Source organism: Symsagittifera roscoffensis, chromosome 6 (assembly GCF_963678635.1).
Source record: "Symsagittifera roscoffensis chromosome 6, txSymRosc1.1, whole genome shotgun sequence".
Taxonomy (NCBI): domain Eukaryota; kingdom Metazoa; phylum Xenacoelomorpha; order Acoela; family Convolutidae; genus Symsagittifera; species Symsagittifera roscoffensis.
This window is the reverse complement of record NC_087067.1, coordinates 54,159,832-54,231,920: the sequence shown is the minus strand read 5'-3', so window position 1 is coordinate 54,231,920 and position 72,089 is coordinate 54,159,832. Positions and strand designations below refer to the sequence as shown.

At 34.9% G+C, this 72,089-nt stretch overlaps 1 protein-coding gene across 1 annotated transcript; it reads right to left on the bottom strand.

Moving 5' to 3' along the window:
• Positions 1 to 41,389: 41,389 nt before the first annotated feature.
• On the bottom strand, positions 41,390 to 69,460 carry LOC134847742 (uncharacterized). Its single transcript, XM_063864940.1, has 3 exons — positions 67,518 to 69,460; positions 42,769 to 43,237; positions 41,390 to 42,038 (listed from the first exon to the last, which is right to left on the bottom strand). The coding sequence occupies exons 1-3, from the start codon at positions 69,342 to 69,344 to the stop codon at positions 41,518 to 41,520; spliced, it is 2,817 nt and encodes a 938-aa protein (XP_063721010.1). The 5' UTR covers positions 69,345 to 69,460; the 3' UTR covers positions 41,390 to 41,517.
• Positions 69,461 to 72,089: the final 2,629 nt, after the last annotated feature.

Below are 72,089 nucleotides of genomic sequence, written 5' to 3'. Positions count from 1 at the left end.
TTGAGCAAAAGTGAGATGTTTTATGAAAAAAAACTGAACTTTTTCTAAGAAAACTTCAAAACACGATAAGTTTGGTATAATTCGACGTATCAATTATTTTCTTTGATGATGCTACTTTTTCGAAACATCTGTCTAAAATTATGCTGAAAACTACTGAAACTTCGAAAAAAATCAAAACATTGAGAAAAAAATGCAAAGCTTAAAGTAATTGGAGAAAGTCCAAAACTTTGTTTTTTTTTGGAAAAGAATTGCAGAAATCTCAAGTGTTGGTTATTTTTTTGTTGCATCTGATTTAATTGTAGAATATCATTGTTACCTTACGGTAGCAGATCAAAAGTAAGCCCCAGATGTATGTTTATTGGAATCACGTTGAGAAAATGATACAAATTAAAAAAACTACAATTTTCTACAATTTTCACTAAAAATATCAAAATATGATAAAATTTACCCAAATTTGAGCAAAGAAGTTGGTCATTTAAAGTTTTGAATACTAGAGGGAGTGCTCAGAATGGTTTTAACCCTAGTTAAACTTCCAAAAAGTCAAGGTTTTTGAAGAAAAAAAATTGCAATAGTTTAAAGTATTTGGAGAAAACTGCAAAAAAATTCAAGCTAACCAGAACAAAATCTTTACTGTGTGTCTAACTGAAACTTTTTATGTTCAGTTCCGTATAATAAACATCCTGTTCTGCTAAAATGTGAGTTTATTTAGAAATTTTTAGCAAGTTCCTTAATATTTTTGATAAAAGTCTTTCGGCATCAAATTATTTAGTTTTTTGTCGGAAAGTAAATAAATGTAGATCTTGAAAGCGAATTTTAGATTTTTTTTCATGCATCATCTTCCAAAAGATGTCAGAGTTGGGTTTCCTCCACAAAATTATCCTCAAAACATCTGAATTTTTTGATAAATTCACCTAATGTATCAAATGATAACAAACGTTCCAATTAATTACACATAACGATAAATCATTGAGATTTTTAATGTTGGTTTTTTTCTCAAGTTATAATTTATAAACTAAACATAGTAAAAAAACTCAAAGTTTCTATTGAAATCAATTAAGTGTAATCTATCTCAATATTGTTTTTTCTCAGTTTCTGCTTCATCTACTATCTTCCAACTTAATTCAATTTGAACGAAATCTTAATTGAAAATTGAATTTTAGATGGAAAAATGTATCAATTCAACGAACGCGCAATATTCCGAAGCGGATTATTACCATAAAAATTTTGCTGAAAATCTTCAAATGATCTTCACATTTGATAACTTTATATTGATGTTTCAAATCTGAATTTCTATAATGAAGTAAGTTTTTTGTTCAGAATGATGTATATCATTATCTCGAAAATTTCAAAAAACTACATTTTGTCATCTTCTCCAGGTCAGTTATCAAACTCTTTTCTGAATTTGTCATAAAATCATAATTCGTATTAAATCAGCCCCCATTATCTGCATAAACGCACTACTCTACAAACACTTTTGCAAACACTATGCAAGGAAAAATTTAAATTTTGATTAGGCAAAACTTTTCAATTAATCGATGTTTTATAAATATCCAGCCTTTTACAATTTTTAACAACTGCTTAACCACTCAATAGCGTATGTTATGCATTTTTGTTACACATTCGTTGCAACAAAATATCAGCAAGCTTGCATTCACTGGCGTTTTTACTGTATATTAAAGGTTTTTGGATCGATTTCAGTTGAAAGTTTCACGAAAAATTGAAGTCGATTGTTGCTGGTTTTATCATCAGTAAAAAATGACAGATTAAGAACTGAGATGAGAAAATTTCTGAATTATCAGAAGTATTACTAGAACTTCATAAATTTCACTAGATTTTTTAAAATTTATCATAATTAACTAGAGTTTTCGGATTCAGTGAAAATCATAATTCAAAGTGATTTTTAGGTTTGAATTTAAAAAATTTCAACCTTATTTTCTCTTGGGGTGTGTTTGGAAACTGCTGAGCACATAATTTAACATTATGTTAACAAGAAGAATGCTTCTTCTTGAAGTGATAAGTGAGTTCCTTGCTGCTATAAGTTTTAACGTTTTTAAAGGAATATAAAGTTATAAAAGAAAATCAGAATGGATATCACAGTAATTAGCCAAGCTGAAGTAAAAATCAACCAATCCTTTTGTGGAGTTTTCAAAAATTTTAATATCAACTAATCAAAATCGAGCATTCCTCATAAAAAAATATGCATCTTTTTTGCTATCAACCAATCAGAATCGAACTTTGCTTCACAGGTATTAACGAATCAGAATGAAGCATTCACAGATTTTTAATTTTCACTAGAACAGAACGAAACTATGTTCATGAAACTTCCCAATCCGTCAATTTTATTGAACTTTTCTGACATCGATCACATATTTATTTGACACCAGAAGGAGATAAATCAGATTTCTTGCCTGGTTTATATTATTTTTTCGATACTCAATTAAAATTTTGAAATTTCGATCAATGTTTTAATTGTTTGTTATATTTCTAACCAGTGAAAAAAAGAAAATACCAAAATATACAGTTTATTGTTTTCTTTTTGGTATATTGTAGTATAAACAACCGGAAGTCTTTTAAATTTGGATAAGCGATGAAAAGATTTTCTGGCAAATCTAGATTTAACCTTTGTGTGACAGGTCGTCAACGAACTTGGACTCAAAATTGGGTGATTTTAGTGCGACCTAATAGTGTGCACAGAGTTGGTACTGTACCACATTTCCCCCTCTAGAGGAAAATTCTTATGGAATATATGAATTTTAATGAAAGAGAATTTTAGAATTGAGTAGTAGATGTCGGAGGTGATCAGGGGGTATCAAGGGTGACCCGCATGTTTTAAGATAGGTAACAGACCATCCGGTCATCCAGCTATGTATTAACATTGGGTATAGAGTCTACAATGTTTTATGATAGGGAATACCAATGGTATGGTTTCAGTGTGATGGTAAGAGAGAGAAAAAAGAAATTTGCTTAGATTTTGTGTGGAACTGTCTAGTTTTTTCGCATTAGTTTTGGCGCGAGTTATCTGTTTGCTGAATATCACTGGTAAATTATGGGTGAATTGTGGAGTGAAGGTCTTTTAAGATCTTAGAGAGAAGGTTTTGTGGCACATGATAAGTCAATGGCAAGGGTTTTTGAGCAAAACTGAGATGTTTTATTTAAAAAAAAACTGAACTTTTTCGAAGAAAACTTCGCAACACGATAAGTTTGGTATAATTCCACGTATCAATCATTTTCTTAGATGATGCTGCTTTTTCGAAACATCTGTCTGAAACTATGCTGAAACCTACTGAAACTTCGAAAAAAATCAAAACATTGAGAAAAAATGCAAAGCCTAAAAAAATTGGAGAAAATTGCAAAAGTTTGTTTTTTTTTTTGGAAAAAAATTGCAGAAATATCAAGTGTTGGTTATTTTTTTGTTACATCTGATTTATTTGTAAATATCCATGTTACCTTACGGGAGCAGATCAAAAGTAAGGCTCAGTTGTATGTTTATTGGAATCTTGTTAAGAAAATGATACAAAATTATTTAAAAAAACATGGATTTTTCCACAATTTTCATTAAAAATATCAAAATATGATAAAATTTACCCAAATTTGAGCAAAGAAGCAGGTCATTTATAGTTTTGAATACAAGAAGGAAAGTTCAAGATGGCTTAAAACTTACTGAAACTTCGAAAAAAGTCAACGTTTTTGAAAAAAAAATGCAAAATTTTAAAGTATTTGGAAAAAACTGCAAAAATTTGAAGTTTTGGAAAACAATTGCAGAAACCTGAAAACTTCGGCTGATTTTTTTTGTTGCTTTTGGTCTAACTGAAACAAAATTCTTACGTACAGAGTTGAAAAAAGAATTCAAATTGTTTTTTAATTGGAATCAGTTTGAGACAGTGCTACAAAATTTTGAATAAAAATTTGGTTTTTTCCACAGTTTTCCCTCAAAATATTGTAATACAATCAGATTTACTTTAGTTTGAGCTAGAAAGCGGGTTAAATAGTGCTCTAAACACCTAACAACAAAATTGCTCATCTTAGCTGAATCGACATTGAAACTTCCGGAAAATAGTGAAACTAATCGTAATTTTCGAGAAAGTAAAGTAAAATGGAATCAAATCTATCCCAAATTTTCAATTTCTATCCTTTTATTTTGGTACTTAACTGATTTTTGTCCCATTTAGCCAGAATATAAATAAAAACTCAAATCAAATGAATAATAAGAGCAATATTCCATGAATTTTTAGGTCAAATTCCATGATTCAACTCCTCTTCAGTTTTTTCTCACTGATTAACTCAAATTTGTACAAAAATTACAAGTTCTGAGAAGTTTTTCACGTTTAAATAAAAAATTTCAAACTAGTGATGAAAAAACAACAGTTAACTGCTGAAATTGACTAATAATGGGATAATTCTATCTCAAAAAATTTTATTAGATATCGGTTGAAATTCAACAAAATCTTCTTCATAACTGATGATTATCTCTCTGTTGCTTCTGCAAAATAATTTTCATGATTTTTCCGTGGAAATGTTTTATGTTTCAAGGTTAGTCTTTGTTTCTGCTTAATGCATCTTTTTGCTATTTAACTCACTTGGTAAGAATATTTAGTCAGAACTGGAGAATTTATGAGGAAAATGTATCAATTCAACAAAAAATTTGCTGGCAGAGACAAAAATAGAAATGATAGCGTCCAAAAAATACTATGTAAATTGTAATTGTTTTCCTTTAAGTTCCCTTGTTTTTTTTGCCACAGTAATTCAATTATGTACAAACTCATCTTTTGAGATCATTACCTGTCATTTTTCTTGCAAAGTAGTTATTAAATTGCTTTTTACTCTTGATTTTTTTGTTTTCTCAAAAACTTGAGGTTTTTGTTTTCTCAAGTTTTTCTCAAAAAAATCCAAGACTTGGTGCTAGTTGAAGTATTCAAAAGCACATATAAAAATGAAGAACAAAAAGTGTATTGTTACGTTGAGCTTTTAGAACAATTTAAGAGCAGCTCTCGGAATTAGAAATACGCAAGCGAACTTAGTTTCTAACAGCATCTAATTACTTCTAAGAGAACGTTTCTTAAAAAATCGATTTAAAAAATAAATCGAGATAAAAATTGTAAAAAATGAATATTTTTTTGAAATTTAATAAGCAAAAAACTCTATAGTTCTACTTAATTTTCTAATTGAAAAAAAAATTGATGTTAACCAGAAAAAAATCATTACTGTGTGTCTAACTGAACTTTTTTATGTACAATTCTGTATAATAAACATCTGATTCTGCTAAAGTATAAGTTTTATCCAAATTATTATGATACTTGCCGAAAAATTCTAAATATAGTCTTTCGGCATCATTTAATTTTGTTTTTTGTCGGAAAGTAAATAAATGTAGATCTTGAAAGCGAATTTTAGATTTATTTTTCATGCATCATCTTCCAAAAAATGTCAGAGTTGGGTTTCCTTCACAAAAATTATCCTCAAAACATCTGAATTTTCTGATAAAATTACCTATTATATCAAATGACTACAAACGTTCCGATAAATTACACATAAATATAAATCTTTTAGATTATTATGTTGGATTTTTTTCTCAAGATATAGTTTATAAACTAAACTTGGTAAAAAATCTCAAAAACTCTAATGAATATTATTAAAATTTTTCTATCTCAACCTAGTATTTTCTCAGTTTCTGCTTCATCTACTATCTTCCAACTTAATTCAATTTGAACGAAATCTTAATTGAGAATTGAATTTTAGAGGTAAAAAAGTATAAATTCAACAAACGTTTAATTTTCCGAAGCAGATTATTATCATAAAGACTTTGCTAAAAATCTTCAAAAGAATTTCACATTTTGATAACTGTATTTTGATGTTTCAAATCTAAATTTCTATAATGAATTAAGTTTTTGGTTCAGAATGATGCATATCATTATCTTGAAATTTTCAAAAACGTACATTTTGTCATCTTTTCCAGGTCAGTTATCAAATTCTTTTCTAAAATTGTCAAAAAATCATGATTCCTAATAAATCAGCCCTCATTATCTGCATAAAAAAGCACTACTCTATGAACACTTTTACACACACTATGCAAGGAAAATTTTAAATTGTCATTTAGGCAAAACCTTCCAATTAATCGACGTTTTATAAATATCCAGCTTTTTACAATTTTTAACAAGTACTTAACTACTCAATAGCGTATGTTATATATTTTTATTACACATTTGTTGCAACAAATTATCAGCAAGCTTGCATTCAACGGCATTTTTGCTGTATATTAAAGATTTTTGGATCAATTTCCATTGAAAGTTTCACGACAAATTGAACTCGATTGTTGCTGGTTTTATCATCAGTCAGAACCTTTGAACAAAAAAAATTACAGATTAAGAATTGTGATGAGAAAACTTCTTAATCATCAGAAGTACTACTAGAACTTCATAAGTTTTACTAGAAACTTTCAATTTTATCATAATTAAAAAGATTTTTCAGATTCAGTAAAAAAAATTATTCAAAGTGATTTTTATGTTTTTAATTAAAAAATTTTTCACTTCATTTTCTCTTGGTATGTTTTTGGAGACTGCTGAGCACATAGTTTAGCTTTATGTTGCCAAGAATAATGCTTCTTGTTGAAATGATTAGTGAGTTCCTTGCTGCTATAAGTATAAAAGTTTCAGTTCGAACACTTCACTACATCACAGGTTCTACAATGTCTTGACGCATCTTTACGTGTATTCTCTGCCACATTCAAGACATGCATCTCTTTCGTTTCTATTCAGTGACGGCATTTTGATTTTTTGAAAATTCAGTATAGTTGGGACTATCAACTTTTCTTGAGTACATTTTTGAAGAGCAAACTGATAAGATGAGGAGAAATGAGAAAAATGATTTTGAGATTAAATGAAAATGGAAGTAAGAAGATTGAGTTATCGTGATTTTCATCGAAGTAGTACCCAATATCGAAGGTTTTGTATCATTTTCCCTATATGGAAACTGCGTAAGAGTTAGTACTACAATTAAATCGTTCTGCAAAATCATTCTTCCCAATGGCAGCTGCTACGTGTCAAGCTCTTCCCAGATTTTATTCAGATTATAATAATAAATCAATGTTTATTTCTGTTTCCGACAATTTTTAAGAAAAATACATATTAACCCAAGATTATTGCCTGTCTACTCACATTTCTTTCTGTTCCCTGGAACGTTGCAAGTTCCATTTAATTTTAATAAGAACATCTTTAGCCAAATTCTTCAGAGATTCGACAAATATCAATACATATATCAAGAAATTGATTGTCTTTACATTTTGTACAAACACAGATTCTTTTCAAGTACTGTTACATCAAGTGGGGAAATATTCAATCAACTTAGTTGCGGAGTTCACCATAATTTACGATGGTAAGAAGCCAAAAAATCACCAAGCGTATCAAGCAAACGACTCGTTCGGAAAAACTCAAAAAACATTATCTAAATTCTATCAAAAACATGCATCTACGCAAACTCTGGGCTCAATATTTTTAGACAGATTTTGAAAAGATCAAAGCTCAAAAAATGAATCTGATTTGTTGAAATTAACTGCTGTTTTCTGTTAGGATTTTCTGAAATAATTATTTTCAAAAACCTAGCTTCTTTTTTCTTATTGTTAAATTATTGTTAAGAAATAATCATTATTGATAATTTCCTATCTATTTGTAGTGCTATTACCTATCTTAATACATTCTTTTTTTTCTTTTTTGGATGTTTTTGATTGAGATACGTGCAAAAATGGAAATTTTATGTATCAAACTTAAAACAAAGAAATTCTTAAACTTTAATATTTAACACTGCAAGAAAAAAGCATGATAAATTTTTAGAAAGCGAAAACATGTATTGAAAATTATTAAGCTAAAAACTCAATAGTTCTACTTATTTTCTAATTGAAAAAAAATTGAAGTTAACCAGAAAAAAATCTTTACTGTGTGTCTAACTGAACTTTTTTATGTTCAATTCCGTATAATAAACATCTGGTTCTGCTAACGTTTGAGTTTATTTGGAAATTTTGAGCAAGTTCCATAATATTTTCCGTAAAATTTTTCTGCATCACACTATCTCGTTTTTTGTGGGAAATTAAAAAAATGTAGATCTTGAAAGCGAACTTTAGATTTATTTTTCATGTATCATCTTCCAAAAGATGTCGGAGTTGGGTTTCCTTCACAAAAATTATCCTCAAAACGTCTAAATTTTCTGATAAAAATACCTAATATATCAAATGACTACAAACTTTCCGATAAATTACACATAAAGATAAATATTTGAGATTATTACGTGGGATATATTTCAAAACTTCTAATGAATAAAATTAAGTTTATTCTATTTCAACTTAGTATTTTCTCAGTTTCTGTTTCATCTACCATCTTCCAACTTATTTCAATTTGAACAAAATCTTAATTGAAAATTGAATTTTAGATGGAAAAAAGTATCAATTCAACGAACGTTCAATTTTCCGAAGCAGATTATCATCATAAATACTTTGCTAAAGATCGTCAAAAGATTTTCACAATCTGATAACCGTATATTGATGTTTCAAATCTAAATTTCTACAATGAAGTAAATTTTTGGTTCAGAATGATGTATATCAATATCTTGAATCTTTCAAAAACGTACATTTTGTCATCTTTTCCAGGTCAGTTATCAAATTCTTTTCTGAAATTGACAAAAATCATAATTCCTATTAAATCAGCCCTCATTATCTGCAATAAAAAGCACTACACTATGAACACATTTACAAACAATATGCGAGGAAAGTTATTTTTTCATTTAGGCAAAAATTTTCAATTAGTCGATGTTTTAAAAACATCCAGCTTTTTAGAATTTTTAACAAGTACTTAACAATTCAATAGCGTATGTTATGCATTTTTATTACACTTTTATCGCAACAAAATATCAGCAAGTTTGCTTTATGGCGTTTTTACTGTATATTAAAGGTTTTTGGATCAATTTTCAATGAAAGTTTCACGACAAATTGAACTCGATTGTTGCTGGTTTTATCATCAGTCAGAAATTTTAAGTTTTGGAAAACAATTGCAGAAATCTGAAAATTTCGGCTGATTTTTTGTTGCTTTTGGTCTAACTCAAACAATATTCTTACGTACAGAGTTAAAAAACGGATTCAATTTGTTTTTTAATTGGAATCAGTTTGAGACAGTGCTACAAAATTTTGAATAAAAATTTGGTTTTTTCCACAGTTTTCCCTCAAAATATTGTAATACAATCAGGTTTACTTTCGTTTGAGCTAGAAAGCGGGTTAAATAAAGCTCTGAACACTTAAAAATTGCTCATCTTAGCTGAATCGACATTGAAACTTCCGGAAAAGAGTGAAATTAAGAAAGTAAAGAAAAATTGAATCAAATTCTATCTTCTCATTTTGGTTCTTAACTGATTTTTGTCCTATTTAGCCAGAATATAAATAAAAAACTCAAATCAATTGAATGATAAGAGCAATATTTTTTGAAATTTTAGATCAGATTCAAATATTCAACACCTCTTCAGTTTTTTCTCACTGATTAACCCAAACTTGTACAAAAATTACAAGTTCTGAGAAGTTTTTCACGTTTAAATAAAAAAATTTCAAATTAGTGATGAAAAAACAACAGTTAACTGCTGAAATTGACTAAAAATGGGATAATTTTATTTTAAAACGTTATTAGATATTGGTTGAAATTAAACAAAGTCTTCTTCATAAGTGATGACTATCTCTCTGTTGCTTCTGCAAAATAATTTTCATTATTTTTCCTTGGAATTGTTTTATGTTTTAAGGTTAGTCTTTGTTTCTGCTTAATGCATCTTTTTGCTATTTAACTCACTTGGTAAGAATATTTAGTCAGAACTGGAGAATTTATGAGGAAAATGTATCAATTCAACAAAAAAATTGCTGGCAGAGACAAAAATAGAAATGATAGCGTCTAAATAATACTAGGTCAATTTAAAAAAAGAAATCAAGATGGAAATTGTAAAAAATGAATATTTTTGCGAAATTTAATAAGCAAAAAACTCTATAGTTCTACTTAATTTTCTTATTGAAAAAAAAATTGAAGTTAACCAGAAAAAAAACTTTACTGTGTGTCTAACTGAACTTTTTTATGTGCAATTCCGTATAATAAATATCTGGTTCTGCCAAAGTATAAGTTTATTTAGAACTATTTGGCAAGTTCCATAATATTTTTGATAAAAGTCTTTCGGCATCAATTTATTTTGTTTTTTGTCGGAAAGTAAATAAATGGAGATCTTGAAAGCGAATTTTAGATTTATTTTTCATGCATCGTCTTCCAAAAGATGTCAGAGTTGGATTTCCTTCGCAAAAATTATCCTCAAAACATCTGAATTTTCTGATAAAATTACCTAATATAACAAATGACTACAAACGTTCCAATAAATTACACATAAATATAAATCTTTGAGATTATTATGTTGGATTTTTTCCCAAGAGATAGTTTATAACTAAACTTGGTAAAAAATCTCAAAACTTCTAATGCACAAAATTAATTTTTTTCTATCTCAACCTAGTTTTTTCTCAGTTTCTGCTTCATCTACTATCTTCCAACTTAATTGAAAATTGATTTTTAGGTTAAAAAAGTATAAATTCAACGAACGTTCAATTTTCCGAAGCAGATTATTATCATAAATACTTTGCTAACATTCTTCAAGATTTTCACAATTTGATAACTGGATATTGATGTTTCAAATCTGAACTTCTATATTGAAGTAAGTTTTTGATTCAGAATGATGTATATCATTATCTTGAAATTTTCAAAAACGCACATTTTTTTTTTCATCTTTTCCAGGTCAGTTATCAAATTCTTTTCTGAAATTGTCAAAAAATCATAATTCCTAATAAATCAGCCCTCATTATCTGCATAAAAAAGCAATTCTCTATGAAAACTTTCACAAACACTATGCAAGGAAAAATTAAAATTGTCATTTAGGCAAAACCTTTCAATTAATCGATGCCTTATAAATATCCAGCTTTTTAGAATTTTTAACAAGTACTTAACTGCTCAATAGCGTATGTTATGCATTTTTATTACACATTTGTTGCAACAAATTATCAGCAAGTTTGCATTCAATGGCGTTTTTACTGTATATTAAAGATTTTTGGATCGTTTTCCATTGAAAGTTTCACGACAAATTGAACTCGATTGTTGCTGGTTTTATCATCAGTCAGAACCTTTGAATAAAAAAATAAATGACAGATTAAGAATTGTGATGAGAAAACTTCTTAATTATCAGAAATACTACTAGAACTTCATAAATTTTACTAGAATTTTTCAAATTTATCATAATTAAATAGAGTTTTTGGATTCAGTAAAAAAATTAATCAAAGTGATTTTTATGTTTTTAATTAAAAAATTTTTAACTTTATTTTCTCTTGGTGTGTGTTTGGAGAATGCTGAGCACACAAGTTAACATTATAGTGACAAGAATAAGGCTTCTTCTTGAAATGATTAGTGAGTTCCTTGCTGCTATAAGTATAAAAGTTTTAGTTCGAACGCTTCACTTCATCACAGGTTCTACGATGTCTTGACGCATCTTTACGTGTGTATTCTCTGCCACATTCAAGACAGGCATCTCTTTCGCTTCTACTCAATGACGACATTTTGTTAAGTAAATAAGAAATTGAGAATAAATGGGAGATTAAGAATGTCCTCAAAGTTTAGAATAAAAGAGTTGAATAACCTTAAAAAATTATTTAAAAAAATCAAAAAAGCAAATTTCTTAACCAATTGTTTTTAACGTGGAAGAAAATCAGAAAAGATATCACACTAATTAGCCAAGTTGAAGTAAAAATCATCCAATTTATTCAAAGAGTTTACATCAACAAATCGAGCCTTCCTTATAAAAAACATTGTATCTTTTTGCTAAAAACCAATCAGAATTGAGCATTGCTTCACACGTATTAACCAATCAGAATGAAGTATTCACAGATTTTTAATTTTTTCTAGATCAGAACAAAACTATGATGATGAAAGTTCCCAATCAGTCAACTTTATTGACTTTTTCTGACATAGATAACATATATATTTGACACAAAAGGCGATAAATTAGATTTCTGGTTTATATTGTTGTTTCGATACTCAATTAAAACTTTGAAAATTCGAACAACAATTTAATGATTTGTTCTGTTTCTAACCAGTGAAAAAATAAATTACCCATTTTTTTTTGTTTTTTTTTTGGTTTATTTTAGTTTAAGCAAATGGAAGTCTTTTAAATTTGGATAAGCGATTAAAAGATATTCTGGCAAATCTAGACTTTGTATTTGTATCAAACTCAAAACGGTAATCAAAATAATGTTCTTTATCTTCAATTTTTGTTTCATAGACTCTTCCATTGTTTGTTTTTTTACTGACGGACCACTCAATTATTTGAGTTAATTTTTTTCTAAATAAGAACATCGTTGATAAATCTGGCAGTACTTTTTTTTATCTTCTCTCCATCTTTTTAAAAAAATCATTGAGCTTTCTGTGTTTCTATAAAAGTTAAAACTTATACAATCTCCATTCACATCATCTGTCCACCAATCTTGTAGTTTTTTGTAGTAGTTCAACTTGAAAATCTGATGAATGTGCATTATAGACAAGTTTCTTACTAAAACAGACAAAGGAACTTGTAACAACCCGAAATGTTGTATCATTTTTAATTTACAGTGTAATCACCATATAAAGTTTTCTTCTATTTAGAGTCGAATTTCTTTTTTTTGTGAAACCAATCAAAACCTAAAACCATGGCAAAAAAAAATTAAAACAGCCAATGAAAAACAGAAATTCAAAAAATTATGATAAGGTTTCCAACCATATTCTTTTTTTTAGTTTTGTTCAAATATGACAAAATTTAATGAAATTTAGATAAAACAGTAAGAAAAAAAAGCTTTTTTCTGTAACTTTCAAGTAACAACTGGAAAGCTAACTGATAATTGGTTAATCTTTTATGCCAATTTTGACTAAATTGAAAGTTTTGTTAGATTTTTTCGCAGACATCCTAGCTCTAAATGTACACTTCAGTGAAAAAAATTGTTTTGAACCAATAATTTTTCAATTACCAGACATACAAAACATCACCAAGTATTACTGAGGTTCACAATTATCAACAAACATGAAATCTCCCAAAATTTGGGACAGTTCTTTGAATTCATTCAAAGTATAGTTGACATATGCAACTTGCTTCAAGTATTGATTTCCATCTGCATTGAAGAGCCGAATCTGAATGTAGGTTGGCTTGTTTACATTGTACTTCTTGATTGTGACACACACCCTCCACATGTTGTATGTTGTTCTTTCATATACTCTATTACAGATGTCGAGCTCCTGATCCAAAGGTGACTCTTTACCAGATTTGGCTTCATATATAGGTAGGATTCCAAGGTTTTCAGCATCGTGAATAACAGTAATCCGGATTGCCGATACTGCTTCTTTTTCTTTTCCACTAAGATAGACTTGTTGTACTTTTTAAATTGTCCCAAATCATTTGTTTTTAATAGTTGAAAGCACGGTTTGAAGTATATTTTCCCCTTTTAGGATTTTTGAACCAAAAAAATCTCCCAATTCGTTTTTGATTTTTTGAAAATTCAGTATAGTTGAAACTATCAACTTTTCTTGAGTACATTTTTGAAGAGCAAACTGATAAGTTGAGGAGAAATGAGAAAAATGGTTTTGAGATTAAATGAAAATGGAAGTAAAAAGATTGAGTCATCGTGATTTCCATGGAAGTAGTACCCAATATCGAAGGTTTTGTATCATTTTCCCTATATGGAAACTGCTTCGGTGTTACTACTACAACTAAATCGTTGTGCAAAATTTATTCTTCCCAATGGCAGCTGCTACGTGTCAAGCTCTTCCCAGCTTTTATTCAGATTATAATAATAAATCAATGTTCATTTCTGTTTCCAATAATTTTTACGAAAAATACATATTAAACCAAGATTATTGCGTGTCTACTCACAATCCTTTTTGTTCCCTGGAAAGTTGCAACTTCCATTTAATTTTAATAGGAACATCTCTTAGCCAAATTCTTCAGAGATTTGACAAAAATCAATACATATATCAAGAAATTGATTGTCGTAACACTTTGTACAAACACAAACTCTTTTCAAGTACTGTCACATCAAGTGAGGAAATTTTCAATCAATTTAGTTGCGGAGTTCACCATAATTTACGATGGTTAGAAGCCGGAAAATCACAAAGCGTATCAATCAAACGACTCGTTCGGAAAAATTTAAAAAAACATTATTTAAGTTCTAATTAAAAATATGCATCTACGCAAACTCTGGGCTCAATATTTTTAGACAGAATTCAAAAAGATCAAAACTCAAAAAATGAATCTGATTTGTTGAAATTAACTGCAGTTTTCTGTTAAGATTTTCTGAAATAAATATTTGCAAAAACCTAGCTTCTTTTTTCTTATTATTAAATTATTGTTTAGAAATAATCAGTATTGATAATTCCCTATCTATTTGTAGTGCTAATCCCTATCTAAATACATTCTTTTTTTGATGTTTATGATTGAGATACGTGCAAAAATGGATTTTTTATTTATCAAAACAAAGAAATTCTCAAAGTTTAATTTTTAACAGTGCAACAAAAAAGCATAATAATTTTTTAGAAAGCGAAAATATGTAAAGAAAATTATTAAGCAAAAAACTCAATAGTTCTACTTAATTTTCTAATTGAAAAAAAAATTGAAATTAACCAGAAAAAAATCTTTACTGTGTGTCTAACTGAACTTTTTTTATGCTCAATTCCGTATAATAAACATCTGGTTCTGATAACGTATGAGTTTATTTAGAAATTTTCAGCAAGTTCCGTAAAATTTTCCGTAAAATGTTTCTGCATCACATTATTTTGTTTTTTGTCGGAAAATAATTAAATGTAGATCTTGAAAGCGAATTTTAGATTTATTTTTCATGTATCATCTTCCAAAAGATGGCGAAGTTGGGTTTCCTTCACAAAAATTATCCTCAAAACGTCTAAATTTTCTGATAAAATTACCTAATATATCAAATGACTACAAACGTTCCGATAAATTACACATAAAGATAAATATTTGAGATTATTACGTTGGATATTTTTCCCAAGATATAATTTAAAAACTAAACTTAGTAAAAAATTTCGAAACTTCTAATGAATAAAATTAAGTTTATTCTATCTCAACTTAGTATTTTCTCAGTTTCTGCTTCATCTACTATCTTCCAACTTAATTCAATTTGAACAAAATTTTAATTGAAAATTGAATTTTAGATGGAAAAAAGTATCAATTCAACGAATGTTTAATTTTCCGAAGTAGATCAATTACATAAATAATTTGCGAAAAGTCGTCAAAAAATTTTCACAATCTGATAACTGTATATTGATGTTTCAAATCTGAATTTCTAAAATGAAGTAAATGTTTGGTTCAGAATGATGTATACAATTATCTTGAAACTTTCAAAAGTGTACATTTTGTCATCTTTTCTAGGGCAGTTATCAAATTCTTTTCTGAAATTGACAAAAAATCTTAATTCCTATTAAATCAGCCCTCATTATCTGCATAAAAAAAGCACTACTCTATGAACAGTTTTACAAACAGTATGCAAGGAAAAATAAATATTTCAGTTAGGCAAAACCTATCAATTAATCGATGTTTTATAAATATGCAGCTTTTTACAATTTTTAACAAGTTCTTAACTACTCAATAGCGTATGTTATACATTTTTATTACACTTCTGTTGCAACAAATTATCAGCAAGCTTGCATTCAATGGCGTTTTTGCTGTATATTAAAGATTTTTGAATCAATTTCCATTGAAAGTTTCACGACAAATTGAACTCGATTGTTGCTGGTTTTATCATCAGTCAGAACCTTTGAATAAAAAAAATGACAGATTAAAAATTGTGATGAAAAAATTCTTAATTATCAGAAGTACTACTAGAACTTCATAAATTTTACTAGAATTTTTCAAATTTATCATAATTAAATAGAGTTTTCGGATTCAGTAAAAATTATAATTCAAAGTGATTTTTATGTTTTTAATTAAAAAAGTTTATTTTTATTTTCTCTTGGTGTATGTTTGGAGACTGCTGAACTCATAATTTAACAATATGTTGACAGGAAGAATGTTTTCTTGAAATGATTAGTGAGTTCCTTGCTGCTATAAGTATAAGAGTTTTAGTTCGAACACTTCAATACATCACAGGTTCTACGATGTCTTGACGCATCTTTACGTGTGTTTTCTCTGCCACATTCAAGACATGCATCTCTTTCTTTTCTACTCAGTGACGGCAATTTGTTAAGTAAATAAGAACTTGAGAATAAATGAGAGATTTAGAATGTCCTCAAATTTTAGAATAAAAGAGTTGAATAGCCTTAAATAATTATGAAAAAAGTCAAAAAAAGCAAATTTCCTAACAATTGTTTTTAACTTGAAGAAAATCAGAGTGAATATCACACTAATTAGCAAAGCTGAAGTAAAAATCATCGAATTTATTCATAGAGTTTTCAACAAAAATTTTGACATCAACCAATCAGAATCGAGCCTTCCTTATAGGAAACATTGTATCTTTTTTGCTAAAAACCAATCAGAATTGAGCATTGCAATTCCATTTAATTTTAATAGGAACATCTCTTAGCCAAATTCTTCAGAGATTCGACAAAAATCAATACATATATCAAGAAATTGATTGTCGTAACACTTTGTACAAACACAAACTCTTTTCAAGTACTGTCACATCAAGTGAGGAAATTTTCAATCAATTTAGTTGCGGAGTTCACCATATTTAAATAATTATGAAAAAAGTCAAAAAAAATCAAATTTCCTAACAATTGTTTTTAACTTGAAGAAAATCAGAGTGAATATCACACTAATTAGCAAAGCTGAAGTAAAAATCATCGAATTTATTCATAGAGTTTTCAACAAAAATATTGACATCAACCAATCAGAATCGAGCCTTCCTTATAGGAAACATTGTATCTTTTTTGCTAAAAACCAATCAGAATTGAGCATTGCAATTCCATTTAATTTTAATAGGAACATCTCTTAGCCAAATTTTTCAGAGATTCGACAAAAATCAATACATATATCAAGAAATTGATTGTCGTAACACTTTGTACAAACACAAACTCTTTTCAAGTACTGTCACATCAAGTGAGGAAATTTTCAATCAATTTAGTTGCGGAGTTCACCATAATTTACGATGGTTAGAAGCCGGAAAATCACGAAGCGTATCAATCAAACGACTCGTTCGGAAAAATTTAAAAAAACATTATTTAAGTTCTAATTAAAAATATGCATCTACGCAAACTCTGGGCTCAATATTTTTAGACAGAATTCGAAAAGATCAAAACTCAAAAAATGAATCTGATTTGTTGAAATTAACTGCAGTTTCCTGTTAAGATTTTCTGAAATAAATATTTGCAAAAACCTAGCTTCTTTTTTCTTATTATTAAATTATTGTTTAGAAATAATCAGTATTGATAATTCCCTATCTATTTGTAGTGCTAATCCCTATCTAAATACATTCTTTTTTTGATGTTTATGATTGAGATACGTGCAAAAATGGATTTTTTATTTATCAAAACAAAGAAATTCTCAAACTTTAATTTTTAACAGTGCAACAAAAAAGCATAATAATTTTTTAGAAAGCGAAAAAATGTAAAGAAAATTATTAAGCAAAAAACTCAATAGTTCTACTTAATTTTCTAATTGAAAAAAAAATTGAAATTAACCAGAAAAAAATCTTTACTGTGTGTCTAACTGAACTTTTTTTATGCTCAATTCCGTATAATAAACATCTGGTTCTGATAACGTATGAGTTTATTTAGAAATTTTCAGCAAGTTCCGTAAAATTTTCCGTAAAATGTTTCTGCATCACATTATTTTGTTTTTTTGTCGGAAAATAATTAAATGTAGATCTTGAAAGCGAATTTTAGATTTATTTTTCATGTATCATCTTCCAAAAGCTGGCGAAGTTGGGTTTCCTTCACAAAAATTATCCTCAAAACGTCTAAATTTTCTGATAAAATTACCTAATATATCAAATGACTACAAACGTTCCGATAAATTACACATAAAGATAAATATTTGAGATTATTACGTTGGATATTTTTCCCAAGATATAATTTAAAAACTAAACTTAGTAAAAAATTTCGAAACTTCTAATGAATAAAATTAAGTTTATTCTATCTCAACTTAGTATTTTCTCAGTTTCTGCTTCATCTACTATCTTCCAACTTAATTCAATTTGAACAAAATATTAATTGAAAATTGAATTTTAGATGGAAAAAAGTATCAATTCAACGAATGTTTAATTTTCCGAAGTAGATTAATTACATAAATACTTTGCGAAAAGTCGTCAAAAAATTTTCACAATCTGATAACTGTATATTGATGTTTCAAATCTGAATTTCTAAAATGAAGTAAATTTTTGGTTCAGAATGATGTATACAATTATCTTGAAACTTTCAAAAGTGTACATTTTGTCATCTTTTCTAGGGCAGTTATTAAATTCTTTTCTGAAATTGACAAAAAATCATAATTCCTATTAAATCAGCCCTCATTATCTGCATAAAAAAAGCACTACTCTATGAACAGTTTTACAAACAGTATGCAAGGAAAAATAAATATTTCAGTTAGGCAAAACCTTTCAATTAATCGATGTTTTATAAATATGCAGCTTTTTACAATTTTTAACAAGTTCTTAACTACTCAATAGCGTATGTTATACATTTTTATTACACTTCTGTTGCAACAAATTATCAGCAAGCTTGCGTTCAATGGCGTTTTTGCTGTATATTAAAGATTTTTGAATCAATTTCCATTGAAAGTTTCACGACAAATTGAACTCGATTGTTGCTGGTTTTATCATCAGTCAGAACCTTTGAATAAAAAAAATGACAGATTAAAAATTGTGATGAAAAAATTCTTAATTATCAGAAGTACTACTAGAACTTCATAAATTTTACTAGAATTTTTCAAATTTATCATAATTAAATAGAGTTTTCGGATTCATTAAAAATTGTAATTCAAAGTGATTTTTATGTTTTTAATTAAAAAAGTTTATTTTTATTTTCTCTTGGTGTATGTTTGGAGACTGCTGAACTCATAATTTAACAATATGTTGACAGGAAGAATGTTTTTCTTGAAATGATTAGTGAGTTCCTTGCTGCTATAAGTATAAGAGTTTTAGTTCGAACACTTCAATACATCACAGGTTCTACGATGTCTTGACGCATCTTTACGTGTGTTTTCTCTGCCACATTCAAGACATGCATCTCTTTCTTTTCTACTCAGTGACGGCAATTTGTTAAGTAAATAAGAACTTGAGAATAAATGAGAGATTTAGAATGTCCTCAAATTTTAGAATAAAAGAGTTGAATAGCCTTAAATAATTATGAAAAAAGTCAAAAAAAGCAAATTTCCTAACAATTGTTTTTAACTTGAAGAAAATCAGAGTGAATATCACACTAATTAGCAAAGCTGAAGTAAAAATCATCGAATTTATTCATAGAGTTTTCAAAAATTTTGACATCAACCAATCAGAATCGAGCCTTCCTTATAGAAAAAATTGTATCTTTTTTGCTAAAAACCAATCAGAATTGAGCATTGCTCCACGGGTAATAACCAATCAGAATGTAGTATTCACAGATGTTTAATTTTTTCTAGATCAGAACAAAACTATATTCATAAAACTTACCAATCAGTCAATTTTATTGACTTTTTCTGACATAGATAACATATATATTTGAAACCAAAAGGAGATAAATTAGATTTTTTGTCTGGTTTATATTGTTTTTTCGATACTCAGTTAAAACTATGAAATTTCGACCAACATTTTAAAGATTTGTTCTGTTTGTAACCAGTGAAAAAAGAAATCGCCAAAAAATACACTTTTATTGATTTCTTTGGTTTAATTTAGTATAAGCAAACGGAAGTCTTTTAAATTTGGATAAGCGGTTAAAAGATATACTGGCAAATCTAGCATTTGTATTTGTATCAAAGTCAAAACCGTAATCAAAATAATCTTCCTTATCTTCAATTTTTGTTTCATAGACTCTTCCATTGTTTGTTTTTTTACTGATGGACCACTCATTTATTTGAGTTAATTTTTTTCTAAATAATAACATCGTTGATAAATCTGGCAGTACTTTTTTTTATCTTCTCTCCATCTTTTTTAAAAAAATCATTGAGCTTTCTGTGTTTCTATAAAAGTTAAAACTTATACAATCTCCATTCACATCATCTGTCCACCAATCTTGTAGTTTTTTGTAGTAGTTCAACTTGAAAATCTGATGAATGTCCATTTTAGACATTAAAAACGCTATTGAAAGAATTAAATTTTTACTAAAACAGACAAAGAAGCTTTTAACAACCCGAACTGTTGTACCATTTTTAATTTACTTTGTGATCACCAGAAAACGTTTGCCTCTATTTAGAGTCGAATTTCTTTTTTATTGTGAAACGAATCAAAACCTCAAACCATGGCAAAAAACAATTAAAACAACCAATGAAAAACAGAAATTCAAAAAATTATGATAAGGTTTTCAACCATATTCTTGTTTGTAGTTTTGTTCAAATTTGACAAAATTTACTGAAATTTAGATAAAACAGTAAGTAAAAAAAGTTTTTTTCTGTATTTTTTCAAGTAACAACTGGAAAATTAACTGATAATTGGTTAGTGTTTTATGTCAATTTTGATTAAATTGAAAGTTTTGTTAGACTTTTCCTCAGACATCCTAGCTCTAAATGTACACTTCAGTAAGAAAAAAGTGTTTTGAACCAATAATTTTTCAATTACCACACATACAAAACATCACAATGTATTACTGGGGTTAACAATTATCAACAAACATGAAATCTCTCAAAACTTGGGACAGTTCTTTGAAATCATTCAAAGTATAGTTGACATATGCAACTTGCTTCAAGTCTTCGTTTTCCTCTGCAGTGAAGAGCCGAATCTGAAAGTAGGTTGGCTTGTTTACATTGTACTTCTTGATTGTGACACAAACCCTCCTCATATTGTATGTTGCTCTTTCATATACTCTATTACAGATGTCGGGCTCCTGGTCCATAGTTGATTCTTTACAGGATTTGGCTTCATATATAGATAGAAGTCCAAGGTTTTCAGCATCGTGACTAACGGTAATCCGGATTGCCGATATTGCTTCTTCTTCTTTTTCACTAAGATAGACTTGTTGGGACTTTTCAAATTGTCCCAAATCATTTGTTTTTAATAGTTGAAAGAAAGGTTTGAAGTATATTTTCTCCTTGTAGGATTTTTGGAACCAAAGAAATCTCCCAGATTTTTTTTTGATTTTTTTAAAATTAAGTATAGTTGGGACTATCAACTTTTCTTGAGTAAATTTTTGAAGAGCAAACTGATAAGATGAGGAGAAATGAGAAAAATAATTTTGAGATTAAATGAAAATGGAAGTAAGCAGATTGAGTCATCGTGATCTCCATGGAAGTAGTACCCAATATCGAAAGTTTTGTATCATTTTCCCAGTATGGAAACTGCGTAGGAGTTACTACTACACCTAAATTGTTCTGCAAAAATCATTCTTCCCAATGGCAGCTATTACGTGTCACGCTCTTCCCAGCTTTTATTCAGATTATAGTAATAAATCAATGTTCATTTCTGTTTCCAACAATTTTTACGAAAAATACATATTAACCCTAGATTATTGCGTGTCTACTCACAATTCTTTTTGTTCCCAGGAAAGTTGCAACTTCCATTTAATTTTAATAGGAACATCTCTTAGCCAAACTCTTCAGAGATTCGACAAAAATCAATACATATATCAAGAAATTGATTGTCTTAACATTTTGTACAAACACAAACTCTTTTCAAGTACTGTCACATCAAGTGAGGAAATTTTCAATCAATTTAGTTGCGGAGTTCACCATAATTTACGATGGTTAGAAGCCGAAAAATCACCAAGCGTATCAAGCAAACGACTCGTTCGGAAAAATTTAAAAAACATTATTTAAGTTCTAATTAAAAATATGCATCTACGCAAACTCTGGGCTCAATATTTTTAGACAGAATTCGAAAAGATCAAAACTCAAAAAATGAATCTGATTTGTTGAAATTAACTGCTGTTTTCTGTTAAGATTTTCTGAAATAAATATTTGCAAAAACCTAGCTTCTTTTTTCTTATTGTTAAATTATTGCTTAGAAATAATCAGTATTGATAATTCCCTATCTATTTGTAGTGCTAATCCCTATCTAAATACATTCTTTTTTTGATGTTTATGATTGAGATACGTGCAAAAATGGAATTTTTATATATCAAAACAAAGAAATTCTCAAACTTTAATTTTTAACAGTGCAACAAAAAAGCATAATAATTTTTTAGAAAGCGAAAATATGTAAAGAAAATTATTAAGCAAAAAACTCAATAGTTCTACTTAATTTTCTAATTGAAAAAAAAAATTGAAATTAACCAGAAAAAATCTTTACTGTGTGTCCAACTGAACTTTTTTTATGCTCAATTCAGTATAATAAACATCTGGTTCTGATAACGTATGAGCTTATTTAGAAATTTTCAGCAAGTTCCGTAAAATTTTCCGCAAAATTTTTCTGCATCACATTATTTTGTTTTTTGTCGGAAAATAATTAAATGTAGATCTTGAAAGCAAATTTTCATATACTCTATTACAGATGTCGGGCTCCTGATCCATAGTTGATTCTTTACAGGATTTGGCTTCATATATAGGTAGAAGTCCAAGGTTTTCAGCATCGTGACTAACGGTAATCCGGATTGCCGATATTGCTTCTTCTTCTTTTTCACTAAGATAGACTTGTTGGGACTTTTCAAATTGTCCCAAATCATTTGTTTTTAATAGTTGAAAGAAAGCTTTGAAGTATATTTTCTCCTTGTAGGATTTTTGGAACCAAAGAAATCTCCCAGATTTGTTTTTGATTTTTTTAAAATTAAGTATAGTTGGGACTATCAACTTTTCTTGAGTAAATTTTTGAAGAGCAAACTGATAAGATGAGGAGAAATGAGAAAAATAATTTTGAGATTAAATGAAAATGGAAGTAAGCAGATTGAGTCATCGTGATCTCCATGGAAGTAGTACCCAATATCGAAAGTTTTGTATCATTTTCCCAGTATGGAAACTGCGTAGGAGTTACTACTACACCTAAATTGTTCTGCAAAAATCATTCTTCCCAATGGCAGCTATTACGTGTCACGCTCTTCCCAGCTTTTATTCAGATTATAGTAATAAATCAATGTTCATTTCTGTTTCCAACAATTTTTACGAAAAATACATATTAACCCTAGATTATTGCGTGTCTACTCACAATTCTTTTTGTTCCCAGGAAAGTTGCAACTTCCATTTAATTTTAATAGGAACATCTCTTAGCCAAACTCTTCAGAGATTCGACAAAAATCAATACATATATCAAGAAATTGATTGTCTTAACACTTTGTACAAACACAAACTCTTTTCAAGTACTGTCACATCAAGTGAGGAAATTTTCAATCAATTTAGTTGCGGAGTTCACCATAATTTACGATGGTTAGAAGCCGAAAAATCACCAAGCGTATCAAGCAAACGACTCGTTCGGAAAAATTTAAAAAACATTATTTAAGTTCTAATTAAAAATATGCATCTACGCAAACTCTGGGCTCAATATTTTTAGACAGAATTCGAAAAGATCAAAACTCAAAAAATGAATCTGATTTGTTGAAATTAACTGCTGTTTTCTGTTAAGATTTTCTGAAATAAATATTTGCAAAAACCTAGCTTCTTTTTTCTTATTGTTAAATTATTGCTTAGAAATAATCATTATTGATAATTCCCTATCTATTTGTAGTGCTAATCCCTATCTAAATACATTCTTTTTTTGATGTTTATGATTGAGATACGTGCAAAAATGGAATTTTTATATATCAAAACAAAGAAATTCTCAAACTTTAATTTTTAACAGTGCAACAAAAAAGCATAATAATTTTTTAGAAAGCGAAAATATGTAAAGAAAATTATTAAGCAAAAAATTCAATTGTTCTACTTAATTTTCTAATTGAAAAAAAAATTGAAATTAACCAGAAAAAATCTTTACTGTGTGTCCAACTGAACTTTTTTTATGCTCAATTCAGTATAATAAACATCTGGTTCTGATAACGTATGAGCTTATTTAGAAATTTTCAGCAAGTTCCGTAAAATTTTCCGCAAAATTTTTCTGCATCACATTATTTTGTTTTTTGTCGGAAAATAATTAAATGTAGATCTTGAAAGCAAATTTTCATATACTCTATTACAGATGTCGGGCTCCTGATCCATAGTTGATTCTTTACAGGATTTGGCTTCATATATAGGTAGAAGTCCAAGGTTTTCAGCATCGTGACTAACGGTAATCCGGATTGCCGATATTGCTTCTTCTTCTTTTTCACTAAGATAGACTTGTTGGGACTTTTCAAATTGTCCCAAATCATTTGTTTTTAATAGTTGAAAGAAAGCTTTGAAGTATATTTTCTCCTTGTAGGATTTTTGGAACCAAAGAAATCTCCCAGATTTGTTTTTGATTTTTTTAAAATTAAGTATAGTTGGGACTATCAACTTTTCTTGAGTAAATTTTTGAAGAGCAAACTGATAAGATGAGGAGAAATGAGAAAAATAATTTTGAGATTAAATGAAAATGGAAGTAAGCAGATTGAGTCATCGTGATCTCCATGGAAGTAGTACCCAATATCGAAAGTTTTGTATCATTTTCCCAGTATGGAAACTGCGTAAGAGTTAGTACTACAATTAAATCGTTCTGCAAAATCATTCTTCCCAATGGTAGCTGCTACGTGTCAAGCTCTTCCCAGATTTTATTCAGATTATAATAATAAATCAATGTTTATTTCTGTTTCCGACAATTTTTAAGAAAAATACATATTAACCCAAGATTATTGCCTGTCTACTCACATTTTTTTCTGTTCCCTGGAACGTTGCAAGTTCTACTACACCTAAATTACTACTACACCTAAATTGTTCTGCAAAAATCATTCTTCCCAATGGCAGCTATTACGTGTCACGCTCTTCCCAGCTTTTATTCAGATTATAGTAATAAATCAATGTTCATTTCTGTTTCCAACAATTTTTACGAAAAATACATATTAACCCTAGATTATTGCGTGTCTACTCACAATTCTTTTTGTTCCCCGGAAAGTTGCAACTTCCATTTAATTTTAATAGGAACATCTCTTAGCCAAATTCTTCAGAGATTCGAAAAATATCAATACATATATCAAGAAATTGATTGTCTTTACATTTTGTACAAACACAGATTCTTTTCAAGTACTGTTACATCAAGTGGGGAAATATTCAATCAACTTAGTTGCGGAGTTGACCATAATTTACGATGGTAAGAAGCTAAAAAATCATCAAGCGTATCAAGGAAACGATTGGTTCGGAAAAATTCAAAAAACATTATCTAAGTTCTAATCAAAACTTGCATCTACGCAAACTCTGGGCTCAGCATTTTTAGACAGAATTCGAAAAGATCAAAACACAAAAAATGAATCTGATTTGCTCAAATTAACTGCTGTTTTCTGTTAAGATTTTCTGAAATAATTATTTGCAAAAACCTATATTCTTTTTTTCTAATTGTTAAATTATTGTTTCGAAATTATCAGTATTGATTATTCCCTATCTATTTGTAGTGCAATTTCCTGTCTTAATACAATGTTTTTTTTTTGATGTTTTTAATTGAGATACGTGCAAAAATGGATTTTTTATTTATCAAACTTAAAACAAAGAAATTCTTAAACTTTAAATTTTAACAGTGCAAGAAAAAAAGCATAATAATTTTTTAGAAAGCAAAAACATGTAATGAAATTTATTAAGCAAAAAACTTAATAGTTCTACTTAATTTTCTAATTGAAAAAAAATTGAAGTTGACCAGAAAAAAATCGTTACTGTGTGTCTTACTGAACTTTTTGATGTTCAGTTCCGTATAATAAACATCTGGTTCTCCTAACGTATGAGCTTATTTAGAAATTTACAGCAAGTTCCATAATATTTTCTGTAAATTTTTTCTGCATCATATTACTTCGTTTTTTGTCGGAAAATAATTAAATGTAGATCTTGAAAGCGAATTTTAGATTTATTTTTCATGTATCATTTTCCAAAAGATGTCGGATTTGGGTTTCCTTCACAAACATTATCCTCAAAACGTTTAAGTTTTCTGATTACACAAAAATATAAATATTTGAGATTATTATGTTGGATATTTTTCCCAAGATATAATTTATAAACTAAACTTAGTAGAAAATCTCAAAGATTCTAATGAAAAAAATTAATTTTATTCTGTCTCAACTTAGTATTTTCTCAGTTTCTGCTTCATCTACTATCTTCCAACTTAATTCAATTTGAACGAAATCTTAATTGAAAATTGAATTTTAGAAGGAAAAGAGTATCAATTCAACGCACGTTCAATTTTCCGAAGCAGATTATTATCATAAATATTTTGCTAAAAATCGTCAAAAGATTTTCACAATTTGATAACTGTATATTGATGTTTCAACAAATCTAAATTTCTAAATGAAGTAAATTTTTGGTTCAGAATGATGTATACCAATATCTTGAAACTTTCAAAAACGTACATTTTGTCATCTTTTCCAGGTCAGTTATCAAATTCTTTTCTGAAATTGTCAAAAAATCATAATTCCCATTAAATCAGCCCTCATTATCTGCATTAAAAAGCAGTACTCTTTGAACACATTTACAAACACTATGCAAGGAAAAATTATCATTTTCATTTAGGAAAAACCTTCCAATTAGTCGATGTTTTATAAATATCCAGCTTTTTACAATTATTAACAACTACTTAACTACTCAATAGCGTATGTTATGCATTTTTATTACACATTTGTCGCAACAAAATATCAGCAAGTTTGCATTCATTGGCGTTTTTACTGTATATTAAAGATTTTTGGATCGATATTCATTGAAAGTTTCACGACAAATTGAACTCGATTGTTGCTGGTTTTATCATCAATCAGAACCTTTGAATAAAAAAATAAATGACAGATTAAGAATTGTGATGAGAAAACTTCTTAATTATCAGAAGTACTACTAGATCTTCATAAATTTTACTAGAATTTATCAAATTTATCATAATTAAATAGAGTTTTCGGATTCAGTAAAAATTATAATTCAAAGTGATTTTTATGTTTTTAATAAAAAAAAGTTTTTTTTAATTTTCTCTTGGTGTGTGTTTGGAGACTGCTGAACTCGGACAGGTTCTACGATGTCTTGACGCATCTTTACGTGTGTTTTTTCTGCCACATTCAAGACATGCATCTCTTTCGTTTATACTCAGTGACGAAATTTTGTTAAGTAAATAAGATCTTGAGGCTAAATGGGAGATTTAAAATGTCCTCAAAGTTTAGAATAAAAGAGTTGAATAGCCATAAAAAATTACAAAAAAAATCAAAAAAGCAAATTTCTTAACCAATTGTTTTTAACGTGGAAGAAAATCAGAGTGAATATCACACTAATTAGCAAAGCTGAAGTAAAAATCATCGAATTTATTCATAGAGTTTTCAAAAATTTTGACATCAACCAATCAGAATCGAGCCTTCCTTATAGAAAACATTGTACCTTTTTTGCTAAAAACCAATCAGAATTGAGCATTGCTTCACAGGTATTAGCCAATCAGAATGATGTATTCACACAGGATTTTAATTTTTCCTAGATCAGAACAAAACTATGTTCATAAAAGTTCACAATCAGTCAACTTTATTGACTTTTTCTGACATAGATAACATATATATTTGACGCCAAAAGGAGATAAATTAAATTTCTTTTCTGGTTTATATTGTTTTTTCGATACTCAGTTAAAACTTTGAAACTTCGACCAACATTTTAAAGATTTGTTCTGTTTCTAACCAGTGAGAAAAAAAATCACCAAAAAATACATTTTTATTTTTTTTTTGGTTTAATTTAGTGTAAACAAACGGAATTCTTTTAAATTTGGATAAGCGATTAAAAAATATTCTGGCAAATCTAGACTTTGTATTTGTATCAAAGTCAAAACAATAATCAAATTAATGTTCCTTATCTTCAATTTTTGTTTCATAGACTCTTTCATTGTTTGTTTTTCTACTGGTCGACCACTAAATTATTTGAGTTAATTTTTTTCTAAATAAAAACATCGTTGATAAATCTGGCAGTACTATTTTTTTGTAACCTCCTTTCTATCTTTTTTAAAAAAAATCATGGAGTTTTCTGTGTTTCTATAAAAATTAAAACTTATACAATCTCCATTCACATCATCTGTCCACCAATCTTGTAGTTTTATGTAGTAGTTCATTTTGAAAATCTGATGAAGGTCCATTTTAGACATTAAAAACGCTATTGAAAGAATTAAATTTTTACTAAAACAGACAAAGAAGCTTGTAACAACCCGAACTGTTGTATCATTTTTATTTTACTTTGTAATCACCATAAAATGTTTTCCTCTATTTAGATTCGAATTTCTTTTTTATTGTGAAACCAATCAAAACCTCAAATCTCAAAGTTACTACTACAATTAAATCGTTCTGCAAAAATCATTCGTCCCAATGGCAGCTGCTACGTGTCAAGCTCTTTCCAGCTTTTACTAAGATTATAATAATAAATCAATGTTTATTTCTGTTTCCAACAATTTTTATGAAAAATATATATTAACCCAAGATTATTGCGTGTCTAATCACAATTCTTCCTGTTCCCTGCAAAGTTGCAAGTTCCATTTAATTTTAATAGGAACATCTTTTAGCCAAATGTGTCAGAGATTTGACAACTATCAATACATATATAAAGAAATTGATTGATTTTACACTTTGTACAATCACAGATTCTTTTCAAGTACTGTCACATCAAGTGGGGAAATATTCAATCAATTTAGTTGCGGAGTTCACCATAATTTACGATGGTAAGAAATCGAAAAATCACCAAGCGTATCAACGAAGCGACTCGTTCGGAAAAATTCAAAAAACATTATCTAAGTTCTAATCATAAACTTGCATTTACGCAAAATCTGTGCTCAGCATTTTTAGACAGAACTCGAAAACATCAAAACACAAAAAATGAATCTGATTTGTTCAAATTAACTGCTGTTTTCTGTTAAGATTTTCTGAAATAACTATTTGCAAAAACCTAGCTTCTTTTTTTCTTATTGTTAAATTATTGTTTAGAAATTATCAGTATTGATAATTCCCTATCTATTCGTAGTGCTATTCCTTTTCTTAATACATTGTTTTTTTTTGATGTTTTTAATTGAGATACGTGCAAAGATGGATTTTTTATTTATCAAACTTAAAACAAAAAATTCATAAGCCATTTTTTCTTACTTTGCGTAATTTCTTAAAATACTTTCAACAAGAATGCAAAAAATTTTATGGAAACTTTTGCATGGTGCAAAAATTATTGTACAATTTTTAACATGTTGGCAAAAATTGTTATGATTTTTTTTTGTTGTGCGAAGGCTTAACAAATTTTGGAATTGATTCAATTTTTTATCATCTTTGCAAATAAACTTTGTAAAAACGTTTACCAATTGCGAAATTAGTTTGATTTTTTAACAAGGTTTTCTTAAACAATATTTAAAAAAAATGCGTTTACAAAGTTTTTTAGCAAATTTTTGTGTGACCTTTTACTTTTTCTTTTGTTCCTATCTCTTTAAAATCAAACAAATAGATATAAAGAAACTAAATTAAAAAACACAAGACAAACAAATAATTTACTAATCAAAACAGAGCTGTCGAACAGCTGAGTTCTCAATTTTTGCAAGTTCTCAATGGATTGCAAAACTGGTCTTGTCTCTATCGCCGGTGGTTGTCTTGGTGGTTCCCTGACTGCAGTCCTTGGCTCAGAGAACCTCTCATCCTCTTTGATGGTAATTGGGTTCTCCACGGATACCTCTTCCCAAAAAAAAGGGAAATCGTCGACTGGTTGAGCCACAATTCTAGAGTCAGGAGTGTCGGGATAGCTCATTTTCAATGCTCAGTCAGTTCCTCCATCATTTGCATTCCAAGTTGGTCCTCTGATGTGGGTACTTGTGTCATATGATGCTCGTTGAAATCCCTTGGCATCATCACCATTAGCCAGATTTGGATTAGGATGTCCATTCGTGCCAGAAAAACTCCTGAGACTGTTTCTCGCACTTGGATTTGTACTAGATCGGGCAAAAATTCTACCGAGAACATAAGTTTGTTGTTTTGCATTGAGAAGACCATTTTGAGTAAAAGACACAATAAGTTGAGTAAAAGACATAGTAAACACAAGAAAGATTTACTATTGATAGGAAGGTAGTTGACGGTAGTTAAGTTGAAAGTTAAGTATTTAGAGCTGAGAGAGGAGGTAGTTGACGGTAGTTAAGTTGAAATAAAACTATTTTTAGTTAGGAGTTAGGGGTACCTTCAACTCGAACGTGTGGATTTAGCCAATCACAATTGACTTTCTTTATTTGAATTGTAGTCGTATCCAATCAGATTTCAGCTTCGTTTTACGGAGTTCTCATATAAAGATCGTGTTCAATCGGAAAAAAAGTTCCATTTCAGGTACTTTTTACACATTGTCGTATCCAATCACAGAAAATTCATCTTTTAAAAACTTAACTCTTCCAAATGAGTAAAAATATACACAAAAGCAATCGCAAAAGCAAATAACCAAAAGTTTTTTGCTGTAAAAATAGGAAACATTGCCGATATAATTACCAAAAGAAGTAAAAATTTAAAAAAGTAGCATCTCTGCAAGATCAAGTTAATTGAGTTTTTTTGTAAGTAATCAATGCGAAATTGCTGATTTTTGAGTAGATAATCGAATTCTTCAATTTTGACGTAGATATGATAGGATAGCTCAAAATTGTTGAACTTTTCAAAAGCAAATCTGTAAAAATCTGATTCCAAACCTGATCAAGCAGGATTTTGAGCTTTGAAAGAAATGAAGGAATAAAGAAGTTTGCTGGGGAGTTTTTAAAAGTTTTGGTATCGGGTAAGGAATAAAAAGAGTCTTTGTTATATTATCATACAATTTTTTCATCAATGTCAATTTTTTGAGAATAAACAAATTTTTTTTCCTTGTCAGGTGTAATTCAGCCGTAAGTTTGAAGCTTTCATACTCAATACTCGGTTCAAAAATAAACTATTTGATTAGGTAAGTTTACAAAAAATAAACCTTTACTTAGTCGGTGAACTCTATTTTGGACAACATATGCGTCCAAAAAATTGTGAAAAAAGTTAAAATCTACATCTATCTCATCAATAAGGAAATCACACGGAATATTTTTTTCTTGTAGAATAACTCGAGGAAATTCAAGTGTTTTTGATAGACATTTTTCTGATTGGTTGAAAATTTTTTTGAAAAATTCTAGAATTTTCTCCCTTTTTAGAAAAGGCGATGACGTTGTTACCATAAAAGGAAAATTAAGTGGATGGTGACGTTACTTCTATTCAAAAAATGACGTCATGACCTTAAAAGGAGAGTTGCGTAGGCGATAACGTTAATGGTAGTATAACTACGCTTATTTTATTGGGTTATATCATTAATTTTGTTTGCCAATCAGAAACAATCAATTGAATTTTTTACAATTCGTTACTTCACAAAAAGAAAAAAGTAAGTTCTTTATTCAATTGGTACTTTAAATTTTTTATATATTTGGAACATTTGCAAGGTCTTAAATTTTTTAAAGATAATTACTACTCTTAACAGAAACGAGAAAGTAAAGTGTGGATACTGTGAAATTATGTATGTTAGGGCACATGCCGCAGCTCGACATCAAGAAAGATGTGCTAAATGTTATATGGTGGTCACCAAAATCTACCCAAATGCACGAAACACTAAACCCCTCAAACCAACCGATTACCTCCAATCAGTTTGATCATCATAGATCACAAAATCTGATGGCGTGTAATTGCTCATTGTTTCAGTTTTATTATTAGTAACATCGACAAACTGCATCAAATGGAATACATAGAAAACCGACGATTCATAGTTTTATTGATTTAAAACGGCTAAGATTTGAAGACCTGCAAAACAGATAATGCCTGGTAGCAATCGATTTAAGTAAAGTTTTCGATAAGCATGATAGAAGGTACATTTTGAAGCTTTGTTCATCAATTGGCCTACCTTTCAACATTATAAAGGTTCTAAAAAGATGTATCGGATTAGGAAGTCGTTTGTATAAATGAGCAGTTGCTTGAGCGGGGAGTTCGACAAGGAGAACCTTTGTCCGCAATGCTTTTTTGCTTCGGTATTGAGCCCCTACTTCAAGAAATTGAAAAAAAACTTGTAGGAGTCTTTGATCAGCAGACGCTTGTAGCATATGCGGACAATATTCTTTGTTTTAAGAAAAAAACAATCACTAGAAACGCTTTTTGATAATTTTGCGAGCTTCGGCGAATGTTTACATTAATAAGGAGGAACAAACCAAATGTGCTATCATAAAAAAATAGAGAAGGTATACGTGGAGAAAAAAACTCCTTCACCAGGAGTTTTTAGACTTTTCTGAAGATGTAAAATTTAACAAAAATTGTCTCCGAAAAATGTTTTTTCAGCGCCGATGCGATTAACATTAAACTTTTTATGTACTCAAAGATAAAATGCCAGTAAAAACACCGCACAGCCTCTCTGAAAAGGCTATTTAAGATTCAAAAAATGGTACGAGAAGAGCCTTTTAGCACTAAATTTTTTGTCTACCTTTCGATAGAGCAGAAGTTGGACTCCCTGGTCTTGCCTTGAAAAATGCAACTAAATATTTAATAAATTTGAAAACTTTTTCAAACGACCAAAATACACATCAAAGGGAACTGGTACAAAAGAAGGTGAAAGATCAAATTTCGGATGTGCCTTTGAACTTAAACTATTGGAAAAAACTAAGCGCAAGTTCACGTTTTTCTTGTCTAAAACGCGTTTTTGTAATGACCATTTTGGACATAATTTACCTCATTTTTCAGCTAAAATTTTACCTAGACATAGAGTAAATGATCCAAACTACCCTCTATGATATAAGCAGAATTTTTTTTTTAAAGTTTTACCAGAGTCTGAAAATGCCAGTTTTCTTCATCTGCACTAAGTTTTGCATCGTAGTGAACTCTTTCTCGAATGAGTGGAATAAAAAAAGTTGTTCAAGCGACGTGAAACAATTTCGCGGAAATTTTGATATAATTAATGTAAACAATTTATTAAGCTCGGCTATTAGTAGTAGATGTTGGAGCTAAAGTGGGGGGTTCCCTGGTGACCCCCGTGTTTTACAATATGGAATAGAACATCCGGTCACCGAGCTATGTATTAACATTGGGTATAGAAATCTTTAATGTATTAGGATAGGGAATACCAATGGTAAGGTTTCAGTGTTTCAGTGTGATGGTGAGAGAATGGTAAGAAAAACGAAATTTTTTATGTTTTTGTGTGGAAATGTTTAGTTTTTTTGCAAAAATCTCGGCGCGAGATACCTAATCGATAAAAATCACTCGTTAACTACGTGAAGGTTGTAAAATGATGGTGTTTTAATTCATTTTTTGGTACATGGTTAGTCAATGGTAAGAATTTTTGAGCAAAAATTGAGAATTTTTATTAGAAAAGCTGATTTTTTTTATCTAAAAAAACTTCAGAACATAGTGAAATTTACCGCAACTGGTAAATGAAACAGCGACAAGTTACTGCATCGTTCAAAATTTGAATACTTTGCATAACTTTTTTATTTCCATTACATTGCATCAGTTCTTATAAGTTCAATGATTTTGTATGAATTCTAATCCTCTCTTTGTTTGCTCATATGTGGCCATCATGTGGTTTACGTTTCTGAGTCTTTTATTTGTAGATGTTAGGTTGATTGCTTCATCGAGCACTCTCATGTATTTTAACATGAGTCCGTCTCCAGAGTCTTCTAGAAATTGTTTGTTTAAACCTTTACTACTGAATTTGAATTTATCTGACTTGTTGTCATAGCAGCAATAAGTTTTGCTTCATAAACATAGCATTTCTGTGCACCTAAATTCCTCTTTAAAAAGACCCGGATCCCGCTTATTATGCTTTTTATGGATACTGCAACACGTTTGAGGGAAGAAATTAGATTTTGCATCTGCCTTCAAAGATTCTCTGCAGTCATTTTCCCTCATTTTTCCCAAATATCTCTTTTTTTTCTGGCTGGATACAGTCATATAAGTTTTCTTCAGCAATTGCCAAGTAAAGCCAGTCTGTGTCCATCTCTAACTGTTCAAACTCGTTTACATCACAGAATTCGTCAAACAAGTCATAGTAGAGTTCCAACATTCTCAATTTTGGATAATGCAGTTTGAAAAATCCAATTATGATGGGTTCTCTGTGTTCAATGGTTGATTTCAACAACTCCACCTCTCACGAGTCTTTTTTGACTATAATCAATCTTTTGAACAATGGTTCGTTGATGGGTTTTTCTATCGTTCAGATACTTCGTAATTGTATGCCTGGATCTACCCATGATCTGATATCCAATGAAACAATTGCCTAAAAGCTACATAGTTTCTGCTACAACTCCTGATAGAGGGTTTTCATCTCCTTCTTTTCTCGCATCAACCAATTGAATCCAATTATTGAACGAAATAATTGAAACCTTTCCGTGGAGTATACTGAACAAAACGGTAAATTTTGGTGCACTGCAAGCCAGGTTCCAAATAAAAGGTAAACACAGGAGTCATAACCGTTCCATTTTTTAGCTTGAAACTAGATTTCAGCATTCTCTGAGGCTGTTTTAACATTTTTTTCCCAATTGCGTAATTCTTCATGTAGTCTCCACTATCGTTTCTTTCAACTCAGTATTTTTAAAAATTGGAGGAAAGTTGGCATATTTTGATTTCAGTTCATCTGGAACAACTTAATCAAGTTGAACATCAATTGATCCATCTTTTATTGTCGCTCGAAATGAGTCTGTAGAAAGAGTCTTATGAAGGAAAAATGGGTTCTGAAATTTTTTTTGATCTTGTCATCGGTTTTGAAACTTTCCCATCACTCATACTCCCACATTTTTTCAATTTTGTATCCCCCTCTTTTATGTATTCCCGTCTCATTTTTTTTCGAAGCAATGGGATGTTACTACAAATTCTGTTCCTGTCAAGAAGCTCGTCCCTCCTTAACAGATCAGGATATTGAACGAGGTAATAAGAAGAGAGAGATGGATGATATGAGAGGGGAATACATAATTGAAAACGGATAAAAATTGAATAAATGTGAGAGTGCAAGTGGTGTCAAAATTTCAAAACCAATGACAAGATCCAAACTGATGTCAGAATCCATTTTCCTTAAAAGAGACCTCTTTCTAAAGCCTCCCTTCTAGCGAAAATGAAAGATGGATCACTTTTTGGCTATGTTCAATGATACTTAGTTGTTCCCGATGAATTGAAATCAAAATTGGCTAACTTCCCTGCAATTTCAAAAACACTGAGGTTGGAAGAAACGATATTGGAGACTACAAGAAGAATTATGCAATCGAGAATGATGTGTTAAAACATCCTCAGAGAATGCTGATATCTTGTTTCAAGCTAGAAAATGGTACAGTTATGACTCCTCTATTTAATTTTTATATGGAACTTGGGTTGCAGTGCACCAAAATTTACCGTTTTGCTTAGTATGCTCCTCAGAAATGTTTCAATAACTTTGTTAAATCAGTGGTTGATACGAAAAGACAGGGAGATGAAAACATTCTATCAGGCGTTGAAAATTTTGAGTAATTCCTCCTATGGATATCAGATCATGGATATATCCAGACATGCAATCACAAAACATCTCAATGACAAAAAAACTCGTAAGGCAATCAATGGACCAGTGTTTAAAAGACTGAACACAATTGAAAAAGACTTATATGAGGTCGAATTTCCCAAATTAACCATTGAACACAGAGAACCCATCATTGTTGGATTTTTCAAACTGCAGTATGCAAAACTGAGAATGATGGAGCTCTAGTATAACTTGTTTGACGAATTTTGTTATGTAAACGAGTTTGAACAGTTAGAGATGGACACAGACTCGGTTTACTTAGCTCTTGCGGAATAAGTTTGTAGGAAACTTTGATCAGCAGACGCTTGTAGCGTATGCGCACAATATTTTTTGTTTATGGAAAAAAAACAATCACTAGAAACGCTTTTTAATACTTTTGCGAGCTTCGACGAATGTTCACAGTTACTAATCAAGAGGAACAAACCAATTGTCTTATCATAAAAAAATAGAGAAGGTATACGTGGAGAAGAAAACTCCATCACCTGGAGTTTTTATACTTTTCTGAAGATGACTTTTAGACAACGTTCAACTAATATTTAACAAAACTTTTCTGCGAAATTTTTTTTTTCAGGGCCAAAGCGATTAACATTAAAATTTTTTATGTACGCAAAGATAAAATGCCAGGAAAAACACTGCACATCCTCTCTGAAAAGGCTATTTAAGATTTAAAAAATGGTACGAAGAGCCTTTTAGCACTAAATTTTTTGTCTATCTTTCGATAGAGCTGAAGCTGGACTCCCTGGTCTTGCCTTGAAAAATGACTCTGAGTAATCAATAAATCTAAAAAATTTTTTTCAAACGACAGACATGCACATCAAAAGGAGCTGATACAAAAGAAAACGAAAGATCAAAGTTAAAATGTGGCTTCGAACTTAAACTATTAGAAAAAACTAAGCGCAAGTTCACGTTTTTCTTGTCTAAAACGCGTTTTTGTAATGACGATTTTGGACGAAATTTACCTCAATTTTCAGCTAAATTTTTACCTAGACATAAAGCAATTGATCAAAACTACCCTTTATGATATAACCAAATTTATTATTAAAGTTTTACCTGGGTCTGAAAATGCCAGTTTTCTTCATCTGCACTAAATTTTGCATCGTAGTGAACTCTTTCTCGAATGAGTGGAATAAAAAAAGTTGTTCAAGCGACGTGAAACAATTTCGCGGAAATTTTGATATAATTAATGTAAACAATTTATTAAGCTCGGCTATTAGTAGTAGATGTTGAATCTAAAGTGGCGGGCTCCCTCGTGACCCCCATGATTTAAGATAGGGATAAGGATATCTGATTGTTAAATATCACTCGTTAATTACGTCTAAGTTGTAGAATGCAGGTCTTTTAATTAGTTTTTTGGTACATGGTAAGTCAATGGCAAGAGTTTTTGAGCAAAAATTTTGGTTTTTTATCAAAAAAACTGATTTTTTTATCTAAAAACAACTCAAAACACAAAACTTTTTGTAAAATTCGAACTATCAATTTATTTATTACTTTTTGAAACTTTCGAGAGAAAAAAATTAAATTACAAAGAAAGTATTTGAATCACTGCATCGTATTTGAAATTAACCGCAACTTTTTATTGAAACACCAACAAATTACTGCATTGTACAAAAATTTAATAGACTGCATCTCTTTTTTGGATTCTATTACATTGCATCAATTCTTATAAATTCAATGGTTTTGAATGAATTATATCAACTTGAACTTGTTTTTTTTTGGATAAAAATAACCAAGTCCTTTCTTTGATTGCTCATATGTGGCCACCATGTGGTTTACGGTTCTGAATTTTTCATTTGTGGATGTTAATTTGATTGCTTCATCGAGCACTCTCATGCAATTTGACATGGGTCCGTCTCCAAAAACTTCTAGAACTCGTTTGCTTAAACCTTTACTACTGAACTTGAATTTATCTGACTTATTGTCATAGCAGCAATAAGATTTGCTTCATAAACATAGCATTTCTGTGCATCTAAATTCCTCTTTAAATTATGCTTTTGATGGATACTAAAACCCGTTCGAGGGAAGAAATTAGATTTTGAATCTGCCTTGAAAGAGTTTCTGCAGTCATTTTCCCTCATTTTACTCAAATATCTTTTTTTCCGGCTGGTACAGTCATATAAGTTTTCTTTAACAAGTGGCAAGTGAAGTGAGTCTGTGTTCATCTCTAACTCTTCAAACTCCTTTACATCACAGAATTCGTCAAACAAGTTAGAGTAGAGCTCCAACAATATCAGTTTTGCATACTGCAGTTTGAAAAATCCAACGATGATGAGTTATCTATGCTCAATGATTGATTTCAACAACTCCACATCTTACGAGTCTTTTAACTGTATTCAACCTTTTGAACAGTGGTTCATTGCTCATTTAGGAGTTTTTTTTATCGTTCAGATACTTCGTAATTGTATGCCTGGATCTATCCATGATCTGATATCCATAGAAAGAATTGCCTGAAAGCTTCATAGTTTCCGCTACACTTCCTGATAGAAGGTTTTCATCACCTTCTTTTCTCGCAACTTCTACTGATTGAACGAAATTATTGAAAAGTTTTTGGTTTCAGTTCATCTGGAACAACTTAATCGCGTTGAACATCAAGTGATCCATCTTTTATTGTCGCTCGAAATGAGTCTGTAGAAAGAAGTCTTTAGTATGAAATTGGGTTTTGTATTTTTTTTTTGATCTTGTCATCGGTTTGGAAACTTTCCCATCACTCATACTCCCACATTCCTTCAGCTTTGTATCCTTTCTCTTTTATGTATTTCTGTCACATAAAGATCGAAGCAATGGGATGTTACTACCAATTCTGTAACTGTCAAGAAGTTTGTCCCTCCTTAACAGATCAAGATATTGAACTAGGTAGTAAGAAGAGAGAGATGGACGATATGAGACGCGAATACATCAGTGAAAAAAGATAAAAGTTGATTGAATGTGGGAGTGCGAGTGGTGGGAAATTTTCAAAACCAATGACAAGATCAAAAATCATGTCAAAATCCATTTTTCTTAAAAGAGACCTCTTTCTATAGACTTATTTCGAGCGACAATAAAAGATGGATCACTTTTGGCTATGTTCAACGCGATTTAATTGTTCCAGATGAACTGAAATCAAAATTTGCCAAATTTCCTCCAATTATCAAAAATACTGAGTTGAAAGAAACGATATTGGAGACTACGTGAAGAATTACGCAATCGGGAAAGAATTGTTAAAACATCCTCAGAGAATGCTGATATCAAGTTTCAAGCTAGAAAATGGAACGGTTTTAACTCCTCAGTTCAGTTTTATTTGGAACTTAGCTTAGTGCATCAAAATTTACCTATTTGTTCAGTATACTCCACGAAAACGTTTCATTAATTTCGTTCAATCAGTGGGTGATGCGAGAAAAGAAGGTGATGAAAACCTTCTATCAGGAAGTGTAGCGGAAACTATGAAGCTTTTAGGCAATTCTTTCTATGGATATCAGATCCTGGATAGACCCAGGCATTTAATTACGAAGTATCTGAACGATAGAAAAAAACTCCTAAATGAGCAATGAACCAGTGTTTAAAAGACTGAACACAATTGAAAAAGAGTTTTAGGAGGTCGAATTGCGGAAATCAACCATTGAACACAGAGAACCCATCATTGTTGGATTTTTCATACTGCAGTGATGTAACATCGGGTCGTTTACATCACTTATGCGGGTCGTTTACATCACTTTGAATTCCGTGATGTGGAAAAAACTTTATTAAACTTTGCTGAAAAAACTTTATACGACTTTATCCAACCAGGTAAGAGAGCTGATTGGGAAAATAACTGCAGAGACTCTTTAAAGGCGGGTGAAAACCTTAATTTTTTCCTCAAACTTGTTGCAGTACGCATAGAGAGCATGACAAACGGGAGCCGGGACTTTTCAAAGAGGAACTTAGATGTACAGAAATGCTATATTTGTGTAGCAAAACATATTGCTGTTATGACAACAAGTCCGATAAGGTCAAATTTTGCAGCAAATGATAAAACAAACGGGTACTAGAAGATTCTGGAGACGGTCCTATGACAAAGTACAGGAGAGTACTCGATGAATCAGTTAAGTTTACATCTACTAACAGATGATTCAGAATTGTAAATCATATGGTGGTCACATATGAGCAAACAAAGAAAGGACTTAATTATTTTTATCCAAAAAGGCAAGTTCAAGATGATGGAATTAATACAAACCATTGAATTTATAAGAACTGTTTTGATGTAGTAACTTTATTTATGAGGTCGTATTATATTGGTTTTATGAGATTAAAAGGTAAATTATTGCGGGAAACTTAATATACAAAACAGTGATTTATATACTTTCTTTGTAATTTAACTTTTTTTCTTCTAAAAATAAAAAAAATTTTTCGAAATTTTAGGAGGTTCATTATAGTTTCAGGTAGATAGAACACTGTTTCAAAAAGTAATAAATTAATTGATATTTTGAATTATACCAAACTTATCGTGATTTTTGCTCAAAAACTCTTGCCATTGATTTACCATGTTTCAAAAAAACCTTCACTCCAAGACCTCAAAAACCTTCACTCCACAATCTACATAGAATTAACCAGTTATTTTCAACAAAAAGATAACGCGCGCCTAAACGTATGCGACAAAAACTATACATTTCCACACAAAATCTGAAAAAATTTCTTTTTTCAATTTCTAGCCATCACACTGAAACCTTACCATTGGTTTCCCCTGTCCTAATACATTGTAGACTCTATAGCCAATGTTTATACATAGCTGGTGACCGGTTGATCTATTACCTATCTTAAATTATGCGGGTCACCCTTGATTCCCTCTGATCATCTCCGACATCTACTACTCAAATCTATCAGCTCCCCGCCAGGACAGCCTCAGTTCTCGAGTCCCGAAGTAATCTCTCCCAATAAACGGGTCCGTTTCGTTCAGGACAGGCCGACCGGAAAACTCAAGATTTTGGGCCAGTTCATCCTATGATTCTGCATGCTTCACAAGGAAGTTCGCTAAATCCTGTTCGTCAAAGTGGTCCTCAGAAAACCCATTGAGGAGAAATGAGAATAACCTCGTATCAATTAGTCATTAAAATTCGTATCATCTCAAACTCAGCCAAAACTTTTTATGCACCTTACTCATTCATCAAAATTATTTTTTTTTCTTAGTCGAAATTCCAAAATTGTGTATCTCTTTCATTAAAATTCATATATTCCATAAAAATTTTCCTCTAGAGGGGGAAATGTGTTACAGTACTAATTCTGTGCACACTATTATGTCACACTCATATCAGTCAATTGTTTCATTTGGAGTTCAAGGTCGTTGACGACCTGTCGCACCGCGGTTAAATTGGTGCTTAACTTTCTATACACTCTCTGTCGACTTAAGTAAGATTTAAGTCGATATAAATTGTTTTGTCATGACACTATTTATACACTTTAATTATTTACATGTCTATATCTACAAGATGATATAAGTCTTGGTCTTAGTTTCATCTGAGTCTCCTGATATACAACAACTTTACAAAAACTTCGCATTAAAAAAACAAGACGCTTTGGTTTTCCGTTTGTCCGGAAATCAATCAGATTAACATATTATATCAAATTCTGAGTTTTGTGGAACACGCTTCACTTCGAAAAAAGGGTGTTTGATAAAAAAAGGAAAACAAATTAACAAAAAATTTTTTTTTGAATAATATTTGAATTTACATTTATGGTAGTTCGTTTGTATTGTTCTTGACAGTTAAGCGGAAAATTTAAAAAAAATCATTTGCACTGGGTTTATAGTTTTGTTGAGTGAAATATGATGAAAAATATACAAATAAGTTAGAGGTTTAAGCTATTTGGTGCAGTTTAGTCTCCCAGGAAGGCCGAAATAGTGTAGTAAGAGCCATTTTTTTTAACCTGACGAAAGTCGATAACACAGGCCTCAAAATATCCCTCTCCTCTACCGACTCCTATCCACATCCACTTTGACCCACTTTTCTTCAGTCGAATAATGACCTCATCTCTTATCTCCTGTGAGGTCATACCCTCTCTTCTGTCCATATGAGACAACACACTCTCCGCCACACTATCTGCCTTCTCCATGTCTTCCTGAGTTACAGCTCTTCTGCAGTTATGGTGTGGAGGATAGACAAGGTAGATGTGCATGTTGTAGGGACAGTCTGTCTTGTCTATCCACTCTGCTGTCTCACCAACTCCATCTTTACACTTGAAACTATAGTCACTACCTCTAGCATAGACAGTGACTATTTCAATGCTCGTCGTAGGGTACATACCATATACTGCATTGCGGATCTCAAAAGCTGTATATTCTAAGCTCTCTCCACTCGATCCTCTCAGCATTGTATCTGCAGTCGTCTTCCACTGCTCTGAAACATTTGGTCAAATGGATGAATTGATGGATAAATAACATTCAAAATAGTTTTTCAAAGCTCATTTTTCCAGAAATATTAGTTTTATTAGAAAAAAACATCGGAAGGAGGGGATGGTGGAATGGTTCAGTTAAATTTTTATTACAATTTGTTGCAGCATAATTCAGTCGGTTGTTTTACAGTTTGATTCAACTACCTATTTCACAGCTTCCTATTTTCAACTTGTTTCAAAGCAACTTTTTGTTCTTCATCGTCAATTTGCTCGCCATTGTAACATGCAATTAGCGATACAATAGTTTTCAAAATTTCAACTATAAACATAGAATTTATGAAATGTGTATAGGGGGAAAAAGCCCTAGTTTCCCTTGTATTGCCTTGTAGCCAGTAGCGGATTTAGGGAGGGGGGATGGGGTCTGACACCCCTTTTTCAGGGATTCGACCCCCTGCCGACCCTTTGTACTATTTTGAGATATCTATTTTCGGCTGACTGACCTTAAAATTTTTCTAAAGGCGCCTACTAAAAAACGCGATTTTTCGGTCGAAATTTTCCAAGAATTGCCTAAAAACGCATTTTTTAGTCTTTTTTTTCAAAAATTTGCCTGCGTCGCAGAAAATTTGTTCAAATAAGGGTCTTTATAATGGTTTGGGAGTGCTCAAAATCAATTTGGTCGACCTAAAAAAAAGTGGACAAAATTTTCCCCTCCTCGAGAAATTCCTAGATCCTTGCCTGCTTGTAGCATTGTTTCGAATCTGATAGCTGATGACGACGACGCTGATGAAGACGATGGATATGACGACAAGCAATCACAATAAAACGGTTCTTCATATCTTGTCCTGCACATCAAATTCGATAGCTCGGCTACATTTTCATTTTCGTCTTCAATTCTTGCATCTCGAAAAAATCGCAATAAAAAATTCAACTTTTTCTTAAAGCGCCTTCTATGATTTCTGTTATTGACTATTACGTGAACACGGCACAGTACTCGGACTCTTGATATCGCATTGTAAAGATATTGTAGATCATGCTCTTTCCGATCGAATAGAATCAAGATAATGTGACAAACGGTAAACTCGGTAGACCCAATAACTAAACACATAGGGTAACTTTGGCAGAAGGAAAAAAGGAGGCGTGGATACTTTTGTTCTAACTTCTTGCAGAAGATAAATGATGGTTCACTCTTTTTGAAATGAGACCCCTTTATTTTATTTGAGCAGTCACACGCTCTACAAATCGAGTTGCATTTCCTAATGAGGTTGGTGAATTTCAATAGGTCCCAATATTCATTGGACCCAAAATAAAAAATCAGTCGCATAAGTCACAAAATTTGTCTGAATTCTGATTGGTTGAAGTTTGAGCCAAAAACTAGATAGAGTGATTGTTTATTGATCAAATATTTAAAAACAAGCCAATTAATGGGTAGGACTCTGGGCTGCAATAAGGCAAATGTAACGAGAGTAAAAATGCATATAAAATTGACCAAAATATAAATGCCTTTAAGATCAGTTGGCCGAGCGCCCTAAGCTTACGTACCGGCTATACTGATTTGTCAGGTGGCGTGGATACAAATCTCCCCATACCCTAGCCTTTAAACATGTTAACCCGAGGAGTTGCTCCGAGTTAACCAGAAGAACAGTTGCTCCGAGTTAACCAGAACAGATTTGGACAATTGCTCCGAGTTAACCAGAAGAATATGGCCGATGTTACCGATTAAAAAGTATGTTCGAAAAATGTTTAAATTATGGATTTCCAGAGTTATTTTGCCGAAAAGATGCTCATTAATTCAATTGTTTGAAAATCGATATTTTTTACGATTTCGGGAGACTTACGCGCGCATTTTGGCGCCCCTAATGGGACCATTAGTGCCCTTAAATTAGAGCGAACAGTTTGTTCTCGTCATTATCGAGTGTTGTCGAGTGAAGTTGTTGGGTCTCGAGTGTTGCTTTTGGGACTCCATTGTTGCTGTTGGGATTCGAGTTTAGCTGTTGGGACTCGAGTGTAGCTGTTGGGACTCGATTGAAGCTGTTGGGACTCGAGTGTAGCTGTTGGGACTCGAGTATTGCTGTTGGGACTCGAGTGTAGCTGTTGGGACTCGATTGAAGCTGGGACTCGAGTGAGCTGTTGGGACTCGAGTATTGCTGTTGGGATTCGAGTTTAGCTGTTGGGACTCGAGTGTAGCTGTTGGGACTCGATTGAAGCTGTTGGGACTCGAGTGTAGCTGTTGGGACTCGAGTATTGCTGTTGGGACTCGAGTGTAGCTGTTGGGACTCGATTGAAGCTGGGACTCGAGTGAGCTGTTGGGACTCGAGTATTGCTGTTGGGATTCGAGTTTAGCTGTTGGGACTCGAGTGTAGCTGTTGGGACTCGATTGAAGCTGTTGGGACTCGAGTGTAGCTGTTGGGACTCGAGTATTGCTGTTGGGACTCGAGTGTAGCTGTTGGGACTCGATTGAAGCTGGGACTCGAGTGAGCTGTTGGGACTCGAGTATTGCTGTTGGGATTCGAGTTTAGCTGTTGGGACTCGAGTGTAGCTGTTGGGACTCGATTGAAGCTGTTGGGACTCGAGTGTAGCTGTTGGGACTCGAGTATTGCTGTTGGGACTCGAGTGTAGCTGTTGGGACTCGATTGAAGCTGGGACTCGAGTGAGCTGTTGGGACTCGAGTATTGCTGTTGGGATTCGAGTTTAGCTGTTGGGACTCGAGTGTAGCTGTTGGGACTCGATTGAAGCTGTTGGGACTCGAGTGTAGCTGCTGGGACTCGAGTATTGCTGTTGGGACTCGAGTGTAGCTGTTGGGACTCGATTGAAGCTGGGACTCGAGTGAGCTGTTGGGACTCGAGTATTGCTGTTGGGATTCGAGTTTAGCTGTTGGGACTCGAGTGTAGCTGTTGGGACTCGATTGAAGCTGTTGGGACTCGAGTGTAGCTGTTGGGACTCGAGTATTGCTGTTGGGACTCGAGTGTAGCTGTTGGGACTCGATTGAAGCTGGGACTCGAGTGAGCTGTTGGGACTCGAGTATTGCTGTTGGGATTCGAGTTTAGCTGTTGGGACTCGAGTGTAGCTGTTGGGACTCGATTGAAGCTGTTGGGACTCGAGTGTAGCTGTTGGGACTCGAGTATTGCTGTTGGGACTCGAGTGTAGCTGTTGGGACTCGATTGAAGCTGGGACTCGAGTGAGCTGTTGGGACTCGAGTATTGCTGTTGGGATTCGAGTTTAGCTGTTGGGACTCGAGTGTAGCTGTTGGGACTCGATTGAAGCTGTTGGGACTCGAGTGTAGCTGTTGGGACTCGAGTATTGCTGTTGGGACTCGAGTGTAGCTGTTGGGACTCGAGTGTAGCTGGGACTCGAGTGTAGCTGTTGGGACTCGAGTATTGCTGTTGGGACTCGAGTGTAGCTGTTGGGACTCGATTGAAGCTGTTGGGACTCGAGTGTAGCTGTTGGGACTCGAGTATTGCTGTTGGGACTCGAGTGTAGCTGTTGGGACTCGATTGAAGCTGGGACTCGAGTGAGCTGTTGGGACTCGAGTATTGCTGTTGGGATTCGAGTTTAGCTGTTGGGACTCGAGTGTAGCTGTTGGGACTCGATTGAAGCTGTTGGGACTCGAGTGTAGCTGTTGGGACTCGAGTATTGCTGTTGGGACTCGAGTGTAGCTGTTGGGACTCGATTGAAGCTGGGACTCGAGTGAGCTGTTGGGACTCGAGTATTGCTGTTGGGATTCGAGTTTAGCTGTTGGGACTCGAGTGAGCTGTTGGGACTCGATTGAAGCTGTTGGGACTCGAGTGTAGCTGTTGGGACTCGAGTATTGCTGTTGGGACTCGAGTGTAGCTGTTGGGACTCGATTGAAGCTGGGACTCGAGTGTAGCTGTTGGGACTCGAGTATTGCTGTTGGGATTCGAGTTTAGCTGTTGGGACTCGAGTGTAGCTGTTGGGACTCGATTGAAGCTGTTGGGACTCGAGTGTAGCTGTTGGGACTCGAGTATTGCTGTTGGGACTCGAGTGTAGCTGTTGGGACTCGATTGAAGCTGGGACTCGAGTGAGCTGTTGGGACTCGAGTATTGCTGTTGGGATTCGAGTTTAGCTGTTGGGACTCGAATGAGCTGTTGGGACTCGATTGAAGCTGTTGGGACTCGAGTGTAGCTGTTGGGACTCGAGTATTGCTGTTGGGACTCGAGTGTAGCTGTTGGGACTCGATTGAAGCTGGGACTCGAGTGTAGCTGTTGGGACTCGAGTATTGCTGTTGGGATTCGAGTTTAGCTGTTGGGACTCGAGTGTAGCTGTTGGGACTCGATTGAAGCTGTTGGGACTCGAGTGTAGCTGTTGGGACTCGAGTATTGCTGTTGGGACTCGAGTGTAGCTGTTGGGACTCGAGTGTAGCTGGGACTCGAGTGAGCTGTTGGGACTCGAGTGTAGCTGTTGGGACTCGAGTGAAGCTGTTGGGACTCGAGTGTAGCTCTTGGGACTCGAGTATTGCTGTTGGGACTCGAGTGAAGCTGTTGGGACTCGAGTATTGCAGTTGGGACTCGAGTTTAGCTGTTGGGACTCGAGTGTAGCTGTTGGGACTCGATTGAAGCTGTTGGGACTCGTTTGTAGCTGTTGGGACTCGAGTATTGCTGTTGGGACTCGAGTGTAGCTGTTGGGACTCGAGTGAGCTGTTGGGACTCGAGTGTAGCTGTTGGGACTCGAGTGAAGCTGTTCGTACTCGAATGTTGCTGTTGGGACTCGAGTGTAGCTGTTGGAACTCGAGTGAGCTGTTGGGACTCGAGTGTACCTGGGACTCGAGTGTAGCTGTTGGGATTCGTTTGTAGCTGTTGGGACTCGAGTATTGCTGTTGGGATCGAGTGTAGCTGTTGGGACTCGAGTGAAGCAGTTGGGACTCGAGTGAAGCTGTTAGGACTCTAGTGAAGCTGTTGGGATCAAGTGTAGCTGTTGGGACTCGAATGAAGCTGTTGGGACACGAGTGTAGCTGTTGGGACTCATTTGTAGCTGTTAGGACTCGAGTATTGCTGTTGGGCCTCGAGTGTAGCTGGTGGGACTCGAGTGAAGCTGTTGGGACTCGAGTGAAGCTGTTGGGACTCGATTGTAGCTGTTGGGACTCGAGTATCGCTGTTTTGACTCGAGTGTAGCTGATGGGACTCGAGTGAGCTGTTGGGACTCGAGTGTAGCTGTTGAGACCCGAGTGTAGCTGTTGAGACCCGAGTGAAGCTGTTGGGACTCGAGTGTAGCTGTTTGGACTCGAGTGTTGCTGTTGGGACTCGAGTATTGCTGTTGGGACTCGAGTGTAGCTGTTGGGACTCGAGTGAGCTATTTGAACTCGAATATTGCTGTTGGGACTCGAGTGTAGCTGTTGGAACTCGAGTGAGCTGTTGGGACTCGAGTGTAGCTGGGAATCGAGTGTAGCTGTTGGGACTCGAGTGAGCTGTTGGGACTCGAGTGTAGCTGTTGAGACCCGAGTGAAGCTGTTGGGACTCGAAGGTAGCTGTTTGGACTCGAGTGTTGCTGTTGGGACTCGAGTATTGCTGTTGGGACTCGAGTGTAGCTGTTGGGAATCGAGTGAGCTATTTGAACTCGAATATTGCTGTTGGGACTCGAGTGTAGCTGTTGGAACTCGAGTGAGCTGTTGGGACCCGAGTGTAGCTGGGAATCGAGTGTAGCTGTTGGGACTCGAGTGAAGCTGTTGGGACTCGAGTGAAGCTGTTGGGACTCGAGTGAAGCTGTTGGGACACGAGTGTAGCTGTTGGGACTCATTTGTAGCTGTTAGGACTCGAGTATTGCTGTTGGGACTCGAGTGTAGCTGGTGGGACTCGAGTGAAGCTGTTGGGACTCGAATGAAGCTGTTGGGACTCGAGTGTAGCTATTGGGACTCGAGTATTGCTGTTGGGTCTCGAGTGTAGCTGTTGAGACTCGAGTGAGCTGTTGGGACTCGAGTGTAGCTGTTGAGACCCGAGTGAAGCTGTTGGGACTCGAGTGTAGCTGTTTGGACTCGAGTGTTGCTGTTGGAACTCGAGTATTGCTGTTGGGACTCGAGTGTAGCTGTTGGGACTCGAGTGAGCTGTTTGAACTCGAATATTGCTGTTGGGACTCGAGTGTAGCTGTTGGAACTCGAGTGAGCTGTTGGGACTCGAGTGTAGCTGGGAATCGAGTGTAGCTGTTGGGACTCGAGTGAGCTGTTGGGAATCGCGTGTAGCTGTTGGGACTCGAGTGTAGCTGTTGGGACTCGTTTGTAGCTGTTGAGACTCGAGTGAAGCTGTTGGGACTCGAGTGTAGCTGTTGGGACTCGAGTGAAGCTGTTGGGACTCGAGTGTAGCTGTTGGGACTCGTTTGTAGCTGTTGAGACTCGAGTGAAGCTGTTGGGACTCGAGTGTAGCTGTTGGGACTCTAGTAAGCTGTTGGGACTCGAGTGTAGCTGTTGGGACTCGAGTGTAGCTGTTGGGACTCGAGTGTAGCTGGGAATCGAGTGTAGCTGTTGGGACTCGTTTGTAGCTGTTGAACTCTAGTATTGCTGTTGGGACTCGAGTGTAGCTGTTGGGACTCGAGTGAAGCTGTTGGGACTCGAGTGAAGCTGGTGGGACTCGAGTGAATCTGTTGGGACTCGAGTGAAGTTGTTGGTACTCGAGTGTAGCGGTTGGGACTTGTTTGTAGCTGTTGGGACTCGTTTGTAGCTGTTGGGATTCGAGTATTGCTGTTGGGACTCGAGTGAGCTGTTGGGACTCGAATGTAGCTGTTGAGACTCGAGTGAAGCTGTTGGGACTCGAGTGTAGCTGTTTGGACTCGAGTGTTGCTGTTGGGACTCGAGTGTAGCTGCTGGGATTCGAGTGAGCTGTTAGGACTCGAGTGTAGCTGGGACTCGAGTGTAGCTGTTGAGATTCGTTTGTAGCTGTTGGGACTCCAGTATTGCTGTTTTGATCGAGTATAGCTGTTGGGACTCGAGCTGAGCTGTTGGGAGTGCAGTTGTGCCGAGTCGTGAGAGAGAAAATTGTAAGAAACCGTTGGGAATTGAGTGGAGCTGTTTGGACTCGAGTGTAGCTGTTGGGACTCGTTTGTAGCTGTTGAACTCTAGTATTGCTGTTGGGACTCGAGTGTAGCTGTTGGGACTCGAGTGAAGCTGTTGGGACTCGAGTGAAGCTGGTGGGACTCGAGTGAATCTGTTGGGACTCGAGTGAAATTGTTGGTACTCGAGTGTAGCGGTTGGGACTTGTTTGTAGCTGTTGGGACTCGTTTGTAGCTGTTGGGACTCGAGTATTGCTGTTGGGACTCGAGTGAGCTGTTGGGACTCGAATGTAGCTGTTGAGACTCGAGTGAAGCTGTTGGGACTCGAGTGTAGCTGTTTGGACTCGAGTGTTGCTGTTGGGACTCGAGTGTAGCTGCTGGGATTCGAGTGAGCTGTTAGGACTCGAGTGTAGCTGGGACTCGAGTGTAGCTGTTGAGATTCGTTTGTAGCTGTTGGGACTCCAGTATTGCTGTTTTGATCGAGTATAGCTGTTAGGACTCGAGCTGAGCTGTTGGGAGACCAGTTGTGCCGAGTCGTGAGAGAGAAAATTGTAAGAAACCGTTGGGAATTGAGTGGAGCTGTTTGGACTCGAGTGTAGCTGTTGGGACTCGTTTGTAGCTGTTGAACTCTAGTATTGCTGTTGGGACTCGAGTGTAGCTGTTGGGACTCGAGTGAAGCTGTTGGGACTCGAGTGAAGCTGGTGGGACTCGAGTGAATCTGTTGGGACTCGAGTGAAATTGTTGGTACTCGAGTGTAGCGGTTGGGACTTGTTTGTAGCTGTTGGGACTCGTTTGTAGCTGTTGGGACTCGAGTATTGCTGTTGGGACTCGAGTGAGCTGTTGGGACTCGAATGTAGCTGTTGAGACTCGAGTGAAGCTGTTGGGACTCGAGTGTAGCTGTTTGGACTCGAGTGTTGCTGTTGGGACTCGAGTGTAGCTGCTGGGATTCGAGTGAGCTGTTAGGACTCGAGTGTAGCTGGGACTCGAGTGTAGCTGTTGAGATTCGTTTGTAGCTGTTGGGACTCCAGTATTGCTGTTTTGATCGAGTATAGCTGTTGGAACTCGAGTGAGCTGTTGGGACTGGAGTGTAGCTGGGAATCGAGTGTAGCTGTTGGGACTCGAGTGAGCTGTTGGGAATCGCGTGTAGCTGTTGGGACTCGAGTGTAGCTGTTGGGACTCGTTTGTAGCTGTTGAGACTCGAGTGAAGCTGTTGGGACTCGAGTGTAGCTGTTGGGACTCGAGTGAAGCTGTTGGGACTCGAGTGTAGCTGTTGGGACTCGTTTGTAGCTGTTGAGACTCGAGTGAAGCTGTTGGGACTCGAGTGTAGCTGTTGGGACTCTAGTAAGCTGTTGGGACTCGAGTGTAGCTGTTGGGACTCGAGTGTAGCTGTTGGGACTCGAGTGTAGCTGGGAATCGAGTTTAGCTGTTGGGACTCGTTTGTAGCTGTTGAACTCTAGTATTGCTGTTGGGACTCGAGTGTAGCTGTTGGGACTCGAGTGAAGCTGTTGGGACTCGAGTGAAGCTGGTGGGACTCGAGTGAATCTGTTGGGACTCGAGTGAAATTGTTGGTACTCGAGTGTAGCGGTTGGGACTTGTTTGTAGCTGTTGGGACTCGTTTGTAGCTGTTGGGACTCGAGTATTGCTGTTGGGACTCGAGTGAGCTGTTGGGACTCGAATGTAGCTGTTGAGACTCGAGTGAAGCTGTTGGGACTCGAGTGTAGCTGTTTGGACTCGAGTGTTGCTGTTGGGACTCGAGTGTAGCTGCTGGGATTCGAGTGAGCTGTTAGGACTCGAGTGTAGCTGGGACTCGAGTGTAGCTGTTGAGATTCGTTTGTAGCTGTTGGGACTCCAGTATTGCTGTTTTGATCGAGTATAGCTGTTGGGACTCGAGCTGAGCTGTTGGGAGTGCAGTTGTGCCGAGTCGTGAGAGAGAAAATTGTAAGAAACCGTTGGGAATTGAGTGGAGCTGTTTGGACTCGAGTGTAGCTGTTGGGACTCGTTTGTAGCTGTTGGGACTCGAGTATTGCTGTTGGGACTCGAGTGAGCTGTTGGGACTCGAATGTAGCTGTTGAGACTCGAGTGAAGCTGTTGGGACTCGAGTGTAGCTGTTTGGACTCGAGTGTTGCTGTTGGGACTCGAGTGTAGCTGTTGGGATTCGAGTGAGCTGTTAGGACTCGAGTGTAGCTGGGACTCGAGTGTAGCTGTTGAGATTCGTTTGTAGCTGTTGGGACTCCAGTATTGCTGTTTTGATCGAGTATAGCTGTTGGGACTCGAGCTGAGCTGTTGGGAGTGCAGTTGTGCCGAGTCGTGAGAGAGAAAATTGTAAGAAACCGTTGGGAAATGAGTGAAGCTGTTTGGACTCGAGTGTAGCCGTTGGGACTCGAGTGAAGCTGTTGAGACTCGAGTGAAGCTGTTGGGACTCGAGTGTAGCTGTTGGGACTCGAGTGAGCTGTTGGGACTCGAGTGTAGCTGTTGGGACTCGAGTGAAGCTGTTGGGACTCGAATGTTGCTGTTGGGAATCGAGTGTAGCTGTTGGAACTAGAGTGAGCTGTTGGGACTCGAGTGTAGCTGGGACTCGAGTGTAGATGTTGGGATCAAGTGTAGCTGTTGGGACTCGAGTATTGCTGTTGGGATCAAGTGTAGCTGTTGGGACTCAAGTGAAGCTGTTGGGACTCGAGTGAAGCTGTTGGGATTCGAGTGTAGCTGTTGGGATTCGAGCGAAGCTGTTGGGACTCGAGTGTAGCTGTTGGGACCCGTTTGTAGCTGTTGGGACTCGAGTATTGCTGTTGGGACTCGAGTGTAGCTGTTAAGACTCGAGTGTAGCTGTTGGGACTCGAGTGCAGCTGTTGGGACTCGAGTGAAGCAGTTGGGACTCGTTTCTATCTGTTGGGACTCGAGTATTGCTGTTGGGACTCGAGTGTAGCTGTTGAGACTCGAGTGAAGCTGTTGGGACTCGAGTGAAGCTGGTGGGACTCGCGTGAAGCTGTTGGCAATCGAGTGAAATGAAGAAGCGTGACCCGAATGCCACAATTTTCCAACCGTCTGTTTTTTCGTTCGAGGGCTGCCCCCAGACCTTCTTTAGAAGCATCAAGCATCACATTTCACATTGGTTTCCAATTTTTGTGAAAATGAGCGTTTACCGTTATCTCAAAAACTTTTTCCTTAACCAATTGAAAAAAAATTTTCGTGTTTTTAATTTCATAATTTCAGATAAAGCTTTTTGTTTTTCCGAGTTTAAACTGATCTCAAAAAGCCAAAAACAATACCGCCAAACCTGGTATGAAAATTGTCACATGATGCACCAATTCAAGGTAAGACTTGAGCTATTTTTTTGCTCCAGTTGACAGTATTTTTGCAATGAATTCAGTTTTCGATTCCAGGGGCTTGATACCAAAATTTAACGCTTTAAAATCCAGTCATTCAATTTCTTCGCTTGCAATTTTGCATTTCTGTAAATTAACCATAAACTATTAGTCATTTAGTCGTTTCAAACAGTATTTCACCTTATTAATATGATCTTCTTTTACTAAGATCTAAATTACCTTTTTCAAATGTTTCGAAATAAATGCCAACTTGACTGATTTATTGTTTTTTCACAGTCGGGATTATAGGTGAAAATTGTTTGTCGGAGCATTTTTTTAACTTACATTAGTACCCAATTTTTTCCAGTCTTTTAATTTTATCCACTAAACTATCTTACAAGAAAACTGGAGTTCACCGTCCCTATTGATGTGTAGGTTTGAATTGCTCAACTTTGATTTGACAATAAATCCTTTCGCTACCCCCTTTTTTGAATATAGCCTCAAAAAATTCTTCGCAAACCTACTTTTAAGCGCATTTTTGTCTTTTCCAATAGTTTATTGAAACTTAATTCATCTTTTTTTTTGCCATTGGTAATTTTTGAAATATTTTCAAGCCAAGACCTTGGAAGAAATCGCGGCCTATAATTAGCGTCCTGTTTTTGTCAACCACTGTCCAGAAATAGTCTCTCACCACCCAACCGTTGGATGCAAAATCTCCTACCAGTGTGCCGTGATTCTGGTTGTCATGTTGGTTGTAATCACGTAGTACCCTGTATGTTGCCAAAACGTTCGCTCAGAGTTTTCACTAACTATTGCTGCCATATGTCGTAGTGCTTCAACTATCCACTAGAAATATAAAATCCTTTTTACATACTCGCTGCCGTATCGCTTTTTTTCTGTGTTTGTCGGAAGTACTGTAAATACCCCTAACTTCACGCGTTTTGTAATGGAATCATCCTTTGATTCCTCCGCTAATTTTGACTCTTTGGTCATATCATCAATTGCATTTACACCACAATCATCCGATAATCTGTAATCAAAAAAGTGTAATTGCTTCTCTAACTCTATCAGACTTGTTGAATCCTCATCATAGTTCCTCTCAACCTCAACGTTGTTTTGTTTTTTCTCATCAACACGATAAACCTTGCCACGGAACGAAGGTCTCGTTCCACTTCCGCCTCTCGACGATCCTCGTACTTCTCTACCTCTCAAGTTAGCTTTAAATTGGCCTGTTTGGCCCCGCTCTTGCACTTTCTACCTTGACACGCAACCGGGCAAACCTGGTGATGCTCTACTGGCCACGAGTTTCCACATGATTTGCATGACTTCCCTCGACAACTCCATTAAATCCTTACACGTAGTTCACATCTCCGCTCACAATTTTCCATATCAGCCATTATCTCGGATAGATTTGATGTTTTTATGTTACTGCTCAAACCGTATTGCGTACTCTGGTGTCCTTTCCGGAGTCATCTCTTTCTTCATGAGTTCAATCATTGCGTTTTTTCCTGCACCGAACTCACAATGTTCTGTCATGCCCTTCAGGTGACAGAAGAACTGATCCAATGTTTCCCCTTTTGCTTGTTTACGTAAAAAAAGTATCTTTCGAACCTTCGGTTTCTCAGTTTTTGGAAAACCACCTCCATTTACTACCAAAACGTCCTCATTGTAATAGAATCGTTGCTGTTATCCTTATTCGGATAACACTTCTAGATATGGTTCTGTCTCTTTCTTTCTAGAGAACAAAAAACGATGACTTGGCTTTTCTCATCGCCATCACCCGTGTAACACTATCGCATAAAACTCCTACATTGCTAACATTTTTACATTTGTTCTCCCACCTAGTTTTAGGCAGCATTTCAAATGTTACGATTTCTAGTATTCGTAGACTTTTCGCCATCTTAGGTTGGCTCCCCTACTAGTGCTGTTGTAAAGTGACTGTAGTCGGTTTCGGTCCTAATATTGTAATCAACGTTAGGCCTTTTTTCGCAAACAAAGCCAACTTTAAACAATTGCTCCTTCTAACACATAACGATAATACCACGACAGAGCCAGTTACCGCCGGTAACCGACCGCGCGCTCGTAATATGCCATCGGGCTGCCTTTTAACCAGAGTCACTTAAGTAGTTCTTAACCAATTGAAAAAAAAATCGGCACTTACGCGACTACTTTTCATTTTTGGGTCTAATGGGACTGATTTTCAGTTTAAAACCTTAAATACGCGGTGCTAGGCAAAAGAGACAAGGAGACATTATAAAATGAGTTTTGAAACATGTCAATTGAACAGATATCCGACCAAAAAAAACTGGCCGGCTAATTCTGTCCTTAACTGTGTCCAATCTGGGATTCTCTTCCACAAATTTTAAAACCATTGGCACTGTCGTTAGCGTTAACGTCACTAAATCCATCTTTTGATTTCGATTCTTTCACCTCCCCGCCACAACGTAATTTTTGAATTCCTTGTCTTAACTTATTCCATTGTCGTCCAGCAGGAGCATGTGAATTAAACTAGTAGGAATGAACACACATTTCCAAGGATCAGTTATTATAGGTGATATTAGAGTAATCCGATAGTGGCTCAAATTTGCTCGAAAAGGTGACGTATTTTGTACAAATCAACCGTTCTACTATTCCTGACGCTCTTTGATCATCCATCGTCGATATCAAAAGTTCTATATTATTAGCTTCAGCAAAGGTTTTCACCGCCAATCTTGTGTGGCATGTCGCTTGATCAACTCTTATCGCCCAAGGAATTCCATGTAGTCTAATATAAAACTCGAAGAATTGGAAAACGTTACCACTGTTTGCGTTCTTGAAAAATTTTTATGTACAGAACTTAGACTACCGATCAACCTCCCATAGAATTTGGACTTCACAACCTTTTTCATGAATAATTGTTCGCATAAAATCAATTTGGAGCTCTTCGTTCGGCTCTTTCAAATTGTCCAGCGGCTTAGCGTTTTTTTTTGTATGATGGTTTTCAGGTTCTTACCAAACTTCGTGCATGGTTTGCACGCTGAGGACTTGAGTACGATGTCCATATTCTTTCTGCTTGGCCCGGGTGGCCTGAGTAAAAGACGTCCACTACTACTGGTTGCGATTGATTTGGGTTGCAACTTTAACATCAACCACGATTATCCCACGTCTCACAATCCCTCGTTTATTCTTGACTTTTGCGTGACATCCCTCCTCTTTTTTATGAGGACGCAATCCAGCACTTCTCTTAGCTCTGCGTGTCGGTTAGCGAGGGCAGAAACTACTTTTCAGTTAAAAAAGTTTGCAATTTTTTTATCTCCAATGGAACTGATATTGTCAGCTTTTCTCCCTCTTTGTGTTCCTTCTCGTATACCATATCTACTATCGACTTATGATTTCTCTCCTCTGATTTATCAGCTTTTCAATCTCCCGCAACAGCGAACAACTTCTCTTTTCTGCTGTGGCTTTTGAGCCTCTCTCTCTTCCCCAAAGGTTGTTTTGTCCTGCGTCACACTTCGAAACCGCTTCCGCTTTTCAATTCTTTTAGCTGATTTAATTTTTCTTTCCTCCCGCTTTGCTGCAATAATTCTATTTCTCATTGGAAAATGTTCCGCTTGTATCACTTTTCCTGACTTCTTCAATTTTATTATTTTCCTTGGCCTAGTTCTTTCATTTTCAGTGAGGTAGTTCGCATAGTCAAACAACTTCGCATTGTTTTTTGGGTAAGTTCCGAAAAACTCGGTTTTTGATTTCCTATTTCCTGGTTCTAGTTGATCTTGCAAATTATCACTACTCTGATAGTGCTGGACGATATCATTTTTATTTTCAAAATGGCTAAATTTAGAACGTTCACAGCGCGGTACGCTATTTTTCGCGCATTTTCTGATTTTTATTGTCATCGCATTCATTTGATCAATCACAGTTGAATAACTAGTGTTGTAACTTATTTCCATGCTCGTTTTCAAACCGCAAATATGCCTCGAACTACCCCTCGATTGCTTATCAAACTATTTGAAAGTACGAACTAAATAACTAACTGAGATAAATCGAGCAACAACAACTACCTTGTCAGTTTTCGAGGGTGGCTTTGCTTCTTTGTTCGCAGGGTTAGGTTTGAGTACATTGAGTAACGCTTTATGGTATTATAAATAAAAAACCTTGAGTAACGCTTTATGGACCTTACAAAAAAAACCAAAAAAGCTCGATAGACAATACAACACCCATTATATCCAGCTTTTTGTAATTATACTCCATTTCGACCAAAATGAGGAAGCGTGACCCGAATGCCACACTTTTCCAACCGTCTGTTTTTTTTGTTGGAGGACTGCCCCAGACCTTCTTTCAAAGCATCACATTTCACTGTGGTTTCCAATTTCTGTCAAAATGAGCGTTTACAGTTATCTCAAAAACTTTTTCCTTAATCAATTGAAAAAAAATTTTCGTGTTTTTAATTTAATAATTTCAGATAAAGCTTTTTGTTTTTCCGAGTTTAAACTGATCTCCAAAAGCCGAAAACAATACCGTCAAACCTGGTATGAAATTTGTCACATGATGCACCAATCCAAGGTAAAACTTGAGCTATTTTTTTGCTCCAGGTGACTGTATTTTGCAATGGATTCACTTTTCGATTCCCGGGGCTGGATACCAAAATTTAACGCTTTAAAACTCAGCCATTCAATTTTTTCGCTTGAAGGTTTGCTTTTCTGTAAACTAACCATAAACTATTTGTCATTCAGTCGTTTCAAACAGTTTTTCACCTTATTAATATGATCTTCTTTTACTACGATCTGAATTACCATTTTCAATTGTTTCGAAATAAATGCCAACTTGACTGATTTGTTGTTTTTTCACAGTCAGGAATATAGGTGAAAATTGTTTGTCGGAACATTTTTCAACTTACATTTGTACCCAATTTTTTCCAGTCTTTTGATTTCATCCACTAAACTATCTTACAAGAAAACTGGAGTTCACGGTCTCTATTGATGTGTAGGTTTGAATTGCTCAACTTTGATTTGACAATAAATCCTTTCGCTACCCTTTTTTGAATCTAGCCTCAGAAAATTCTTCGCAAACCTTCTTTTAAGCGCATTTTTGTCTTCCCCAATAGTTTAATGAAACTTAATTTATCTTTTTTTTGCTATTGGTAATTTTTGAAATATTTTCAAGCCAAGACCTTGGAAGAAATCGCGGCCCATAATTAGCGTCCTGTTATTGTCAACCACTGTCCACAAATAGTCTCTCACCACCCAACCGTTGGATGCAAAATCTCCTACCAGTGTGCCGTGATTCTGGTTGTCATGTTTTTTCACGGTCAGGAATATAGGTGAGAATTGTTTCTCCGAGCATTTTTCGATCGAATTACATTTGTACCCATTTTTTCCAGTCTTTTGATTTCATCCACTAAATTATCTTGCAAGAAAATAGGAGCTCACCGTCCCTATTGATGTGTAGGTTTGAATTGCTTTGATTTAACAATAAATCCTTTCGCTACCACCTTTTCGAATATAGCCTCAGAAAATTCTTTGCAAACAATTTTTTAAGCGCCTTGTTGTCTTCCCCAATAGTTTAATGAAACTTAATTTATCTTATTTTGCGGTTGGTAAATTTTGAAATACTTTCAAGCCAAGACCTTGGAACAAATCGCGACCCATAATTAGCGTCCTGTTATTGTCAACCACTGTCCAGAAATAGTCTCTCACCGCACCCAACCGTTGGATTCAGTATCTCCTACCAGTGTGCCGTGATTATGGTTGTCATGTTGGTTGTAATCACGTAGCCCCCTGTATGTTGCCAAAACGCTCGCTGAGAGTTTTCACTAATTTTTGCTGCCATATGTCGTAGTGCTTCAACTATCCATTAGAAATATAAAATCCTTTTTACATACTCATGGCCGTATCGCTTTTTTTCCTTGTTTTCTGAAGTACTGTAAATACCCCTAACTTCACGCGTTTTGTAATGGAATCATCCTTTGATTCCTCCGCTAATTTTGACTCTTTGGTCATATTATCAATTGCATTTACACCACAACCATCCGATAATCTTTAATCAAAAAGTTGTAACTGATTTTCTAACTCTATCAGACTTGTTGACTCCTCATCATAGTTCCTCTCAACCTCAACGTTATTTAGTTTTTTCTCATCAACGTGATAAACCTTGCCACGGAACGAAGGTTTCGTTCCACTTCCGGCCCTCGACGATCCTCGTGCTTCTCTACCTTTCAAGTTAGCTTTAGATTGGCCTATTTAGCCGCCACTCCTACACTTTCTACCTTGACACGCAACCTGACAAACCTGGTGATGCTCTACTGACCACGTGTTTCCCCATGATTTGCATGACTTCACTCGACAACTCCATTAAATCCTTGCACGTAGTTCACATCTCCGCTCACGATTTTCCATATCAGCAATTATCTCGGATAGTCTTGGTGTTCTTATGTTACTGCTCAAATCGTATTGCGTACTCTGGAGTCCTTTCCTGAGTCATTACTTTTCTCATGAGTTTAACCATTACGTTTTTTCCTGCACCGAACTAACAATGTTCTGTCATGCCCTTCAGGTGACAGTAGAACTGAACTTTAAACAATTGCTCCACCTATCCCACACCATGGATTGCAGTGCTATCTGCTTGTCCCAAAAACTCGATATGTTAAGCTGATTCTATGCGTCCAATGGTAATTTGCTGGCTGCGTCAAGAAGTAAGCGTTTTCTACGGCTGTGATGTGAAACATTACTTAATGGAGTCAAATTCTTATTCCTTAAACTCAACAATAACATGTACTTTCAAAGTTAATTCAATCTTATAACATACTATTTCAGATCAGATCGTAACGACCTCTAAACAATGTGTTCTCGAACTTAGTTTGGCCAAACACCAGTCAACAATTATTTACAAGAAGACACGATTTAGGACAAGAATCTTTAGCACAAAAACTAGATCTATTCTAGCGCATAACGATAATACCACGACGGAGCCAGTTACCGCCGGTAACCGACCGCGTGATTGTATTGTGCCATCCGGCTGGCTTTTACCGAGAGTCACTTCAGTAGTTCTTAACCAATTGAAATGGTTTGGCCCTTTTGTAACTGCTTTTCATTTTTGGGTCTTATGGGACTGATTTTCAGTTTAAAAACTTGAATAAGCGGTGCTAGGTATAAGAGACAATCAGACATTAAAAAAATTAAGGCATAAGACAACACATGAGTGTTGAAACTTGTCAATTGAACAGATATCCAGCCAAAAGAAAGAAAATTAAAAATGTAAATCGAACTAAGTTTTTCCATTAGAAAAATGGTAAGAGAAAGTACTGTCGGTCTGCGTGATAATGATAAAAAACGTTTTTTTTCCATTTCATCAAAAAATGGTTTTTGTGTTTGTTTAGGGATCAAATGGATGAAAACAAAATTTTCGATTTGGATTGCTAACTGCTTTCCAATAGAACCATCTTGTAACCTTTTGGTGACCATTCCAGTGGGAGTAGTAGGATCTACTAAAGTTGCACATTATTTAAAAAAATTTCTGTAATGAGCTCAATTCGTGAATGAGTTCGTTTTTTTTTGTTCGACTGCCCGGGTGGACCTCCATAGACCGAAAATGCTTAACGTACAATTCCCCAAGGAATTGTTCTTATTTCTCCGGAAAACCTCTTCCACCACACACACACACACAAACGGGAGAAATAACACACACACACAAACGGGAGAAATAACACACACACACACACACACACACACACACACACACACCGGAAATAACAAGCGTCATTTCGGCAAAAACTTTGTCTCAAATTGTCATTTTTGTAGTTCATAACAACCAATAACACGAGATATTTCAGCGCTGATTCTTTGAGCGTGTGTTTCAATTTCAGACTTTGACAAAATACGGTTCTGAAAGACAAAAACCTGTCAATGAATTTCGCCAAGCTCGTTTTATGCACTAAATTAAGAAGTTTTACTTAGAAAACAGGGTTTTTTATGGGGTGTTTGAACACAGTTACGAAGGGTCGGCCGAATTTCCGGTCATTAGCGTAGCCAAACGGCATTTGTATTTCTATTTCGATGCAAATGTATTTCATTTCATTATGCAGTTACGTTTTTATTCTACGTTTTTAGTTCGCTAATTTAGAGCTTTTATGGTTCAAACCTACTCTCTATTCAGAAAATTCTCCGTCCCCAAAGACGGAAGAACCGGAGCGAGTTTACCGAGATACCATACAAAATGGCCCGTTAAGGTCCTAACGGTTGCTGAATTAGTGATGCCATCCTTGCCGTAGTGCAACGCATTTACCCGGCCTATCGGGTTGGGGCACTACCCATTAGGCCGGGTAACTGCGTTGCACTAGGGCAACGATGACATCGCTCGCTCAGCAATATTTGGGATCTTATCGTACTATTTCATAAGGCATCTCGTTAAACTCTCTCAGGTTCTTCCAGTTTTGGGGACAGAGGGTTTTCTCAATAGAGAACAAGTTTGAACCAAAAAACTCTGTAAATTAACGAACTAAAAACGTAGAATAAGAACGTAACTGCATATTAAAATGAATTAAAGTTATAACGAGGGCTGCTGGAATCGTCGATCTAAGCGAGATCAACAATCCGTAAATCACTACTCGAATCGGCATACCAGTTCGAGCGCTTAATCAAGGAAAGTACGTACTCATTTAGCCAACGCTGCCAAATAGCATTTGCGTAAGCTTGTGCTCTCACATATCGCATTCGGTGGTCGAAATTTTTATCAAGAATTAGCGATGGAAACCTAGGAAACTGCTAGCTCAAGAGAAAATTTAGGCAATAAAGCTTTCAAATCATTTTAATCGGGACCATCGGGAGTTGTTGGAAGGGCAGTTAGCGATTTCCCCCTTAAAAACGTGGGATACCTCGTCCATTACCTTGTGAGTACCGTTGATTGCGTAGAAAACTGTAACCCTAATATTTCCAAAGAACCGCAAGTATTTCCCATTTCATTTAATCCCCCTATGCACTAACAAGGAGGGATCCTGATTAGTTCTTTTTTTGACGCTATTCAGAAGTTCTTTCTCCGCAACATTGCGGTTGGTACAGTTGTCTGACCACAAAACTCTTGTAGTACTACGTCGTGCAATACATCTTCCAATACCCATGACGTGAGAGCCGGCGTCCGTAGACGGAACAATTTCGATGTGTACGGCGCAGGTATTCATACAGGTGAATTGAGACGCCATCTTTTCTCACTACAGCGGCGAAGAGTCACAATAAATGGACCAACATAATCCACCTCAAAATTACTTATGGCTGTTGGTGGTACGCAAGCCGTGCGACAAAGAGGTCTGACATCACGGGGTGTAAGGTTCATGTCTTGCGTTTTCTGCATTTGAAACAACACAGAGAGTAGCTCGCAGACCCAATACAGCAAAATCGATTTGTAGTTTAGACCAAAAGCAAATGCTGATGGTTATGGTTAAATTGCAATTGCCTCAGAGTTATTTCCACAAATCCATGATGATGGGATGCTTAGTTTTGAAACTTCTTTTGGCCAAGCGTGGAATCTGCCTGGTGGTACGAATCATGCCACCAATGTCAATCAAAAATCAGTAGCCTGCTAGAACACTAGGAATTTTTTTTGTATGCCAGATCAAACGTGTTTGAAATCAACTGGGAACACTTCAGATTGTTCCAAATGTAGCACATTATCTTTCGCAATTTCTAGTTCGACCGGTTCGGTGATTTGATAAATAGGTCCGTACGAGCGCCTAATCAAGGAAGGTACGTACTCATTTATCCAACGCTGCCAAAGTTGACAAAAAAATAACAAAAAGCAAAAGTATCGCTGTAGTTTTTTAAAACTACTATACTTCTCCCAAACGTGCCCTGACAGGTTCGCGTTGAATTGTCTATGGTATCGTCCACAGATGTTTTCAGCGGGTTTTAGTAACAACATCCAGAATCAGATTGAAAAGCTAGTTCTTTCCTAACAGGAAAAATTGAGCCCTGGCCCAACTGCTTTCTTTCAGGCATTCTGCCAATTTTCCGCGTGTTCTAGTGTCCGCAAGATTATCTCCACTATTCGCATGTAAACTTTGATCCAAAGTGATGAGGTTCTGTATTTCGCAAATACAGTTTTCAAGGAAAGACGGTAAAGCCACTGTAACACCGTGCTGCTCTCATTCCTCAAAAAAGTGCGGGTTAACTTGTAACTGCCCTTATTTTACCAAAAACGAAAGCATGTTGATTTTGTTGATCTCAATAATCCGGGCACGAAGAAAACCAAACGCGCAAAGCACGTCTTGAGAGCTATCACCAAACACAGGGAGTTCTCATTGATCAAATGAATTTGTCAAGCAGCACCGTGAAATGACTAGTTTTCCCAGGACATGTAGATTCGAAAGTTACAAAATGATTTAATTACGGAGCGCTTCTGATCATCCCATTAATGACCAGTTATGTACCAAATGTCTTTAAGAAGCAGTAGCCACCGAACCAGCAGGGTCAAAGACCGAGCAAACATAACGGAGAACAGTTCGTTGCGTAACGAAATTTTGACACTCACATTTAACTCTACGACTAACTACATGAGAGTCAATTTCAAGGTTCAACGTTAACTCTATACCTGAGAACTCAAATAATTGCTGCCATTCGAAACCTCCCTTACTTTTGCAGTTACAACAGTTGAAATATTAACAACAAACGTGGTAGGACGTTACCAATTTGAGGAGGTTCACCACTCTCAGAACGTCGTCGCAATTGTCTAATGAATGCAAGTAATCATCCATGTAGAACCTAGTAAGTACTGTTCTAGATTACTCAGGAAAAATTCTAACTTTATCTCTATCTGTTACTGAAGTAGGAACTTTACGCGCGTCGAGGAGTCTCAATCACTGAAGAACTTCTAACCGATATGGCGACCTTGCGCCACATAAAGAGCAATGGATCATTTGGAGGATTCCAGCTTGGAGGAACAAACCTTCAATGTTCGCGGAGACGGTAAACTGTTTTTGACGGGCGCCCATATGAACGTGTAACCAATTTTGCTGTGACTACGGCCCAATTAGCAAAAAATAACTCAGTGAGTTGCCTAGAAGTTGTCACGCGCCATTTAAAACCCTACAAAACTTACCGGCTTGTTTGAGATGAGGGCAGGATGATGAGGAAAAACCATTTATGGGCGAAGCGAAGCTGCAGCTTGTGCGGTTAAAGCGGAATAACAAAACTTTTATTGTCTCAGTGTTAACCTTTATTTTTCAAACACAAATTTTTTTCTATCCTTTTTTCAAAAGTTTTGTTTGTCAGCGCTGGGTATTGCTTGTTGGGTAAAAAAAAATGCTATCTTCAGCCCATAAAACTCCTACCCATTAACGTTCACCATCATGGTAAGTTGTTGATTCAAGAAGGTTTTCTAACTCATACTACGCTTTAAGTTGACTAACAAGTTCAACGTCTTCATCATTGAACTTGAAACAAATTGACAACAATCCGGACGATGGGGAAGGGGGTCCACTCAAACCCATCCTACTGGCAGACAAGCCATTAGAGTTTTCCTATTCCTATTATGAAAATAATCAAAGGGGCTTATGTGGTGATAATAGTCCTGACCAACTACCATTTCAATATCCGAATGAGACACCAAACTGGCTTTTTTGGTTCCAAGTAGGGGTAATTTTCTTTGAAGGCCGAAAAATTACCCTTTCGAGACCCCACATTAATTTCATCCTTCATGTAAGCGGTTACATCAAAACATGAACCAGTCTTAGTTTTGTCACCGGATGCTGTGACCTTCAATAATTGACTCGACAAACACTTGCTGAATTAACCTATAAAGGTTCAAACCAATTTTTTTTCGGACAATTTTATGCGGCAGAGGAAACTTGGTGAAAGCCGGGAATGATTGCTCAAAGAATCAACAAAACAAGAGCGTTATCGGTTTTTGACTCAGATAACACACTCAGATCTGTAACGTGGAGTATACTTTTAACAACCTGCACGGATGTGGAACAAGGAGAGGTTGATTTTTCCGCTGGATTTTTATCAGTTAGAAGACATATTTTTCTCCATTCAAGGAGAAAAAAAATCTGCACCATGCAAGAGTAAGTTTGGCACATTTTGCATTCGGGTTTGTGCATTTTCGAGCCTTTAGGCAATTACGGATTATGCTTGCAGACAGGAAAAATTTAGTTATTATTCCTCGGAAATTTTGCCCTCCCTTTGATTAGGTTTTTTTTAAGACATTGCTGCCTTATAACGAATGTTTACCAGCGCAATGCGTGCAGGCAGGATATTGAACCTTGTTCGGCTTAGCACTTGATGCAAAAATTGGGGTAGCAATTTTTATTTTGACGGGTTCCTCGGTTTTTGTTTTGCAGAGGAAATTTTCATAAGCTCAATCGTTTTGGCTTTTTTTTTCAACCAATTGTTGAAAATAGGGATATTAAGGCAAAAAAAACTGCGCTTGACCGTGTACGACGACGAAGACTTCTTCATTTTCGGAGGCAAATTAATTAAAACTTGACTCAAGATAGCGGTTGCTTCAGAATGTCGTCACACGACAACGATCGAAGCCCACCAACAAGACGGATAAAAACACAAGCAAAGTTGATAATGCTTTCTAAACTGTGCTTTTTAACTGATGGAACGCAGTTAAATTTTTCAAGATCTGCGCTCTCGAAGGTTTGAGTTTACCCAAATTTTCATTCAAAGAGCCTCAGTGCATCCATGTACATCCGATCTGAATACGACAAGTCCGCAATTGCCAAATTAGCTTTTCTGTTAAAACTGTTTTTCGATAAGTCACCTTGATGTCATCCGAGGGATTGAATTGAGAGTCAACAGGCTAGGTCTCGAACAGATATCGATTGCGTTGACGAATCAACATAATTGAGTACAGGTTGATATAAGTCAGATACGACCAGACTCGAAACATACGTCTGATGAACAGATGCATGGATCCGAAACGTTGATTGCAAGGGTACTAGCTCATGAGCAAGAGTGGGAAAAAAGTTCAACCGCTATTGTACGCGAACGTTAAATATTTTGGAAGGGTAACTGATGTAATCCACTCAAATATATGCGACGTTTCATTTGACTTTAAAGGGGTACAAATTGCGGTGATCGAGCTTACAGTTGAAGGAAACCACGAAGCGTGATATGTTTTGGAGAACTGACTGAAGTAAGTGGGATGACCTACAGGGGGTACTGCTACAAGAAATGAAGTAAGAAGAGAAAAACTTAAGCACCACAGTGACGAAATATTTTCATTGCTAAGACAAACCGCCTCATTCGACGTTACAAACAAAAATGACACCCACGTTGGTGTTATACTGAATCGTATTTAATCCAGAAGTGTATGCGCTCGGTTCGGTTACGGTCGCTACTGTGTTCAAATTCGGCACAATTTTCAATCAAAATTCTGCGCGTACACCTTCTGTTTTCATAGGAGAACTTACCATGCTATCAAACCAGAAAACATAGTCAGAGTCATCTTCCAGTTCGGCTGCAGCTGTTTTGATTTTAAAGATTTTAACAATTTTCCTAGCGGATTTGTACTTCTCCAAACTTTTGCTTAGTTTCTGGCTCTTGGTATTGAGGTTCTTGCTAGCTCATTGATGCTTCATTTGTCTCTCGACCACTTCTGTTCTCAAATTGGCTATTATCAATTCTTTTTTCCATTTCTAGAAGTAATAGAGATCAATTTACTCTGACCCGATAATCTAGACTGATGTAAATTTCGAGATCTTATGTAAGCTTTCAAAGAAGCCGCTGCCTCAAACGGGATGAAACAAACCTTGCTTGCTCCTCAACTCCTACATAGTTCGTAGCTTTTTGTGGTACCCCTTCGTGACGTTTTGTCACAAGGTGAAGCCACTGTTCCATTTGCTCACATCATATCCCCATAGTAGCTGTTTCGGCAAGTTCAATGATCTTATTACTAATAAAAAAGCCTTTTCCAGGAATAACAATGCATTTGATGTAGTTTTCAGAAAAAAAAATACGTTTTTTGTTCTCTGTGCCTTTTCGATTGTTTTTGTGAATATTTGAGAGCTCAGTTTCTATATTACGCTGACACTCAAATTGTTTTGTAATTTTCGGCCTAACTTCTGGTCCCTTTTAACAAATTGTTACAATATGCTTTTGAATTAAAAAGAGTGACGTATCAAACTTCAATTCAATGCAAAAGCAAACGAAGATTTCAAAGCACTGTAACACAATTACAACATTTTATACGACAACTACAATACCAATTCTCTTGAGCGCCTGACCATACACTCAGTATACCTCGGCTAGGTGCTTCTGCAAAATGGCTAAGATGAGAACACGTTGCTTATCCTGAGAATATGTTGCGCAACTGCTCATCCTTACATTTATTTTTTATTATCAAAAACTTTTAGTTTCTCTATTATTTCCTCAAATCTGGTGCAAAAACGGAGCACGATGGCACTAACTTTTTGCTCGATGAGGTTTAAAGATAACTAAACTTTTTTCTACAGACAATTGAAGTTATTGCAGCGATGCCTTTTAACTGAGTTATGTACGCCTTCGTACCAAATCGCGATGTAAAAATGACCAAAAAACCAAAACAGTGTAAAAATGACTCAAATTAATGATGTACTGTCATATGGGGATTAACGGCGTTTGGATTAAAACTAAGACCAATATGGCCGAGTTAGCATCAGCAAATTAAGTCGATTGAAGCGGGTAGTTTTTCTAGCGCGTGAAGCAAAGAGCCTGCACCGAGAATGAAATTCATTATTGGTTTTATACTAAAAAACCTGTCGCTGCGGATTTATTAGTTAAGCAAGTTTTTCGAATAGGTTAAGGGGGCTTCGTATAATTTAAGACAAAATCAATTTAACCACTAGGAGAAAACTTGAGGTCGCCGGTTCGCAAACTAATTAAACACTTAAGTTAAGAATCAGTTCAGATTGCTATCCAGTTCTGGCAAAGCTATTAATGTTTTTAGACAATAATTTTCTGAGATTTAAGAAAAAAGTATATTCTTTTTTAGGAGATCTGAAAAAATGCGCTTAAAGCGATTTCGAAAGCTTCAAATACAGAAGAGAACTTTAGTTGAGGTTTAAGAAATTTCAAGTTTTTTAGGCTAAGCTTTGTTTTTTCAATTCGAACGATTAGAAATTAGCAATAAAAAACACTTTTCAATGATAGATGTCAGTATTTTGCCACTATCATTTTCCACCTTTGTACGAATCGCTATCATGTTTAAAAAAATTAGCGACTGCTCAAGATTATGTACCAAACTGTTTTTCAATAAAAAGGCGCAGCTGATTTGGGAATCCAGGCAAAATTCGGAATACTGATCATTTTCCTTGTTTATGAGCTTGTCCACGAAACAGTGATAGTAGTTTTGTGTTACTTCTTCTGGTAACCGGTATATCTTTACAGTGATTTGAGGTCCATGAATGAAGTGTCCATGTTTTGGGATGAGTGAGAGTTGTGGTATCAGTCCATCTCTTTCTATCCCATTAGACCGTTTATACTTCGCATTTTTCTCACCGAGCTGAATGAGCTGTGAAACTATGTTGTGTGTGTTCCTATAGCTCCTTCCTAGCCAATGAGTTTTGAAGTTTCTTTCCTTTTCCACTGTGGCAAGCCATTGTTGTAAATCTGAACGATACAATTGGCTTTCTTGGGTAAAATCCGCTACCAAGCAACTCCAGCCATTTGGTTGCCAGCCAGCTGGCAACCAGCCATCTGGTTGCCAATAGAAATCATCATCTTGAGAATCGTCTGCGAACAAAAGCAGCTTCAGTTCAGGGGATTCAGATTTTGCCTTTGAATTAAAATCACGATAATTTGATGGATATCCATGGCAGATGATGATGTTATGCTCTGTGAGGAAGTTGTCATCAAACTTTTTCAAGTTTTCCTGTTGAAAACCATATTCGTAAACTTTGATACCAGCTCGTTCAACAATTTCTGAATAGCTAGCTAGTTTAAAGTCACTTTGAAATAAAATAAAAACTTTAGTGCCGGGTTGAGTCAAAACTGTGTGAACAGCTTTAGCTAGGAGAACAATCGTCTTTCCGGACCCAGCAGCCCCAGTGATTAAAATAGGGTAGTTTATATCTTCAAATGCAATTCTTTGCTCATTTGTTATGTAGTTCAGTTTTAGGCAGGTTTCGAAAATGTTGATATTTTTCACCACAAATGGCGGATCTTTGAATTCACTTGTTTTGATCACTGATGGGTTTGGAGGACTATTTTTTCCTCTGAATGTGATTTCTGAAGTTCTTAATTTACGATCAATCTCGACGACACATTCTTTCAAACTAAGAAGCCTTTCGTTGACTTGTCCCTTATGCGAGGCAAATAATCGCAAAATTGCGCTCTGTAATTTTGTTATGTCACCTGAGAGCGTTTTGTTTCCAATAACACTTGATCCTTCGTTTTTTATATTCGCCCAAATTGTGTGGAATTCTTTGAAATCATCTTTGTAGATGGCATGAATGTTTAGGGGGAGGTTTTGTTTGTCAATGTTGGGTTGGTTTTTTCGTACATTTGGGAAGGCAACAAAACGGAAAACGCGGATTTCCGAACAATTTCCATTTTCTGTTTGAGTGGAATCTAAAATTTTCTCAAGGAGTTTCATTCCTTTCTCAAATTGTGTAGTAGCTTTCTCAATAGCACCCAGAATTGGATGTATTTTTTTCGAATTGTTTGCTGATGATCGAGATAGCGATGAATCTTTGACTTCGTTTCTTGAATCATTAAGAGCGACTTCAGTGCTTTCCTCTTTGTTGCCATTTAGCTTACTCGTTGTGGCTTGAGGTATTAATGGATAATTGGCTTCGCTCCTCAGTTTATTAGGACTAACGTCAGCACTTTCCTCATTGCTGTCATTCGTTTTGTTGTCTGGCTTAGTCTGAGCTAGTGATGGATTCTTGACTTCTATCATTACTATGTAATCAGGTCCGAATGCAACAAAATCATGCTCGCCTTCATCTGCGTGCGCGTTTTTACAGTTAGGCTTTATCTTAGAGCGTCTGCAGGTTTTTCTATCATGATTTGAGTCCCAGATTGTAAACTGGTCGTGGCTGTATTCAAAACTATGAAATACCATAAGGGGCTCCTTTAATTTTTCAAGTGCTCGATATACAACTACCTCGGCTTCATAATCTTCCTGTTTTTGTATTTCAGTAGCGATTGCATCGTTGTCTTTTTCTGCATCATGAAAGATCTGCTTAAAACCCAATAGACCGGTTGTTCTAGTCCATTAGTTAAAATACTTAACTGACACTATTGGGACAAACCATTTCTACTCACTTTTCAGGTCCTTATATCTCTCCAGCAAAGATTATTTATGTTCTGTACTGCCAAATTTCTTACTGTAATTCACATATTTTTCACCGTTTTCACAAATATAAGTATTTAGTTGTTAAGAGTCTGAAACAAAATGTTTCCTCTTTTAATAAAAAGTTGAATTGTTGTTAACTATCAAATATTCATATGAATATTTGGCAAATCATAAAAAAATATATTTGTCAAAGAACTTAATTGAAAGAATTAAAAACAACAACAAAAGAAGAAACTTCAAAAAAAAAAAAAAAGTTTCCACTATTTGGGTTGTGTTTTGTTTCATTTTTTAAGATTATTTATCTTCAAACTTTTTAAATTAAAAATTACGTCCATTCGATTTTCTTAATTGGATAGGTTTTATTAAAATAGTATCAAATGAATAGTGAACCAATGAAAGGTTTTTGAAAAATTTTATTTGCTATATGGAACTCAGCGAAAGAAGCCAAATCAATTCTCGAAATTACACGCTCCAAATTACTAGAAGTTTCGAACATTTTTAGGGCAACAAAATCAGATTTAATTTATTCTTCTTAATGTATTTTTCTTTCCTATTTTTTAACTTTTCCTTTTCTGTTTTTTTTAAATAGGATATTTCACTCCAGTTGATCAGCTTTCTGTAAAAATGTTTCTGAATTAATATTTAAGCAGCATGATCTTAACAAAGTGGACTCGTTGTTATCAAGTGATTAAGAGTTAACGAATGACGTGGTTTTGCACTCATTTTGGTTGTGCACTTTTTTGTTGGTCGTGCAGAATTTTTTCTCAAAAAAAGTCCTAGACATTTGTTCACACTAAAATTAATTTTTCTCCTTTTGAATCAAAAATGACTTAGCTGTTTGCTAGAAGCGATGTCTGCTTTTACCGGATAAGAATGTTTTCAGGCAATGATGGGGGGAGCATTCTTGAATTATCTTTTTGACCAGTTCGCAAAATGACCTGTGTCTATGATTCAAACTTTTGAGGATTGTTTGAAACAGATCCTTCGAAAACGTCAACTCGTTTTTGGCTGGGTGCGGGTGAAAACATCAGCGGACGCTCTTTGTTTCGGCAGTATTTTTCGTAGAGTTCTCCCCCTTCGCGAACAATGCGTAATATGGATGGCTCGCATGCGGACATAGCTAAATTTGGCCTTTTAGCCATAAACAGTTAAGAATCAAGATATACCTTACAATTGGTAAATCAAGGTTTCAGTGGACTTTTTTAACTATTCCCCTATTGCAAGGGTTGAATTCGTTTGAAAGAGCAAATTTCGTATGAAGTAAAGTGTGCTCGATTACTTTTTGGATGGAAGTTCTTTATTAGATACAAAAGAGGGAATCGGTAACAAGATCCGTTTTATTAAATCAAAAGGGAGTCAACGAATTATGAAAAAGAACGCCATGTTACATAAGCTTCAACGCAAAAGTCAAAGCAACGGAGCTATCTCAGTACCAAAACGACGTACAAAATTTATACGTTAGATTTGAGAAAAATTTATACGTTAATCCAGTTATATCAGATTCATTAAACTGCGTTTCTTATGGTTTAACATTTAAAAATATTAACGAAAACTCGAACATTTGTATTGGTCTTTTTAATCAATGTAAACTTTGCCAACTATTGAGCTTGACTAAGCTCTAACTACAGATGAGCAGATAGATCAAACTATTCTAAATGGAGATGAGAGAGAGAGAGAATTGAGAGTTCTTATAATGGTGTACGTATCGTTCTTTATCCAACATGCTTGTCTACCTGAGACATGGGAATTAATACCCAAACATAAAAAGGCTTCTAAGCTGAATGAATTGAGTTTAAGTCCGAGGTGGATCACCCACAGACTAATTTCAGATAATGTACACCGTCTGTTCGTCACGCTATCTTATTTTCGGTCGGGTAGGTTCGTGTAACTTCTTAGTCTAATACCGATCTTAATCTTACTCTTATATCTCCTAGGGAATTTTTAAAATATTTTTTGTCTTAGTGATTTGTATTCCCCAGCATGCAACAATGTTGTTGCGATGGCTTGCAATTTTTGTGAAGCTCCACTTCGCCACTGTGTTAGAGGAAGGTTTCCATTGTTTATAAATAAACGAGTCTGAGAACATTTCGTCAAAGTTAAACTTTTATAATCCCGCCTTTAGCCATAGCGTCATGAAGGTAATAACTGTCTTCTAATTTTTATTTATATTATTCTGTCGCTGAAACTGAAGAGTTTCAGCGTTACAAATAAATGTCAGCATAGTTATGGATCATGATTGGTTAGTTAGAAATATTGGCTCTTTTCCAGTTTCCCCCTTCAAAAAACCGAGTTTTTTTGTTTGTTTTACGTGTTATTACGGCTAAATACGTGATGTTACGCTGCAAAGTATGAAAAACAAATCTGTTCACCACGCCAAATTTCATTGAATTGTGACAATGTTAAATAGACTTTTCAGTATTGAATTTGAAAGGGGGAACTGGAAAAGAGCCGAAGTATTTTATATTGATAGTTTTATCAATATTATAATTGATTATAAATAGTAGTTTTAAA

Bases quoted from the DNA above. Each gene is read 5' to 3' on its own strand.
- LOC134847742 (XM_063864940.1), bottom strand. From the start codon at position 69,344: ATGGTATTTCATAGTTTTGAATACAGCCACGACCAGTTTACAATCTGG. The intron at 43,238-67,517 runs GTACATAATCTT...AATAAAATAAAG, and splicing joins TTTTATTGAAAAACAGTTTG to GGGTCTCATTTCAAAAAGAG. The intron at 42,039-42,768 runs GCAAGGATCTAG...CAAATGTTTCAG, and splicing joins CGAAACAATGCTACAAGCAG to AGCAGTGGAAGACGACTGCA.